The sequence below is a fragment of the Mytilus californianus genome, unplaced genomic scaffold (assembly GCF_021869535.1).
Source record: "Mytilus californianus isolate M0D057914Y unplaced genomic scaffold, xbMytCali1.0.p SCAF_25, whole genome shotgun sequence".
In the NCBI taxonomy this organism is placed as follows: domain Eukaryota; kingdom Metazoa; phylum Mollusca; class Bivalvia; order Mytilida; family Mytilidae; genus Mytilus; species Mytilus californianus.
This window is the reverse complement of record NW_026262674.1, coordinates 2,797,238-2,869,326: the sequence shown is the minus strand read 5'-3', so window position 1 is coordinate 2,869,326 and position 72,089 is coordinate 2,797,238. Positions and strand designations below refer to the sequence as shown.

Here is a 72,089-nt window from a genome sequence, read left to right as displayed (position 1 = left end):
TTTCTGTCACGTAGTGTTGTCATTTTAGCGATATTGTTTAACATTACCATATAAGCGGGAGGTTTGGCTAGCCATAAAACCAGGTTCAACCCACCATTTTTCTTAAAATGTCCTGTACCAAGTCAGGAATATGGCAGTTGTTATCAAATAGTTCGTTTCTATGTATGCTGGCCGTTTGTTTTTGTTGCACTTCAGTGTTTCTGTTGTTCCATTGTTTACCTCTTATAGTTGATGCGTTTAATGTTTCCCTCGGTTCTAGTTTGTAACCCGGATTTGTTTTCTCTCAATAGATTTATGACTTTTGAACAGCGATATACTACTGTTGCCTTTATTTAAAGTGCTACTGGAAAATGGAGCCCACATAAACCACCAGATCTTCTCAGGATACACTGCTCTATACACTGCTGCAGTGAACGGTCATGCTACTGTCCATGCCTATTTAGTAAGACATGGTGCTCGACTTGACATTTGTGCTGGTCAGGAACTAACACCTGTTTTTTTGGCTTCACTGTTTGGTCAAAAAGATTGTCTTAGGATTCTCCTAGGAATGGTTAAAGTTCAATGGTTCAACTCGCTGTGTTGAAGACCCATTGGTGGCCTTCGGCTGTTTTCCGCTCTTTGGTCGGGTTGTTGTCTCTTTGACACATTCCCCAATTCCATTCTCAATTTTAAAGATAAAGGTATTTGAATAGCAGAATTGAAATGAAAAACATTTTCAAGCTTACAATGCAGTTATGGTCTTATCAGTAAACCTATCACACATAGTTGTAATTTTTTGTGTTTCATTTTATGCATGAGGGACTTTTTGAATTATTTGAATGTATACCCATACTTGAGAGCCCATTGTAGTATACCCATGATATTTAACTGCTCTTTAATTAAGTACGACAATATTCCTTGATATTAGGTTTACTTAATAGTTATGTTTTCTGCTCGAGAAACTTTATCAGAATCTGTGTTATGGACATCCATAGTGTTATAAACATATTTCTTTTCCATAAAATGATCAACCCAAGGGACCAAGTGAGCTTTTCAAATCACTTAGCGTCTGTCTTCCGTTAAATTTTACAAAAATCTTCTCTTCTAACTACTTAGCCAAATTTAACCAAACATGGCCACAATCATCATTAGGCTATCTAGTTTTAGAAATGTGTCCGATGATCTTGCCTGAAAACCATGTCGGCGGACATTGCTAAAAATAAAACATAGGAGTAAGATGAAATTTTTGTCTGTTATCTTGAAAAGGGCTATTAAACAGAAGATCTGGCAGGGGCAGAAATTGTTCAGAAAGCTGAGATATACCTACTGTCCATTTAAGTCAAATCTGTCAGACGACTTCTCATAGGAGTTTGGGACATAGGAACTCTGTTCTTTTATACCAATCGTGTTGGGTTTCTCATACAGAAACTGTAAAATACCAAAAGTCAGCCGACTCGTTTCAAGAGTTATTTCCCTAGAATAATGTTTTTTTGTCAATATTAGTGTTTTACCAAACATTTTGAAAACTAAAATTATAGATAGACTATTTTTGAATTGCATAAAAAACCTACAAATAAATCTAATAGACATGAAATCTATGAGCCCTAAAACACATTTTTTACCTTTGCTTATTATCTTGAAAACCATAACGAATATACAGAAACTTGGTCCAGCCAATATGATCAGAAGGCCCAAAAGTTTCCATTTCACACACATTTTCTTGTTGCATTTTCGCCTTATATTTAACTAAAAATGCCAGATGACTAATAGGAGCCTCTTGTTCAATAATCATGTTGCTTTAAAATTAAGATACTTTCCAAATATTTGTAGTAAAAAGATGCTAGTGAAATGGAGTATTATTAACTAATAAAGTAGAGAAGACATTTGAAGCATTTCAATGTGATGAAAAAGTGCATGTGTGTGAACGGAGGAAAAACGTCTCAACTATATCTTTATTTGGATCACCTCTATTGTGCTCTTTCCAATAAAATATTGAATGGCATTTGATTGAATATTTAAGAAAGAAATACTGGTTATCATGGGACTAAACAGAATCATCCAGTTGTATATAAGATTACATATATATATATATATATATTTCAGGTATCCCGATGGCCAAAATATCAACATAAATCTGGCAATCAGAGTCATGTGAAGAAGCCATTTTTGCAACCCGAAAAAATGAACTAGCACTAATTTCCAAATTAGAATCTCTCTTGTCGTTTGAAGTCACTAAGACATCCAAAGACTTTCAAGATCTAGAAACAAGACCGTTAGACTCAGAGTCATGTGAAAAGGCCATTTGTGCAACCCGAAATAATGAACTAGCACCAATTTCCAAATCTGAATCTCGCTTGTCGTTTGAAGTCACTAAGACATCCAAAGACTTTCAAGATCTAGACGCTAGACTGTTAGACTCAGAGTCATGTGAAAAAGCCATTTGTGCGACACGAAATACTGAACTAGCACCAATTCCCAAATCTGCATCTCGCTTGTCGTTTGAAGTAACTAAGACATCCAAGAACATTCAAGATTTGGAAACTAGACTGCTAGACTCAGAGTCATGTGACGAAGCCATTTGTGCAACCCGAAATAATGAACTAGCACCAATTTCCAAATCCGAATCTCTCTTGCCGTTTGAAGTCACTAAGACATCCAAAGACTTTCAAGATCTAGAAACTAGACTGTTAGACTCAGAGTCATGTGAAAAAGCCATTTGTGCAACCCGAAATAATGAACTAGCACCAATTTCCAAATCCGAATCTCTCTTGTCGTTTAAAGTCACTAAGACATCTAAAGACTTTCAAGATCTAGAAACTAGACTGTTAGACTTAGAGTCATGTGAAAAGGCCATTTGTGCAACACGAAATAATGAACTAGCACCAATTCCCAAATCTGCATCTCGCTTGTCGTTTGAAGTAACAAAGACATCCAAGAACATTCAAGATTTGGAAACTAGACTGCTAGACTCAGAGTCATGTGAAGAAGCCATTTGTGCAACCCGAAATAATGAACTAGCACCAATTTCCAAATCCGAATCTCTCTTGTCGTTTGAAGTCATTAAAAAGACATCAACGGACTTTCAAGATTTAGAAACTAGAACGTTAGACTCAGAGTCATGTGAAAAAGCCATTTGTGCAACACGAAATAATGAACTAGCACCAATTTCCAAATCCGAATCTCTCTTGTCGCTTGAAGTCACTAAAAAGACATCAACGGACTTTCAAGTTTTAGAAACTAGAACGTAAGACTCGGAGTCATGTGAAAAGGCCATTTGTGTAACCCAAAATAATGAACTAGCACCAATTTCCAAAGCAGAATATCTCTTGTCGTTTGAAGTCACTAAAAAGACATCAACGGACTTTCAAGATTTAGAAACTAGAACGTAAGACTCAGAGTCATGTGAAAAGGCCATTTGTGTAACCCAAAATAATGAACTAGCACCAATTTCCAAATCTGAATCTCTCTTGTCGTCTGAAGTCACTAAGGCATCCAAAGACTATCAAGATTTAGAAACTAGACTGTTAGACTCAGAAAAAAAAAGAAGAAACAAAATCTTGCACATATTCAACAAATAAGAACTCAAATAAATAAACAATTTGACAAACTTGAAAAAGAAATGATTAAAGATCCAGCGAGAACCATTATTAATGTGAAATTAGTTAAAGAAAATTAAAACAGGTGGGGACAATACTAGTATTAGAGGTTGTTGCATATAAGTTTGTGGCGATGTATTCTTCATTGACCATAAAATGCTGAAGGTTGTGCAGTCTAATGGTACATTCAGTTATAACATGATGTTTGATCATAGTAGCTAATTTGACTCAATATTTATCAATGATAAAACTGTGGCTATCATATTCGGAGGGTCCTTAAAGAAGACTGGAATTCACATTATTGACGTTGAAAGCCAAAAGAAAATTAAATTCATCAACCTTCGTAATCGTCAAGGGTTATCGCACGTGATTATGACTCAATGTTTGTCTGTGTTGAAGGACGTGGTATTACTAAACTTAACATTGTTGATAATATTCCCTCTCGGTGATCAATTATGACTTGCACATGAATTCTAACATATCTGTATTCGAAAACAAGATTTACTTCACTAATAGAGACATTCACAGTGTAGTATGTTGTGATTATAATGGATCACATATTTGGACATGTGGTTCATAAGTGTTTCTCGTTTCTCGTTTTTTACACTAGTAATTTTTGGGGCCCTTTATAGCTTGCTGTTCGGTGTGAGCCAAGGCTCCGTGTTGAAGACCGTCCTTTGACCTATATTGGTTTACTTTTATAAATTTTGACTTGGATGGAGAGTTGTCTCATTGGCACTCATACCACATCTTCTTATATCTATTTAAGGATGATTCAGTTTTACTGCAGTGTCTTGCCGGCATTTGTTTAGATAATGACGGAAACATCTTCGTTGTCGGAGAGGCTTCTTCAAATGCAGTCATTACAACAAACAATGGAAAACATTACAAGGAAATTCTCACTAAAGAGGATGGTCTCTGTCAACCGTCTGCCATTTAATTTGATAAACAGACCAACAAACTTCTAGTTTCTAACAAAGAAGCAATCACATTATTTTACAATGTTTCGTCACATGTTTGAATGGCATTACTTTACAATGTTTCGACACATGTTTGAATAGCATTGTTTTACAATATTTCGACACATATTTGAATGGCATTACTTTAAAATGTTACGTCACATGTTTGAATGGCATTACTTTACAATATTTCGACAAATGTTTGAATGGCATTACTTTACAATGTTACGTCACATGTTTGAATGGCATTATTTTGCAATGTTTCGTCACAAGATTGAATGGCATTACTATACAATGTTACTTCACATGTTTGAATGGCATTACTTTACAATGTTACGTCACGTGTTTGAATGGCATTACTTTACAATGTTTCGTCACATGATTGAATTGCTTTACTTCACAATGTTATGTCACATGTCACATGTTTGAATGGCATTACTTTACAATGTTACGTCACATGTTTGAATAGCATTACTTTACAATATTTCGACAAATGTTTGAATGGCATTACTTTACAATGTTACGTCACATGTTTGAATGGCATTATTTTGCAATGTTTCGTCACATGATTGAATGGCATTACTATACAATGTTACTTCACATGTTTGGATGGCTTTACTTTACAATGTTACGTCACATGTTTGGATGGCTTTACTTTACAATGTTACGTCACATGTTTGGATGGCTTTACTTTACAATGTTACGTCACATGTTTGTATGGCTTTACTTTACAATGTTACGTCACATGTTTGGATGGCTTTACTTTACAATGTTACGTCACATGTTTGAATGGCTTTACTTTACAATGTGACGTCCCATGTTTGAATGGCATTACTTTACAATGTTACGTCACATGTTTGAATGGCATTACTTTACAATGTTACGTCACATGTTTGAATGGCATTACTTTACAATGTTACGTCAAATGTTTGAATGACATTACTTTACAATGTTACGTTACATGTTTGGATGGCATTACTAAACAATGTTACGTCACATGTTTGAATGGCATTACTTTACAATGTTACGTCACATGTTTGAATAGCATTACTTTACAATATTACGTCACATGTTTGAATAGCATTACTTTACAATGTTACGTCACATGTTTGAATGGCATTACTTTACAATATTACGTCACATGTTTGAATTGCATTACTTTACAATGTTACGTCACATGTTTGAATGGCATTATTTTGCAATGTTTCGTCACATGATTGAATGGCATTACTATCGATGTTACTTCACATGTTTGAATGGCATTACTTTACAATGTTACGTCACGTGTTTGAATGGCATTACTTTACAATGTTTCGTCACATGATTGAATTGCTTTACTTCACAATGTTATGTCACATGTCACATGTTTGAATGGCATTACTTTAAAATGTTACGTCACATGTTTGAATAGCATTACTTTACAATATTTCGACAAATGTTTGAATGGCATTACTTTACAATGTTACGTCACATGTTTGAATGGCATTATTTTGCAATGTTTCGTCACAAGATTGAATGGCATTACTATACAATGTTACTTCACATGTTTGAATGGCATTACTTTACAATGTTACGTCACGTGTTTGAATGGCATTACTTTACAATGTTTCGTCACATGATTGAATTGCTTTACTTCACAATGTTATGTCACATGTCACATGTTTGAATGGCATTACTTTACAATGTTACGTCACATGTTTGAATAGCATTACTTTACAATATTTCGACAAATGTTTGCATGGCATTACTTTACAATGTTACGTCACATGTTTGAATGGCATTATTTTGCAATGTTTCGTCACATGATTGAATGGCATTACTATACAATGTTACTTCACATGTTTGGATGGCTTTACTTTACAATGTTACGTCACATGTTTGGATGGCTTTACTTTACAATGTTACGTCCCATGTTTGAATGGCTTTACTTTACAATGTGACGTCCCATGTTTGAATGGCATTACTTTACAATGTTACGTCACATGTTTGAATGGCATTACTTTACAATGTTACGTCACATGTTTGAATGGCATTACTTTACAATGTTACGTCAAATGTTTGAATGACATTACTTTACAATGTTACGTCAAATGTTTGAATGACATTACTTTACAATGTTACGTTACATGTTTGGATGGCATTACTAAACAATGTTACGTCACATGTTTGAATGGCATTACTTCACAATGTTATGTCACATGTCACATGTTTGAATGGCATTACTTTACAATGTTACGTCACATGTTTGAATAGCATTACTTTACAATATTTCGACAAATGTTTGAATGGCATTACTTTACAATGTTACGTCACATGTTTGAATGGCATTATTTTGCAATGTTTCGTCACATGATTGAATGGCATTACTATACAATGTTACTTCACATGTTTGGATGGCTTTACTTTACAATGTTACGTCACATGTTTGGATGGCTTTACTTTACAATGTTACGTCCCATGTTTGAATGGCTTTACTTTACAATGTGACGTCCCATGTTTGAATGGCATTACTTTACAATGTTACGTCACATGTTTGAATGGCATTACTTTACAATGTTACGTCACATGTTTGAATGGCATTACTTTACAATGTTACGTCAAATGTTTGAATGACATTACTTTACAATGTTACGTTACATGTTTGGATGGCATTACTAAACAATGTTACGTCACATGTTTGAATGGCATTACTTTACAATGTTACGTCACATGTTTGAATAGCATTACTTTACAATATTACGTCACATGTTTGAATAGCATTACTTTACAATGTTACGTCACATGTTTGAATGGCATTACTTTACAATATTACGTCACATGTTTGAATTGCATTACTTTACAATGTTACGTCACATGTTTGAATGGCATTATTTTGCAATGTTTCGTCACATGATTGAATGGCATTACTATCGATGTTACTTCACATGTTTGAATGGCATTACTTTACAATGTTACGTCACGTGTTTGAATGGCATTTCTTTACAATGTTTCGTCACATGATTGAATTGCTTTACTTCACAATGTTATGTCACATGTCACATGTTTGAATGGCATTACTTTACAATGTTACGTCACATGTTTGAATGGCATTACTTTACAATGTTACGTCACATGTTTGGATGGCTTTACTTTACAATGTTACGTCACATGTTTGGATGGCTTTACTTTACAATGTTACGTCACATGTTTGGATGGCTTTACTTTACAATGTTACGTCACATGTTTGTATGGCTTTACTTTACAATGTTACGTCACATGTTTGGATGGCTTTACTTTACAATGTTACGTCTTATGTTTGAATGGCTTTACTTTACAATGTGACGTCCCATGTTTGAATGGCATTACTTTACAATGTTACGTCACATGTTTGAATGGCATTACTTTACAATGTTACGTCACATGTTTGAATGGCATTACTTTACAATGTTACGTCACATGTTTGAATGACATTACTTTACAATGTTACGTTACATGTTTGGATGGCATTACTAAACAATGTTACGTCACATGTTTGAATAGCATTACTTTACAATATTTCGACAAATGTTTGAATGGCATTACTTTACAATGTTACGTCACATGTTTGAATGGCATTATTTTGCAATGTTTCGTCACATGATTGAATGGCATTACTATACAATGTTACTTCACATGTTTGGATGGCTTTACTTTACAATGTTACGTCACATGTTTGGATGGCTTTACTTTACAATGTTACGTCACATGTTTGGATGGCTTTACTTTACAATGTTACGTCACATGTTTGAATGGCATTACTTTACAATGTTACGTCAAATGTTTGAATGACATTACTTTACAATGTTACGTTACATGTTTGGATGGCATTACTAAACAATGTTACGTCACATGTTTGAATGGCATTACTTTACAATGTTACGTCACATGTTTGAATAGCATTACTTTACAATATTACGTCACATGTTTGAATAGCATTACTTTACAATGTTACGTCACATGTTTGAATGGCATTACTTTACAATATTACGTCACATGTTTGAATTGCATTACTTTACAATGTTACGTCACATGTTTGAATGGCATTATTTTGCAATGTTTCGTCACATGATTGAATGGCATTACTATCGATGTTACTTCACATGTTTGAATGGCATTACTTTACAATGTTACGTCACGTGTTTGAATGGCATTACTTTACAATGTTTCGTCACATGATTGAATTGCTTTACTTCACAATGTTATGTCACATGTCACATGTTTGAATGGCATTACTTTACAATGTTATGTCACATGTTTGAATAGCATTACTTTACAATATTTCGACAAATGTTTGAATGGCATTACTTTACAATGTTACGTCACATGTTTGAATGGCATTATTTTGCAATGTTTCGTCACATGATTGAATGGCATTACTATACAATGTTACTTCACATGTTTGAATGGCATTACTTTACAATGTTACGTCACGTGTTTGAATGGCATTCCTTTACAATGTTTCGTCACATGATTGAATGGCTTTACTTCACAATGTTATGTCACATGTCACATGTTTGAATGGCATTACTTTACAATGTTACGTCACATGTTTGAATGGCATTACTTTACAATGTTACGTCACATGTTTGGATGGCTTTACTTTACAATGTGACGTCACATGTTTGGATGGCTTTACTTTACAATGTTACGTCACATGTTTGGATGGCTTTACTTTACAATGTTACGTCACATGTTTGTATGGCTTTACTTTACAATGTTACGTCACATGTTTGGATGGCTTTACTTTACAATGTTACGTCCCATGTTTGAATGGCTTTACTTTACAATGTGACGTCCCATGTTTGAATGGCATTACTTTACAATGTTACGTCACATGTTTGAATGGCATTACTTTACAATGTTACGTCACATGTTTGAATGGCATTACTTTACAATGTTACGTCACATGTTTGAATGACATTACTTTACAATGTTACGTTACATGTTTGGATGGCATTACTAAACAATGTTACGTCACATGTTTGAATGGCATTACTTTACAATGTTACATCACATGTTTGAATAGCATTACTTTACAATATTACGTCACATGTTTGAATGGCATTACTTTACAATGTTACGTCACATGTTTGAATGGCATTACTTTACAATATTACGTCACATGTTTGAATTGCATTACTTTACAATGTTACGTCACATGTTTGAATGACATTGCTTTACAATGTTTCGTCACATGATTGAATGGCTTTACTTCACAAGTTACGTAATAATTATGTTTGAATGGCATCACTTTCCAATGTTACGTCACATGTTTGAATGGCATTACTTTAATATATGTTACGTCACATGTTTGTATGGCATTACTATATAATGTCACGTCACATTTTTGAATGGCATTACTTTACAATGTTACGTCAAGAGTTTGAATGGCATTACTTTACAATGTTACGTCACATGTTTGAATGGCATTATTTTCCAATGTTACGTCACATGTTTAAATGGCATTACTTTACAGTGTTACGTCACATGTTTGAATGGCATTACCATACAATGTAACGTCACATGTTTGAATGGCATTACTTTACAATGTTACGTCACATATGTTTGAATGGCATTACTATACAATGTTACGTCACATGTTTGCATGGCATTATTTTCCAATGTTACGTCACATGTTTGAATGGCATTACTATACAATGTTACGTCACATGATTGAATGGCTTTACTTCACAAGTTACGTAATATGTTTGACTGGCTTTACTTTACAATAGTTCGACACATGTTTGAATGGCATTACTTTACAATGTTACGTCACATGTTTGAATGGCATTACTTTCCAATGTTACGTCACATGTTTGAATGGCATTATTTTACAATGTTTCGTCACATGTTTGAATGGCGTTACTTTACAATGTTTCGTCACATGTTTGAATGGCATTATTTTCCAATGTTACGTCACATGTTTGAATGGCATTATTTTCCAATGTTACGTCACATGTTTGAATGGCATTATTTTACAATGTTTCGTCACATGTTTGAATGGCATTATTTTACAATGTTACGATACATGTTTGAATGGCATTACTTTACAATGTTTCGACACATGTTTGAATGGCATTATTTTACAATGTTTCGACACATGTTTGAATGGCATTATTTTACATATTTCGACACATTTTTGAATGGCATTACTTTACAATGTTTCGACACATGTTCGAATGACATTACTTTATAATGTTTCGACACATGTTTGAATGACATTACTTTAAAATGTTTCGACACATGTTTGGATGGCTTTACCTTTCAATGTTACGACACATGTTTGAATGACATTACTTTACAATGTTTCGACACATGTTTGAATAGCATTACTTTACAATATTACGTCACATGTTTGAATGGCATTACTTTACAATATTACGTCACATGTTTGAATGGCATTAATTTATAATATTACGTCACATGTTTGAATGGCATTACTTTCCAATATTACGTCACATGTTTGAATGGCATTACTTTCCAATATTACGTCACATGTTTGAATGGCATTACTTTACAATATTACGTCACATGTTTGAATGGCATTACTTTACAATATTACGTCACATGTTTGAATGGCATTACTTTACAATGTTTTTTTTAGAAACAACAAGTTTTCAACATAACTTAATTAAATGTGTACCAAACAATTGAAGACCAATTTTGATTCCAAACATGTCAAGCGTTTGTTCAAGAAAGTTAATTTAGAAAGTTGAATGTTCAGACTTGAGCAAAGCTCACAAAATGATTCACCGTCCATAGTTCATGCTTTGGTAAAGGAAGTCCCAAAATGATTACGATAAAAAAAAAATAGGAGGTGCACAATAGCATATACGGTTAAGATTGCTACTTTAAGAATATTTCAATAAATTGTAATAAAGTGTTTAGGAACTAAGTATGCAGATATGACTGAGTGCACAGACCATGGCAACCCAGACTAAACCACAACAATCTTTCAGATGAAGAATCGAAATTAAAGATTCAAAAGTCCATTATGTGATAAAATATCTGTCAAAGTTTCAAATATTTCTGTTGAGCAGTTGCAGATACGAAAGTGGAAAGAATGACAAAAGAAAGGAAAGAGGACTGGAGGAACGAACATACTGACAGACTCTTCCATCGCTATATACATGATTTTTTTATGAATATCAATATGATACAATATTACAGGTAGTTTAGGTGACTGAAAATCATTACCGTCATTTTTTTTTATCTCAAATGATTGTTGCATGTATACATTTAATTTTGTTTTATTACATCTGAAAACTTTAACATAGAAATGCAATTTATTTGTATGAATTTTCATTCAAAGGAGAAACATATTATCAATTCTTATGGTAGAAACATAATTTACAGAGAGATTTAATCATTTTTGTTTGTTTAAAATCAACTATCTATATAATGATCTTGGAGGGGAAAAGTAAAATAACAAAAAAACCGAGCTCCAAGGAAAATTCTAATTTGAAAGTCCCTTATCAAATGGCAAAATTAAAAGCTCAAACACATCAAACGAATGGAAAATAACTGTCATATTTCTGACTTGGTACAGACATTTCCTTATGAAGAAAATGCTGGATTAAACCTGCTTTTTTAGCTAGCTAAATATCTTACTTGTATGACAGTCGTTTAAAATTCCATTATATTGCATATATTGACAACAATGTGGGAACACAGACATAATAGGTAAAAATGTCAAAAATAGGGGTACAGCAGTCAACATTGTGTTATAATCTTAATCACTATAAAAACAAACAAATATATGAACAAAGAAACACAAAAAAGGCATATAGACAAAGCACAAAAGCAAAAAAGAAAGACAAGAATACAAAAATGACCACAGCACAACAACATATTGGCGGGATGCTTAAGTATTGAACCATTCCAAATGGATATAATAAAAAAAGGTCTAAGCAGTAAAGGTTAAATATTTACAAAGACAAATAAAAGAAAACTATAACACGTAATTAAGATGATAAACAACGTGTCAGTCCCTAGAATCTATAGTTCAAGACCATCATGTATTATTTGTGAAGTTGATATGGAATATTTATCAACAAGTTCTTGGTATCTTCCGATGAACTTTTTTTAGAAAAAGGACGAGTAACTCATGATTTTTGAATTCATTTATTTATTTTATAGCTCACATGGTCATATGAAAATCTGACAAGGACAAACATGCTCAGAATGTCAAGATATACCTCTTTCACATTTCCACCCAAAATTATCATATATCCCCATAATTACGGTAATAAATATTTGCACTTTATTGATAATTTGTTTACTAATTTTCATGTCGTACTATTATCTGGTGAATTATGACAGACATGTAGAATACAACTTTCGTCACCTGTCAAATTTTAGAATTGTACCAACTCATATTGCACATTAATATTCTTTTTAGGTGCATATCGATGCAGTCTCTATTGTAAATATCAGATACTAGTAAAAAACAGTGGCGGATCCAGAAATGTTTATAAAAGGGGGGGGCACTGACTGCATAAGAGGGGGTCCGCTCCAGTCATGCATTAGTGATTCCCTATATAATCAACCAAATTTTTCCACCAAAAGGGGGCTGGGCACCCTGGCCCCCCTCTAAATCCGCCTCTGCAATGGACTTCTGTAAATACTTAACCTGGGTCAACTTTGAAATTTTAGAATAATACCAAGCGTGGTTCGGTTTTTTAATTTGTATAACCTTAAAATTGTTTAAGTTAAATCAGAATAGATTTATAATCCATTTTACATCACCATGATTATACTGATGAAGTATATCTGTTATCCGAAATATTTATATTTGAAATTATACAGAAACTACGGTTTCAACTCCCTCAGGCAAAGTTGACCGTAGATGGATTTGGCATTTTTTTTTAGGTTATATTTGATTGATAGCTCTTGAACGTTTTCTGCCCTTCTACATCCTTGACCTTGGCTTTCAAATATTCGGCTTTGAATATTCCTGATGAAGGTAAATCCAGAAAAGCGCTTCGGACGCATTCAATTTATAACGTGTTGTTTTCATTTTTTTTATAGATACTATTATTTATTGGTTCCTTTTTGGTACACTTTTTAGGTGTATATCATTGTATCTATCTGATGAGTTAAGCCTTTTTCAACTGATTTTTATTGTTTGTTCTTATGTTGTACTGTTACACTGTTTAACTCCGTCTGTTTTTGTTGGTTCATGTCTGTCATATTTGTTGTTGGTAAATTGTTTCGTTATAAATTATACCGTTAGTTTTCTCAATCACAAGAGAGAGTATACGGAGTTATCCGCGTGACTTCATCATATGTGACCAATATTAAACCCGGCCGAGTATGTCGAAATAACAAACCAGTCACTTTCAATCAAATTTCTCTTTGTTTGTAATACCAATTAAGTTATGAACACTAAAGATTAAACACAATACAAGCATACACGCACGCTAATCATTAAAACACCATTCACTAATAAAAAAACAAAATTCAAACTTTTATTTCAATTATACTGCACATATTTTATCTTATGGGTCTAAGTTTATTTTAATACTTGTCTTATTTTCTAAAAAAAATAATTTATCATTTTCTCACACATTTCATAATCAAGGATGTTTGCTACTCAGTTTGAAAATAACAAGCTTTTTAAAAGACTGTTCAATATTTATAGTACTAGTATATTGATCTTAAAAGCAGAAACAAAATGCAAGGTTCGTGTGCTTGTTTTTACTGACACATCTGGTGTTAAGGATGTACACCTCTGAGGAGCCACAAATTTCTAGAATTAAACTTTTTTTCTTAACCTAATTTTTGGGTTTATATGACTATAAAAAAATAATTGGTGAAGAAAAAACCATATGGTGGTGCACTCCTTTTTTTGCTACGTCCCTTTGAAAGTACCCAATTTTGATGATTTTCCCATTTTTCATCATTTTTTACCTATTTTTGGGCTATTATCATGAAAAAAATCACAGTCACAATTAAACTTTTTTCATACTTTCAATAAAGATGAAGTGGACCAATCTGAATAAATTTAACTTAAAAAACTATAGGTAGGTGTTAATATAAGAAAGTTTTTTTTTCATATTTTGATGCTTTTTTGTGTCAAATTTACCATGCTGTCAATTTTGTAAATTTGTGATTTTTCTCAGTTTTAAGAACAAAATGCATATTATTTCAATTTTCTTGTTATAAATGATTGAAAAAATATATATCTAAGAAATTTGAATGGAAAAAAATGATATGGGATGTACATGATTCTGATAAAATCATTTCTTGTACCCCTCACCCATTTTCTCAAAATTCTGGCTAAAAGTACTGACTTGCTTGGTTGTAAAACTTGAAAAATTTATTACTAAAAAAATACTCATTGTAAATACACAAATTTTTCACAGAGTTAAGTTTGATTATAACATTTTTGAAATTCATTGATATTTTCCACTTGTATCACATGTTTTGGAAATAATTCCAGAACGAGATTTCAACGAGACTGAAACGTCAGAAGAATAATCCTTAATGTCTATTTCTCAGCTTCAGAAATATATGTATATGTACTTTTTATCTCTGAAAACTATCTTTATATATATATCATGTATTTATACATTTATAGTTAAATACCATGCAGTATATATTTTAATTCTTTAGAGAAAGCGCATAAACTAAACTTTCAGAATCGTCACTCTTTTGTCGTCAAATTGTGTGCCTTTTTTTAACTATGATATAAAAAAAAAATGATAACGATTCATGGTTTGTTTTAAACTCTATGCTAACATGTGAATGCGTCAGATATCTTTTTTTAAAAGATAGTACTTGTTGAGATATATAAGTCATTGAAAATTTGACCGGAAATGATCCTCTCTATATTTTTCTTACATTTAACATTGCTACCTTTGCTACTTTTTTCATTCTAAAGCTATGAAAAAATAACAAGGATTTTATCAGATGTCAATAGTGGATATCAGAGATATATAACACAATGTATTATATGAGTCATTTAAAAAAAATATCGAATTTTGAAATTGCAAAATTGATTTAAAGTTACTAGTTCAAACAAGCCTTGTCATAAGCAAATCAAAACAAACAGTACTTATAGAACAACATATAAACAGATGCAATCTTGATAATGTCATACAAGAATATATTGAAACATTTGTTGATAGGTGGTGCATTATTTTGTCTCTTCTGTTACCATGTTCAAAAGAAATTTCGGGTTATTTATAAGAGGTTTAGATAAAAATTTTAAGCTTTTTTTTCGTAGCCAATAAGATGGTTTTCAAGAGTAAAAACTTCTATATATATTCATTCTGTGAAATGATAGATTATTTCCATGCTGTACTGAAAAATGCCTCTAAAAATTGGTTTTCAAAGGTTATAAAAATAACCATCAGTAATGCAAGTCTAAGATAGCAATTCATAATGTTCAGCATTTTTTCTCTCTTTCTAATAAACCCAACATCAAGTAATTCCCTCGCATGTTGGTTTACTTTTGACTTTATTTTATTGGTAACAGGAACGTACGTTAATGATATATCACCATATTAAGTGCTATCCTGTTACCTTTTTGTCTATCCTGCACTGAAAATTTAAATTAGTCACTATGACTATTCAGTTAGTCAAATATTAGCCGAAAGGTAGTCAACAGCATATATGACTACTAATCTAGTCATTGTGACTACCTGCGCGGTCAATTTGACTATGTTAGTGGTCACAGCACCACGTGGTGTAGAGTATCGCTTTTCACGCGCACTCTTTCGCGTTCCCTTTGTTCCCTAGATCGTGTAGATGTAAACAAACCAGGAGGCACGAAACTGTTATTTTGTCAATTAAACCAATTGTTTACAGTAAGTATCATGTATATATGTTTTAATTCTAACTTACAAAAATTAAATTTAAGAAAGAGAAGTGTAATGAATGTAATATCGGCACATGTTGACGTAATGACAATATAAAGGGGGAGATATGTATACGGGATATCAATTTTGATACACATTCAACGTATTGTCGATTGAATAGAGTATTTAGCGATATCTTTTTTTCATCTGACCAAAAACTGTTAAAAATAAACACTGCAATCGATATTCACAACAATAAATTAAAAAAAACCCTCAGGGTGGCTGTCAAGATCCTGGTGCTTACATTACAATGCTGTGATATAGGATGGGTGACTGTCAAGATCCTGGTGCTTACATTACAATGTTGTGTTATAAGATATGGGTGGCTGTCAAGATCCTGGTGCTTACATTACAATGCTGTTATATAGGATGGGTGGCTGTCAAGATCCTGGTGCTTACATTACAATGTTGTGTTATAAGATGGGTGGCTGTCAAGATCCTAATGCTTACATCACACTGTTGTGGTATAAGATGGGTGGTTGTCAAGATCCCGGTGCTTACATTACAATGTTGTGGTATAAGATGGGTGGCTGTCAAGATCCTGGTGCTTACATTACAATGTTGTGGTATAAGATGTGTGGCTGTCAAGATCCCGGTGCTTACATTACAATGTTGTGATATAGGATGGGTGGCTGTCAAGATCCCGGTGCTTACATTACAAAATAATGGTAAAAGATGAGTGACTACATCACTAGATCAAAGATTTTAAAATTTGTTTTTTTTATTTTAACTTTTAACATGACTGATATACTTGTTTATTGTTATATTTTAGCTTCTAAAATGATATAATTATATTTTTCAGCAAATGAAGACATTGCTATTTGTATGAGCACAGCTGAGAGATTTTTGACCAGAGAGATTATTACACTGACACATGCAGAGTTGATACCGACAAAATATCTTAAATAAACACTTCAAATTCTGACATACTGAAAATGTATAAAATATATATTTAAGTTTGGGATATCATAATGTATGTAACAATGAGTTTATAATAAGTACATTTTCTTTATTTGATTTTTAGACTTTTAATATATGTCACTGAGTAATGGTAACACATGGAAACTTAAGATATAGGAAGGTTTTGAACATTGAGCACTTTGTGGTCCTATACTGTTGTCATTGTTAGTATTGCTGCTGTGGTATTTTTATGATATTATATTCCAGATGCATTTTTCAATCCTATGGAAGAGAAACAACATAAAGTAGAATAACAGAAGAAATGAAACACAAAAGTACAGAACGGATAGAAACACACAAAGTAAAATGGTAGAACAAAAAACACAACACAAATTAAAATAACAGTCTAACAGTCGTGACTATTCACAGTAATCATGTTGACTAACCAACATGGTCACTTTCGACCATTTCAATAAGTCATATGGACTGCATTCAATTGTCAAACTGACAAATGTGCATAGTCAATTTAACAATCCAATTCGTCATAACGAGTATAACATATAGTCATTTTGACTTCCTAACATAGTCATAATTACCACCCTACTCAGTCAAATGTGACTAACCATCTAGTCAAACGACTAAGAGCATAGTCAAAATGATTAAAGTGCATTGTCATCTAGAGGACAGTCAAAATGACCAATTAAATTGGTCAAATTGACTAATTTAGGTTTTCAGTGTGTTACCGATAGCAGTATTGCGTCTGCAAATGCTAAATTGCGAAGATTAAGACTTTATAACCTTTAGATGAGTTCAAACAACGAAACATTTCATTATGTGTACAACTATATGTAATTATAAACCTTTTAAAGACGTTTATATCTACTATTGTCTATCCTGTTACTGTAACTACTCCCTTTGGTGAAGTGATAATGTTTTTCTGTTGTGATTTTGATTTCCAACACGTTATTGCACTTTTTACAAGTATAATATTAGTGTAATTAATAAATATGTTGGTAACAGCATATATATAGACATGACAAAAGAGTACCCACTATTTGTTTTCACTTAATGTCTTGAAATTTTTTTTCTCTACACTGTTATACAAAACGTGCTGTGTTATATGTTTAGGTTACTTTGCGCTTTTGAAATCAACACTGACTAGTTCAATATTCGTAGGGAGAACAATATTTAACGGTTGATTTAAGTAGCGTTAACAGGATGGACATGAAATTCATGTACGCTGATTGAATTTAATTTGTAGAAAAATGTTACATGATATAATAATAAAGAAGCTGCGATTTTTCGTTAAAGTTATTATTAACATTCTTAAAATGTCCCTTTTGCCTGGGACTATTATACTAATAGTATAATAGTCCCCAGCTTTTGCATATATCAAGGCAATCAGAAAATTCGAAAACAAATCATTTGAAATTTGTTACCCTGACACTGTACGCACATACATTACGCCAAAATCGGACTTAAATATATTTTAAACTTATCAAAATAGATCTAAATCGTGTTTATTATTAATGTTCTGTCTCATAAGTTCTACAAACTTCCATTTAAACACTTACAACTGCATTTTCCATTAGAAATTAAAAATTTAGCATAGGTGTACATTTTTTTTAAATTGACCCATATATGTCTCTAACTATATTTAATAAAATTATGAAAAGAAAAGTAGGGTGTAGCGGGCAAAATGTTTTTGAATGGCACAACAGCTTCTTTCCACGTACAATCAAAGACTGGAATAGTTATTAGCTTACCAATAAGACTGTTAAATATAGAAGAAGCAGAGGCATTCAAGAACAGCCTCATATCTTATTTAGCAGAGTAGTCACGCAACAAACACTTAATTTTAATTTCACATGTAAATATGTTTTAATGAGCACTGTATTAAACATGTTGAATGACTTAATTAGTACTTGCGTGATGGGTCTTGTAGACCCTTTGCGTTTCAACAATGTAGATGTAGAACATGGATAAAACCAGAGGATTCCGAATATCTGACAAAAAAAGTCAAAAGCAATATGAGCGAACGAACATCTTTAAATTCGTATATAAAGTTGTTACGCATTCTAAAAATTTTAAAAAAAGAGAGAAAAAAACAGTAAACAGGACAATCTACAAATCATAGGCCAAGTTCTTTTTTAAACGATGGTTGAGGCCCAGTTTGTTAAAGTCTGAGTTTGTGATAGGCCGAGATTGTTTTAGGCCGATTTATCCAGTAGCGCGAAATAAGGGGTTACACTAATGTCCTGACAATGTCCTGACAAAGTCCTGACGGATATGAAAATGCTAATTACGTTTTCATTATATAAAGGATTTACTTTAAATTTGGAACCAAGCAAGATGACAACATTAATTTAATAAATAAAAGAAAAAAAATTAAAAAAAATATTTTTAAGAGTTAGAAAACTTGACCTGACCAACTTCGACTTTGAAATCACTAATGTCCTGACCTATCTATCTATCTTCATATTTCCGCACTCAGTCACAACTTTGACTATTACGTGACCGATATGAAACGGCTTAATACTTTTTTATTATTCACAGGATAGACTTCAAATTCGATATCAAGGAAGATTAAAACATTTAATACAAAAATATAAGAAAAAAATGAAAAAAAAATAATTTTTAGAGTTAGAAAACTTGACCTGACCAATACGATTTTGCCGCGACTAATGTCCGGACCGATATAAAACTGCTAATTTCTTTTTTATCTTTGGAAGGATTAACTTCAAATTTAGTAGCAAGGAAGATTTCGACATTTAACAAAGAAATAAAAAGAAATGAAAAGAAAACAAATATTCAAAAGACCAAAAAACTTGACCTGACCAACATAGGCTATTCACCAAAAAAAGACATGTTCGTTTAAAAAATAGAAAGACTATGTATATTTCTTAAATAAATGTCTTTAAGTTTGATAAATATCAATATTTTATTAAATATTTAAATGACAAAAAGAAAAAAATGTGAACAAGTATTGCAAGGGTAAAAATATATTGACCTGACATTGTCGAACTTGTCCTGATCAATTTTCTAACTGAAAGAAAATGTTAACCTCTTACCTTAAATTATTGAAATTGAAAATATCCGATCACAATGATATTACAACATTGAACGCAGAAAGATACTGTTGAAATACTACTACTACTAAATAGAGTTTAATGGCGACTACCCTTGCGGGTATTGCGCCAGATTACCTTATATAAAAACATTTCAAATACATGTTTTAAAATTTATTATTATTTAGGAATTAACCTGTATTATATACTCATATTATAGTAAATTGTGAGTTTTTTTGTTTTTTTTTTTTTTCCTTAAATTTAATCTTTATATTTAAATCTGAACTATGGTGTGTATTTTAATTATCTTAATTATCTTGTGGTTAATTTATAGTGAGAAGAAAAATTTTTTTGGACTTATTTTCCTGTTATTTGTAACTTAGCCTGCTTTGTTTATAAATATTAAATGATTTGGTAAGTAGGTGTGTTTGTTGAAATGAAACGAAAGAGAAATATTAGAACCAGTTGCTGAATGTGAGTATTGTTTATGCAGGTTAACTTTCTGTTATTGCTCTAATTGTTAATCTGATTAGGGGGCTTGTTATGAGTAGATTAATCACCTACTTGTTAATCCAATTAATTAATTATGAACGTGAACTGTGACCAGCTATTATTAAGACTGATAATTTATGATATATTGCTTTAGTGCTATTTTTCTTTGTATATAAATCTCCTTGCTTTTGTTTAGTGTAATTAATTGTAGAAAATTGTAAATATATTTTTTGTGCGTTTGTTTCATATTATTTGATTCTAATCATGTCTTCATTTCCAGTGCTGATTGCTGGCCATTCCTAGGCCAAGTATTTTAATCAATATTTATCTTTATCTGAAACTAATGTGATTTCTTATTCAGGTTTTCGTATTGACCAGATGTTCAACGAACTGCAACAACCATCGACAACTACAACACCGTGGTACTTCACGTTGGCGCCAACGACCTCTCCCGTGGTTCATCAGTAAAGACTCTACTCAGGAAATACCAACAACTGACATCAGACATTTGGCACAGCAACCCAACAGCAGACATCATCATATCTGGAGTCCTACCTAGAGCCGACAACCAATTCCCAGGGGCACTTCTGCGCACCAACTTCCTAACGGAACTCAACCAGAGAGCTCGGCTACTCAATACCAAACTACAGTTACTAGCTACCCGAGTTCCAAGACTACGTTGGTCACCCGTCATTCGCCCAGAAAGGTACTATCCAGAGACACCTACTCAGTCGAGATGGTCTTCATCTAAGCTACCGTGGTACATCAACTGTGGTGAAAGACATCGAGAGCGCCATTCAAGTTTAAATACAGAACACAAACTTATGTTGGAGAATAATTCATGGCTATGTTCCGAAATTATAAATGTGTGCATGAATATGCTAGCGAAACAATTTCCAATTATATCTGGATTTCAATCAACAGGTTTAGCGCCTCTTTTTGATGAAGATAAACAGTGTTGGACAGAAAATTTCGGGACATTCACCAGTCAAGATACACCATGTGTGCAAATTCACCATACCGGAAAATCTCATTGGATTACATCTCTTCAGACTAAAAAGGATAGTGCCGTTTATGTGTTAGATAGTTACAGTAAAGATTTCAGATTAACACCATCGACAGAAATTCAGTTATCAGTTATTTATTCTCATGGAAAAAAGAACTTGCTTGTTAAATTACCTGATGTTCAACAACAAACAAATGGATATGACTGTGGTGTTTATGCTATTGCCAACATGGTGGAATATTGTCATAAAGAAAAACTCAACACTCAAAGACGTACGAAGTTTATTGAGATATACATGCGACCACATGCATTTAATATCGTGTTTGGAAAAAGGACATTTTACACCATTTCCTCAAAATACAACATCAAGTACAGACTTGGTTAGGATTTTTGCGAGAAGAATTGAGTGTAGTTGTCAGTGTGGTAAACAAGATGTTTTTGAGAACATGATTGGATGTGAAGCGAAAAGAGGACGGATCAGCTGTACTAAGTGGGTTCATCAGACATGTTCAGGAGTTTCAGAAGATTGGTACTGTGATGAACATCGCGATGCTTGAACATTGTATTGTATTGTATTGTATTGTATTATTGTATTGTATTGTATTGTATTGTATTGTATTGTATTGTATTGTATTGTATTGTATTGTATTGTATTGTATTGTATTGTATTGTATTGTATTGTATTGTATTGTATTGTATTGTATTGTATTGTATTGTATTGTATTGTATTGTATTGTATTGTATTGTATTGTATTGTATTGTATTGTATTGTATTGTATTGTATTGTATTGTATTGTATTGTATTGTATTGTAGTTTGTAGCATATTGTATTGTATTGTGTTAACTCCTATATATTAGGTATGAACGTTTTTCACTGTGGTAGGTAATCGTGACTAAATTGTTCTTTTCCATTTATCTTTATTGAACTCAATTTAATTGAATGTCTTCTTTTTTTCTGTTAGTGAAAATTGTGTGTATTAATTTATTTTATTTCTTTGTGATTCTAACATAATTGTAATTTATATGCTTGTATATACATCATTTTTAAACAATACGAATCTCATTTCCTGCCTTTATATGACATGAATAATCACTCAATAACTAGATAAACAAAAAATAAATAATCAGATAGGAAAGAAAACATTCCAATTTGTGATTATAGTAATTAATATAGGTGTGATTTAATTTTAATGGTTCATATCACCTTCCTTTGCGTTTACTTTTATCTGAGACTACTATAACACAGAGATTGGTCACTATAGATTTATCGGATTATCTGAGTCTCCGGTAGTTAGCTACGTTATTTTAACGTAGTTTCGTATTCGACCGTAGCAGACGACATATATCACCTATCACTGAGAATACTATAACAGTATCGGATATTATTATTTTTCTTTTAAAAATAATTTAAAAACAAAATTGAATTAATAAAAAAAAAAAAAGATATATATAGTTTTTATCTTTCAAATGCAGTTATATCTATTCATATTTAAATTTTTGTTTTTAATCATTAATAATTTGTTAATAGTTTGTTATTATGCGGCCACTCTTGAAAATGTGAATGTGATTAATCTTATCAATCTTACAGTTACATTGTTTTGCTACACGTCCGTTAATTGTATCTAATATACAATTATTTTACCTGTAAAGACAGGTAGTCTCATAAGCATGGGAGATGAATTTTGTTTCACAGCTGGGTGCCCAAGGTACACGAGGCTCCGTTTATTGCAGTAAACTTTTATTCTATACTTGTAAGGTATTTCACTGCTGAGTGCCCAATATACATGTTTATTGTAGTAAACCTTGTCAAATATCGTCGGTGCACTTGTGGTAGGATTCAGGAGGGTGTGGATGGGGTTTTATAGAATGGAGAAATAGGGACAAAAAAAGTATAGAATGGAGAAAAATGGACCGACAAATAAAGAATAGAGAAGAGAAAATAATAAGTTATTAAGATTTAAAGAATAGAGAAAAATGGCATAGAAATTATAGGAAATAAAGAACCCCCATCCAGACCCTCATTCAGATTTTCCAACGTAAATTTTTTTTTCAAACAAGTTTCAACCCCCCCCCCCCCCCCCCCCCACTTTTTTTAAATTTCCGTCTGATAATTAGGTCAAGTTTTTGCAAACAATGTAATAAGCGGCGATCACAGAAGAGAGAAAAAATTTCATTAAAGGTAAATGAGTAATTTCCTTACGTAACAGATCAGCAAAGAGGTTATAACTGCAATGGATACATAAAGCAGCAAACATAAGCCCTACAAATTATATATATGTTCCCAAAATATCGACGGCATTTTCATTTTTCAATTCACAATGTCCAGTAACATTGATTTTTTATCTTGGGATGATAGTGATCTCAATCTTGATCTTTTACGTGGTGAATATACTGCATCAGATATTGAATCTGAGGATGACTATACGTCCCTGCTGCAAAAACTACAAAAACTTCAAAAACTTCAAAAGAAGCATCAACCGCAAGTACATGTAAATCAGAACGAAGAAGCTTCAAAATTACGTGACTGAATAATCAAATTATCTCTATGTTAACATAAATAGAACCACATTAGTGTAAATTACGATGACATTTTTTCAACACCAGAAATATGTGCCCTCTTTCAAAATCCCGGACAAGAAATTTTGTGCTTCAATAGAGAGCCGTAAAGTTTTTGAAAATTTGAATATTGTCTATTGTTAAAGTGTCGTATGTTTTAGTTATATCGCTATGCTTTTTGTAACCCTAATAATTGAGCAACTCAGATGAAAAGAGTTGTGATTTGCTTTAGTTTTTTTAGCCACAGCAAATATAAACGTGTTTGTTCAATGTTTGGTGACAAACCATGTTAATTGTTGTCGGCATGATGCTTTGTAAATAGGTTCCCTATAACATTTTTTTGTTGGGTAACTGCTGACAGTTTACCATGTGAAAATTCTGAGAAGCCAAAAATAATGTGGAATGTATAAATACGTAGCAATGTCAGATCTAAACAAGAATGTTAAATATGATAGCATATATTGATGTCACCTTTCTGTAAATTCAACTTCGATTCACAACTGATTAAACAGAAATGAACTATTTTCAAATTATGTTTAAAGTTTGTTTTTATGTTATGTCGTTACACCAATGTCCCAGGCTAGTGGTGGTGATGAGCGCCTAAAAATATTTAACATTGTCACATTCTTTATGTGCCCGTCTCAAGTCAGGAGCCTGTAATTCAGTGGTTGCTGTTGGTTCATGTCCGTCATATTTGAATTTTCGTAAATTGCTTTGTTATTGTAGACACTTCGTTTTCTCTAGTGAATTGTTATATATTTTCCATGTCGGGGACTTTTGAAGCTGACTGCACGGTATAGGTTTTCTCATTCTTGAAGGTAATTACGGTGCATTCCAATAACTTACATCCACTTCACTGAACTTCATTTGGACTAAAGGAGTTGTCTGATGATCATTAGCAAAAATATATAAAAATCTCCTTAAAGTTTGCTTCAAGTGGCTATTCCTTTAATATATAAAAATGTGTGGTTACTTGTTTTTTTTTCTTTCATTGAACTGTTATCCAAACTGAGCGTGTTAGTGAATTTCTGCATTCCTGTCTTAGTTTTAATGTATATAATAATAAAAATGTATATTCAAAGACTTAAATATTTATTTCTCCATGTAAGACAAGCATGACAAATTCAATGAAATTTAAAAAAATACTAAAAAAAGTCATTTTCTCCTGTAGTACTTCTCCCTTCTTCTAATGCGTGATTTCTTTCTGGGGGTATTCCTACAATAAAGAATATATTATAAATAAAAAGAAATAATCTTTGTCAAGTTTATAGCATAGGCAATTCATTAATTTTTAAGACAGTAATCTGAGACTTGAGACTCAGCAGTAATTGACCAATCATGTCAATATGGATCAAAATAGTTAAACTGATAAAGGATGCAGACCAAAGGTGCATGTACTTTTTACATCATGTTTGGGTCAATTATTTAAAAAAAAAAATACGTCCATTTAGGAACTCATGATGTACTGGTATTTCACATGGTGACACATTTTCATTGCATAATATTATTATACTAGCATGTATAGACTGCATATATATTATCAAGGGAACCAATATAAATCTAAATTTCTTTCACTAACAATACAAATTCACCTATCAGACCTGTCTCGTGTGTTTCTCAGTTCTGCAGCGGGAACTTACTGATTCACAAAAATTGGAATTTCATATAATTACAAATTTTACATCATTACATCGGTTAATTACTAAGGCTTGCACATACATTATCCGGAAAATAGATTGTTCATCTGAATGTAAGTTATGGGTGAGTTGCTCATGGACCCTGTCCCACGGACTGGTAATAACTCGAGGTTACTTTCCGGTTTGGTCGGTAAATTCAAGTCTATAACTGCACTTATTTTATTTAAAGTGCTTATAAACCAACATTTATGAACATGTCAAATCTTATATTCACACTTACCGGAACATAACACTCTTTATAAACCACATTTGTTAATTATTATTTTCTCTTTCGCTGTCAAAAATGGCGGTCGAATCCTTCTTGTCAATCATTGCGAGTCACGTGCCGAGTCACGTGATCGAAGACTTACAATTAATTACCATTTGACTGGTCAGTACGGGAAGTGACCAATCTCTGTGTTATAGTAGTCTCAGATCATACCAACAATGTTACAAGTATTAGCACTTTTATATCGGTCAGGACATTAGTCACGACAAAGTCGATGTTGGTCAGGTCAAGTTTTTTTACCCTTAAAGTATTTTTTTCCCAATTCTTTTCAAATAAGTATTAAATCAATATTACTTTCTTGTCTGGTGTCAAATTTGAAGTCAATCCTTCCAAAAAAAAAAAAGAAATTAGCAGTTTTATATCGGTCCGTACATTAGTCGCGGCAAAGTCGTAGTTGGTCAGGTCAAGTTTTCTAACTCTAAAATTTATTTTTTTTTCATTTTTTTCTTATATTTTTGTATTAAATGTTTTTATCTTCCTTGATATCGAATTTGAAGTCTATCCTGTGAATAATAAAAAGTATTAAGCCGTTTCATATCGGTCAGGACATAAGTGATTTCAAAGTCGAAGTTGGTCAGGTCAAGTTTTCTAACTCTTAAAAATATTTATTTATTTTTTTTTCTTTTATTTATTAAATTAATGTTGTCATCTTGCTTGGTTCCAAATTTAAAGTAAATCCTTTATATAATGAAAACGTAATTAGCATTTTCATATCCGTCAGGACTTTGTCAGGACATTGTCAGGACATTAGTGTAACCCCGAAATAAGAGCGGGAAATAATTGGCGGACACAGCTGTAAGAGGGAAGACCGTGGGGAAGACCAAGAAGCTGATGGGGGTAGAAACTGAACCTGTTTGCAAAAAACCAAAAATGCCCCTTGACAATGTGGTTTTAAGATTTGCTAAATTGACAGCCAATGCTCTCAGTCCGACTAGAGGTTCAAAGTTAGCGGCTGGTTATGATTTGTACAGGTATTGAAGAAATAAATTGCGCCTTTTTTTTAGCTACTTTATTTTTCCGCTTACCTATGATTATTTCCGTATTTTACGCCATCTTTTGTTTCCATATTCTAATCCGTCGTGAAACCCGTTTGTTTTTTAACCAGTGAAGGCCAGGACACAATGTACAGACCTCTGGCATAATTTGGGATGTAATGTAGATTTTAAAAATATATACCTTTTCAGAGGGACGTAAAGGGGGGGTATCTGCACGGAAGAACGTGAAATAGAATTGCCATTTCATGATGAACGAACAATTAAAAATTTCTTGCAAGTTGATCTTTTTACCAATTTCACGAAACACTGAGAATAACGAACCTTTTTCACGGCTGAACGTTAAAATAAAAATGGCAAAACATGTTGCACGAAAATAACCCTTTACCACCCTCTTTTAATATATTGCATAGGTAAAAATGTAACCTTTTCCCATGCCTGAAATCTAGAAAAAATAATGTGTATTAGAACTTATCAACCTTGTATATTTCTGATAGCTTTAATTCCCCATCTATTTACATATTTTTAAGCTGGAATAATAAAAAAAAAAATTTATTAAGGCCACACTTAAAAAAATATTTTGGTTTGCCCAATCCCTACCCAAGGGTAGAGACAGTGGGTAGGTAGGTAGGTATTTTCTTTTTTCTGCAATGAGAAATTAAAGATGTTTTTTGTCGAGTCTGCGACTTTTGTTGCAAAAGCGAGACATAGCGAACATTCCAGCGGCGGCGTCCACAAATATTCACTATGTGGTTAAAGTTTTTAAAATTTTAATACTTTCTTAAACTATCCTGGATTTGTACCAAACTTGGACGGAAGCTTGTTTATGAACGAAAGCTAGTATCTAGAAAGAAATTTTGTAAAAATTTATTTCCTGTTTTTCGGTTTATTACTTATAAATAGACTTACTTTTTCTTCCAGTTAAAATTACATACAGTCTGCAGTTAAAGTTTTTAAAACATTTATTAAACCATTTCATTAACTGTATCTATTATGTCCATTCCCCTATCACACTGAAAACATAGACAACAGCAAAAGTAGGCGAGACACCGGGGGCGAGTTTATTTATCTACTCTACACTTACTCTGGTTATTCTAGTGCCTGTGCGCGCGCAATGTTTTACGTGAACAGAAAACTCAATACTAGAGTAACATGGAGGAAGAAGTTTACAACAACATGCAATGTTTTATGTTAATATGGAATATGAAGGGCATAGACAGTCTAGCAATGCCTAGACACACGCAACTGAATAATTAAGCTATTACCATAGCATCATTGCCCCGTAGACCCCATGTTTCACGGATCACATGCTACGCAGAAACAGTTATTACAACATTTGCTTCTGTTGACTTTCAATCTCATTTTAGATCAGCGCAGAAACATTCGAACAAATAAATATATGGCATATATATATTCACATCGCGAAATTGGTCACTATTTTGGTGTATGCAAGGCTTCAGTTTTTATACAACCGCAAAAAAATTTTGCAGTCGTATATTGGTATGACGTTGTCGTCGTTGTCGTCCGAAGACACATTGGTTTTCGCACTCTAACTTTAGTTTAAGTGAATGGATCTCTATGAAAGTTTACCATAAGGTTCAATACCACAAAAGGAAGGTTGGGATTGATTTTGGGGGTTATGGTTCCAACAGTTAAGGAATTAGGGGCCAAAAATAAGCATTTTTGTAACTTCCAGACATAACTTGTGTGTTAGTGTATGGATCTCTCTGACATTGTACCACAAGGTTCCATATCACAAAGGGAAGGCTGGGATTGATTTTGGGGGTAATTGCCTCAAAATTTTAGGAATTAGGGGGCAAAAAACAAGCATTGTTCTAGTTTCATGATAATAACTTGTATGTAAGTTTATGGATCTTTCTGAAATTGTACTACAAGGTTCCATATCAACAAAGGGAAAGCTGGAATTGAGTTTGGGGGTAATTGCCCAAAACATTTAGGAAAAAGGGGCAAAAAATAAGCACTTTTCTAGTTTCCAGACAATAACTTGTGTTCCAAGTGTATGGATCTCTCTGAAATTGTACTGCAAGGTACCATACCACAAAGGGAAGGCTGGGATTGATTTTGGGGGTAATTGTCCCTTAATTTTAGGAATTAGGGGCCAAAAAGGGGCAAAAAACAAAACATTTTTCTAGTTTCTGAGGACAATAACTTGTGTGTAAGTGTATGGATCTTTATGAAATTATACTACAAGGTTCCATATCACCAAGGGAAAGCTGGGTTTGAGTGGGGGTAATTGCCCTAAACGTTTAGGAATTTGGGGCCTAAAAACAAGCATTTTTCTAGTTTCCAGACAATAACTTGTGTTCAAGTGTTTGGATCTCTCAGAAATTGTACTGCAAGGTACCATACCACAAAGGGAAGGCTGGGATTGAGTTTGGGGGTGATGAATCATAAAGGGTTCAAAAAATTTGGGGGAGGGATCTTTTTTTTCTTTAAAATTTTCCATTTTGAATTGGTTATTTCTGATTTATATATAAAGCAAATAATAAAAATTCGTAAGGGTTCCACGGAACCCAGTGTCTCGCCTACCTTTTGTTAATCGCAGGCTCAACAAAAAAGAGTAAGTAAATCAATAAAAATATTCCTCTCGATACTATCTTTTGATTGTAAGAAGCTTCTGTCCAAGTTTGGTAAAAATCCAGGATAGTTTATGAATCTAATAAATGTTTAAAAACTTTAACTGCAGACTGAATGTAATGTTAACTGGAAGAAAACAAAATTTCCTTCTAGATACTAGCATTTGATCATAAACAAGCTTCTGTCCAAGTTTGGACAAATCCAAAATAGTATAAGAAAGTTATTAAAATTTTAAAAACTTTAACCACAGAGTGAATATGTTGTTTCCTGGCAGAAAATCTTAAGTCCGTTTAAAAGTAAAATACGGAAAAAATTGATTTATTTTTTTACAAAATTTCCTTCTAGATACTAGCTTTTGATCATAAACAAGCTTCTGTCCAAGTTTGGTACAAATCCAAAATAGTATAAGAAAGTTGTTAAAATTTTAAAAACATTAACCACAGAGTGAATGTGTTGTTTCCTGGCAGAAAATCTAAGTCCATTTAAAAGTAAAATAAGGAAAAAATGGATTTATTTTTTTACAAAATTTCCTTCTAGATACTAGCTTTTTATCATAAACAAGCTTCTGTCCAAGTTTGGTACAAATCCAAAATAGTATAAGAAAGTTATTAAAATTTTAAAAACATTAACCACAGAGTGAATGTGTTGTTTCCTGGCAGAAAATCTAAGTCCATTTATAAGTAAAATACGGAAAAAATGGAATTTTATTTTTACAAAATTTACTTCTGGATACTATCTTATGATCATAAACAAGCTTCTGTCCAAGTTTGGTAGAAATCCAGGATAGTTTAAGAAAGTTATAAAATTTCAAAAACTTTAACCACAGAGTGAATATTTGTGGATGCCGCCGACAGAATGTGGGATCGCTATGTCGCGCTTTTTCGACTAAAGTCGAAGGCTCGACAATAATGATATGGTTTGAATAGGTAAAGTAAAATTTTTTAAGTTCTTAGACCACATTCATTCTGTGTCAGAAACCTATGCTGTGTCAAATATTTAATCACAATCCAAATTCAGTGCTGTATCAAGCTTGAATGTTGTGTCCATACTTGCCCCAACTGTTCAGGGTTCGACCTCTGGGGCCGTATCAAGCTGCGCCCAGCGGAGCATTTTATTAACATAATCAAGACAGTTGAAAATGCTACATTAAATAATCTGTTACGTAAGTTATCAGTCTAACTACAGACTAATTATAGCTATGCATAATAAGTAGATCTATATATATATTGTCTAACCAAATTAAATCTACAGTGCATATATTAATTTCTTTATCAAATAAACTGTGGAGAGAGGCCGAAACAAAGTTCTTCGGACTGCTTGCCTCATGTATTTCAATATCAGTATTTGGAAAATCTTCAATCGGTTCAGTTGTTGGCAACTCGTCAGAAACTTTTGCCTCATTAATTTTAAATAATTTAAGTACATGATGAGATACGTACATTTCTCTTGCATGATGAACATGATGAAGTTAAAAATAATATATATGTCACATCACACGTATTTATTTTTTTATGAGTAAAATCGATAATCTGCAAAGATATTCACATACTGTGCAGATTTTTACAACTGCATCTTGCATGTTTTATTCTTCAGAGGCCATCTTGGAACTCGAGGAATCTTGGTCCAGTGTTGGGTTGAAGAGAGTAAGTCAATGACGTCACTCGAGTGCGTACTCTATGCATTTAATTTTCACTCGAGTTACTCTACTACTTACCCTAGTAGATAAATAAACTCGCCCTGGGTTCCGCGGAACCCTTACAAATTTTTTAGTCTTCATGTCTATCTGACAGTCTTCACGCTGAGTGGCAGCCCAGGCTTGTAATATTGCTCTCGGGCCTGTAAAAATCATATCTACAAGCCAACAGAATCTAACTAAAAAATTTCAAAAATTGAGCTCCGGGCCTGTAGATTTAGCAGTTCATCGTGAAGACTGATCTGATTAAATAAAAAACTTTTTCACATCCGAACAATAAAAGATTTTGAGTAGGCAGCTATTTTCTGGGTAGGTAGGGTTAGGGCAAGCAAACATATTCTTTTTATGGCCTAAATGAATGTCGATAATTTTATCAAATTAAATGAAAATCAGCATATTCAGTGATCTGGAAGGATTTTTTCTCTATGGGCCCAGGGCCCCCATAAAATAAATTCAATGGGCCATTTTTAGAATTAATGGGCCATGTTGTCAAATGAGTGGGCCATTCGTTTACAATAAATAATTTAAAAATAAAATGTATATTTCAGCAACGAGGCAGTGGTACTAATGTAACAGCCACTTTGTTCCGGCAGTTACTTTGCTGGCGGAACTTTTCAACTAGTTATTTCATTCCGATGGAACTTTCCAACTAGTTGTTTTATTCCGAGTGCAGTCGAAAAGTTCCGGAAAAAAGTAGCTAGTTGAAAAGTCCCGGAACAATGTAGCTAGTTGAATAGTTCTGGCGGAACAGAACAACTAGTTACATCGTTCCGAATATACCATATTTCGTCCTTTTTGCAGAAAGAGGGGGAAGAATGAGTATCAGTATATATAAGAGCAAATCATTAATTTACAAGAATACCAAACGCACTGAAAGGGGTTTCTTTGGGGACAAATATGCAAAATTTAAGTTGTATTTCATAGCTCACATAAAACGGAATAAGTTGCATTATCATGCAAATTTAGTATTCATAGTACCCTCAAGAGAGGGAAGAATACCCCCCTCCTCATGTGGTTCTTTGCATCAATTCTCCAAATGGAACTTTGTGACTGGTTAATAAGTTCCGTTGGAACTTTTGGGCTAGTTTGTTAGTTCCGGTTTTGACTAATTTGGCAAAAAGGAACTTTCTAACTAGTTGATATGTTCCGTTGGAACTTTTCAACTAGTCACTTTGTTCCGGTGGAACTTTTAAACCAGAGGAAGAACAAAGTAACTAGTTAATAAGTTCCTCTGGAACTTTTCGACTAGTTAGTTCTTTCCGCCGGAACTTTCCAACGTCGGAACAAAAGAGCATTTACACTTACAGTACCTGTATGATTCTAATTGATATCATGGATATTGTTCCTGTGCTTTGTAATATCAATTTCAATGAATATACAATAATTTCTTCCAAACCGGGCAATATTTACGATAACCTTTATTTACAACTGGTACTGTTGCCTTGTTCATGTTCATGTTTTTCTTTACATTAAATTTGGGTCTTCGTCAATTGCCATACTTTATTCCAGACGTTCCGTATTAGAGGTTGTTTCTGGCATTTCCTCTGCACTTCTTGTATTATTATTACTTCATCGCGATGACAAGAATAACAGTAGAGAGTAACGTTAATTGATAAGACACAACAACAATTCGCTGAAGGCATGTTTACAAAATGTTCAAACGAGCCAAAGACCAAAAAATTGACAAGGACAGTTAAGCGCCTTTTATGGAAACAAATACTACATTCATAAAAAGGCTTTTGGGTTTTTCAATCGAAATAATAGCAAGCTTACTTAAAAGATTATAATTAGAGAAAATTTTTCGACTGTACTAGCCAAATTTCACAAATTTAAAGTTGTTTATAAAAATTTATGAATGATGGTTTATTACGTATTTTGGGTAATCAGTTATACCACATGTTGCTATTATTACCATAGAAAAACGCCCGAGACGTCCCAAAAATCAATAGGTGGTGCTCCTATCATTGGAGGGAACACTACACAGTTTTGTACACACACATGGCGACACGATTCACGATCGGAAATCCATCTTACGATATCTAAAGTTTAAAAACGAAGTGAAAAATATCGTGCGCCATGTGGGCGCTTACATTTGTCACCCTATACGACATTTATGGTAGAAAAGCGCAAATGGCGCACGTCCTTCCCGATCACTGCATATTCAGATATTTGTTTTTGCCATCTGTTAGTGTGCAGAAAATAGATTAGGGAGATGTGATCCATTGTTAAAAAGTTTAATAATCTTTATGTAAATTTGGACTTTTCAGTGCCTATGATTATAAGATTCCATCAAAAGGGAAAGTTTGTGCAATGACAGACATACAGATAGCACTCCCAGAAGGCTGCTATGGTCGTGTGGGTAAGTACGTCATTTTAATTGTCAAGTCGGTACAACTAATCATGGTGATGGCAATTCATTAATGTCCAAATATTAATCGCTCGATGTTAAAATAAGATGTGGTATGATTGCTAATGAGATAACTCTCAAGCAGAGACAAAATGACGGGTCACTGTACGTCCTTCAACAATGAGCAAAATCCATATGGCATAGTCAACTTAGTTTGATCCTCTAAAATACTGTGGGACACACTTAAAAATATTTTTGTATGCCCAAACCCTACCCAAAGGTAGAGACAGTGGGTAGGAAGGTAGGCATTTCCTTTTTTCTGCAAAGAGAAATTAAAGTGTCAGATGTTTTTTTAGTCCATGTCTATTTGAAGCAAAAAAATCCAGACAATAAAAGAAAGTGTTCTATGTTTTTTTTTTTTTTTTTTTTTTTTTGTCTTTGTGCCTATCATTAAAAAAAAGAACTTTTTCACATCAGGACAATAAAAGATTTTGATTAGGTAGCTATTTTTTCTTGGTAGGTAGGGTTAGGGCAAACAAACATATCCTTTATAATGGTCCTGGTAAGAAAACTTTCATCTAGGAAATGATTTTGTATTTTGAGTTGAGTTGTAGTGGGTGAACAATTTTGAAATCTGCCTGCAGCCTCTTCCTATTCCATGAAATTTTACACTTGCACAAAAAAAGTTTCCGTCAAACTTTTCATGGCTTCTATGACAAGAATGATTATATATTTGGTCTCCATCTCGATTATGATGAGTTGCATACTCTGTAACTATTTAATATCTGTTCCTGTTTGCTAATAGTTTGAATTTTGACTACACTCAAACAAGGAAAATTTTCGTTAAAGTTTTAGTTGCTTCAATGAAAAGGAATGATGATTTATGCTTCAGTATAAATTTTACCTCAACCTATTGCATACAGCTCCGCAGGTGGAACCTAGTAATAGCTTTGTTTCCACATGAAAGATAAATGAATCAAACTTCTGTCTTAACATATGAATGAATTTCTGCATTTTTGCATATTGTAAATAAGGAGATCCATGTATGGAATGATAAGCTCACTATTCCCTCCCTCCCCTCCCCCCCCCCCCCCCCCCCAAAAAAATAAAAAAACCAAACCCAAATGAAACCAGCAACAGCATTACTGGTAGTGAGATATAGCACAATGTAAATGAATTTTACAGCAAAAAAACAAACTGCCTGATACCGGCAAATGAAATTCAACAAAAAAAAAAATGACAAGACTGCAACAACTGGACCACTGCACATATGGAATTATTCGTCAATGAGACATTTAAATCTAATGTCAATGTAAAATTTTAATTATTTTTTTTTCAAATTAGTGTTTTGTTTTTGTGTTTAATAATAAATGTCATCCTGTCCATCAAGGGCTCTTACATGTAATTGGATCAATGAAATTTCTTATTTTAAAAAATTATATCTAGTTAAAGATTTGACTGATCAACCCTATACATGGTGCTCTCTAATTGAACATTTCAATTTTGTTTTTCAGCACCAAGATCTGGTCTTGCAGCCAAGCATTTTATTGATGTCGGAGGTAGGTTCCTGTTTGATTGCAATTTTTTAAATGAAATCATTCTTACAATTGGTATAATGTTTTCAACTGGAGGGTTTTTGCAGGGTAGTGAGCCCTGACAAATTCTTGATATCCTCCACTTTTAAGTTGATTATTTCTATACTGATGAAGTGGTGAAAAAGAAATGAATGTAAACATTAAATATTTTTTCATGTAAGCCCAGGCAACTGTTTTTGCAATACTGAAAAAGAAAATGGTCCTATCCTGTTAACCAAAAAGGGTCTTGTTCTCATTTCTGGCAAAAGTTGCTAAAGCCTCAAATTCATAGATTAAACCCTGATTCAATGTTAATTGTTATGTTGTTTACTTTCAGCTGGAGTGATTGATCAAGACTATCGTTAATCCTTATGTTGTTTACTTTCAGCTGGAGTGATTGATCAGGACTATCGTTACTCGTTATGTTGTTTACGTTCAGCTGGAGTGATTGATCAGGACTATCGTTACTCGTTATGTTGTTTACGTTCAGCTGGAGTGATTGATCAGGACTATAGCTAATCGTTATGTTGTTTAGGGATCATAGATTTATTCTTATGAGGAAGCTCCGAGCATGCTCGGAGGATGCTCAGAGCTTTTTCAGTAGGCTCTTCTCTGCAGTTTATGTGAAAATAATTATCATGATCCATTAAGATGTCAATCAAATCTACACCACTTCTATAATAAGGAAAGTAGAGCATTAAAGAGGAAGCTCAATTAACACCTGTGTAAACATCTAATCTATTCAAATACATTTTGCCTGAAATTTTACAAAACTATAGAATAGATTAGAAATTCTTCAACAGTACTGTGTAATGCTTGGAAAGAAATCTCATGTCTCCACAAAAAGTGAAAGTCTTTAACAAAAAATATACAATTATTATATTTTTAAAATAATCATTTCTTTTTTTATAATAAAAAAAATTCTCAAATTTTATAATTAGATGATATGATTTAAATATAGTTTATATTATATAACATGCTACATAAAAGTTATCAAGACACAAACAACAGTCAGGGGGTGATACTAACCAAGTTATTTTTTTTAGTTACTTATATTAATAGGTATTTTTTGTTTTTTTAAATTATTTGATATAATCTCAATTGTTATTTTAAATGTCAAAAGTGGACTAAATGTAGTTTTTAAGAATTTTTATATCATTTCATTAAGTAAAATTAAGTATTTATCCAACTTGAGATGAGTATAGAGAGATTACTTTAAAAATAATGACAAAAATATTACTTTTATAAATTATTTTATACATCTTCGAATTACTAAGCGAAAAACTAAGCACAATTATTTAAGGAACATATGTAATTGTTTTTGATAAATATTTCAAATTATAAATAACTTTAAGTCTTAATTAAATCACAAGGTTCCATCCATTTATATTTGTTCATCTCTAAGATTTTGAAGGAAAATGTTATTTTAACAGCCCCAAGAGACCAATCTATGACCAAGAAGTGTGGCATCAGAAAGGCAATTAGTGTTTCAGGAGGATTTAAATAGTTTTATACTGCATGGGGAAAATAACCAGATGTGAAAATTTGTTAAAGCTTGTAAAACCTGTATGAATGGACACCTATAGAAATAATATTAACAGAAGTTACTTATTCATGATATATAAGTAATATTTGAAACAACCTTGTTTTCAATATAACTTGTATAGGTAATTTTGAAAATTACTAGTTTAAGTAATGCCCTTAACTAAACAATGGTATTTTTTTTTATAAAATAGCAAAGTTAGTTTTTTATAGGAAATATTTTTGCAATTTTAGGGGACATGGCTACTAAAGCTTGTAAACAGAGAAAAAAAAAGGGGGATAGAATTTGGTTGGTTAATTCTGGTGATGTCTTCTTTCTTATATGCACTGAAAAATTATGTTGTTTTATTACTATAGTACAGGACAAGAAAAAACTTTACTCATGTCAAGTATTTCTTTATTTAAAACATAGATAAATTCTGCACATATTTTTGGAAAAATACCAATTAAACAAAGACTGATAGGGGGAAACAATTTTATATTAGATTTTCATTCAAGTACAGGTCAGGATAAAACTTCACTTCTTTATTTAAAATAAAACCAAATCTGCACAATTATAAAAAAAATGACAATTAAAGTGAGACGTACTAGAGGGAAAACAATGGTGGTATTACCTCCTCAACCTTTCTTAGAGTAGCCATGATTTTTTTTATAAAAAACTAACTTTGCTATTTTATAACAAAAAAAATTATCATTGTTTTAATAGTTAGAGGCATTACTTAAACAAGTAATTTTCAAAATTACTTATACAAGTTATATTGAAAACAAGGTTGTTTCAAATATTACTTATATATCATGAATAAGTAACTTCTGTTAATATTATTTCTATAGGTGTCCATTCATACAGGTTTTACAAGCTTTAACAAATTTTCACATCTGGTTATTTTCCCCATGCAGTATAAAACTATTTAAATCCTCCTGAAACACTAATTGCCTTTCTGATGCCACACTTCTTGGTCATAGATTGGTCTCTTGGGGCTATTAAAATAACATTTTCCTTTAAAATCTTATAGTTGAACAAATATAAATGGATGGAACTTTGTGATTTAATTAAGACTTGAAGTTATTTATAATTTGAAATCTTTATCAAAAACAATTACATATGTTCCTTAAATACATGTAATTGTAAGTATGCTTAGTTTTTCAAAGATGTATAAAATAATTTATAAAAGTAATATTTTTGTCATTATTTTTAAAGTAATCTCTCTATACTCATCTCAAGTTGGATAAATACTTAATTTTACTTAATGAAATGATGAAAAAATTCTTAAAAACTACATTTAGTCCACTTTTGACATTTAAAAAAACAAAAAATACCTATTAATATATATTAAGTAACTAAAAAAAATAAGTTGTTTAGTATCGCCCCCTGACTGTTGTTTGTGTCTTGATAACTTTTATGTAGCATATTATATAATATAAACTATATTTAAATCATATCATCTAATTATAAGATTTGAGAATTTTTTTTATTATAAAAAAAGAAATGATTAATAAATATAATAATTGTATATTTTTTGTTAAATGACTTTCACTTTTTTGTGGAGACTTGAGATTTCTTTCCAAGCATTACACAGTACTGTTGAAGAATTTCTTATCTTTTCTATAATTTGTAAAATGTCATGCAAAATGTATTTGAATAGATCAGTTGTTTACACAGGTGTTAATTGAGCTTCCTCTATAATGCTCAACTTTCCTTATTATAGAAGTGGTGTAGATTTGATTGACATCTTAATGGATCATGATAATTATTTTCACATAAACTGCAGAGAAGAGCCTACTGAAAAAGCTCCGAGCATCCTCCGAGCATGCTCGGAGCTTCCTCGTAAGAATAAATCTATGATCCCTTACTTTCAGCTGGAGTGATCGATCAGGACTATCGTTAATTGTTATGTTGTTTACTTTCAGCTGGAGTGATTGATCAGGACTATCGTTAATTGTTATGTTGTTTACTTTCATAAGGAGTGATTGATCAGGACTATCGTTAATTGCTATGTTGTTTACTTTCAGCTGGAGTGATTGATCAGACTATCGTTAATTGTTATGTTGTTTACTTTCAGCTGGAGTGATCGATCAGGACTATCGTTAATTGTTATGTTGTTTACTTTCAGCTGGAGTGATTGATCAGGACTATCGTTAATCCTTATGTTGTTTACTTTCAGCTGGAGTGATTGATCAGGACTATCATTAATAGTTATGTTGTTTACTTTCAGCTGGAGTGATTGATCAGGACTATAGTTAATCGTTATGTTGTTTACTTTCAGCTGGAGTGATTGATCAGGACTATCGTGGTAATGTGGGAGTTGTCATGTTTAATTTTGGAGAACAAGAATTCGTTGGTGAGGGTGATAACAAACAAAAACTGACAAAAAAAAAAATACACATAATTAAAACAATTTATCAAAACACAAAAAGGGGCCTCGGTGGTGACAGACTAGTAACAAAAAATTCATGGCGTTTCCAAAAAAGATTTTCTATCTTAGCCAATCAGATTCAACTACGTCATCTGGGATTCCCGGAATTTGAACTGCTTTTGTACATGTATTAATTTAAAAATAGAACAAATAACTCGTGGTGGATCCCGTACTTTCTGTTCAATTCAATATCGATTTCTCAGTACATGGGGTATTATACAACCAGAGAAATATAACGTAATCTGATTGTACCTCCTTCTGAATAATTTATTGCAATATAAATGTGAATACTTTTGACAGGAGAAACCTGACTTTTGTCAGATATAAATTTGACCACATGTTATGGACGCCTTTTTGTTTTGTTAACATACTGTTAAGAAGCCTCCAGAACCATGACCTAAACATAAACAGTCTTCAGTAAACTTAAACTTGATGCAATAATATTTCATCAATCATGATAATCTTCATTGCTATTCAAATAAATTTGATTTTTAAAGAAATAAAATATATAACAAATACAATTTCAGTTTAGAGACTGTACTCAGTTTGAAATCTATTTATAGTCCACAATTAGCTTACCTGTGATAGATGTAAATATATATGGATATTACCTCGTTTATAAAACAATTACAAAAGACACAAACAGTGGATGGTTGATATTTATTCACATAAATATTTGAGGTCATTTGATTTATTTTAATAAATATAGGATTTAAAAACTGAAAACAAATATGAGCATTACATATAACCAGGCAGCTGATAATTATTTTACACAAACGTGATGATGTATCTGATAAAAATCACTCCAATCCTTTTATATATACATATACGTATAGCAGTGGTCAAGACTTGCACCATCTCCGGATTTGGTCAACTCATTATTGCAGAATATTCAACATGTTCAATGCTTATACAATTATCGACTAATTGAATATATCGGCTAATGGGATATTTTTTTGCTGACATAAGTTTTGGGTATCCGATTTGCCGAAATCTACTGTACAAGGGATAAAAATTGTTAAGCTTATAGAATTCATTTTTTTATGCAGCAAACTCTGAATTTGTAAGGCATACTCAAGCTAGCAGGTCAGTTTTGATGGGCTAGCAGTTCTTCCAACAGGGCTAGTAAAATCCTGCTACCAATTAGCCCTGGGCTAGTGACCTGTTACAAAATTTCTTAACCCCTGTAGCCAGTCAACACTGAGGTTGTGAGTTCAAACCCCGCTCGTGCAGGTGCACTCGACTCCAATCTTAATTGACTAGGATTGTCAGTTTTCCTATCGAAGGTCAGTAGTTTTCTCCGGGCACTCCGGCTTCCTCCACCAATAAAAACTGGCCGCCATGAAATAGCCCAAAAGCGGTGCTTAAAAGTGGCGTTAAAACACCAAAAATCATAACACAAAAGACTACTGTTTTATGTTATTTGACATTTGTCGTTTTCAGTCTTGTTTTCTTGACCCAAGTTTAATACTATTACAAGAAATCTGTAGATTTATTAAGACATCGCTGTCGTGGCTGACAAATGTGAAATGAGTAGTAAAATTTTTTATACTGGATAAAAGATAAATTGTTGGCCCATTACAAATTATACACAATTATATATTTTTATTCTGTATGAAGCATGTTGTCCAAGCTAGCCATGGATTTAAAAAGATTTTTTTTTTTAGTAAAACTGATCTCTTTTAATGAATCTTCCTGCTCTTTTAATTCATTATGATACTTCAAATTTTAGAAAAAGTTGAATGTGTTTTATAAACTTGGAAGGCTAAGTTTTACTATTCAACACGTGTACATGAACTTTCTTTTAAAAGAAAATCCTTTATCTTAGGGTTGTTCCATAAAAACATACATGGGACCCAGGGAAGGCACTTCCAAATCTCAACTATTGGTGGGTGTCATCTATGTTTTTGCATACTGTAAATTCAGAAATTATTGCGTGCATTTATTATTGCGATTTTGTCATTTTAGACTAAACTGCGATTTTAATTTTTGCGATATTGAGAAAAATCCTGTTTAATTCATATAAAAAGTTTCTAAATGCGAGTTTAAATTATTGCGATTATAACCCTGTCGCATTTTTCGCAATAATTTCTGAATTTACAGTATTGGAAATGCAAGTGAAATTTTTAATTTGCCTCTATAGGTGGTTACCCCATTTTTAAAGTGCCTTCCCTGAGTACCTTGTATGTTTTAATAGAACAGCCCTTATAAAAATCTTCAGAAATGTACTGCTATTAAATTATTGTCTTCCCCTACACAGCCAAATTTTGCTCACGTGAAGTTCACGTGAATCTCATCTCACGTGAATTTCACGTGAATTTCACATGAATTTCACATGAATTTCACGTTAATTTCACGTGAAGTGATTTCACGTGAAATTCACGTTAAATTTTCACGTGAAATTATTTCACGTGAATTTCACGTAAAACATTTCATGTGAATTTCACGTGAAAAAATATAAATGGTGTCTAAGTTAAAAAAAAATAACCGAAAATCAAACATTTTGTCAACCTCTAATATCTTGTATTATATGTATCATATATTCCATGGAAATCTTAATTTAATTTGAAAAATTCTATTTTCACGTGAAATTCACGTGAAATTCATGTGAGTATTTCACGTGAGTATTTCACGTGAAATTCACGTGAATATTTCACGTTAAATTCATGTGAATATTTCATGATATATTCACATGAAAAATTTCACGTTAAATTCACGTGAACAATTTCACATGAAATTAACATGAATCAAAACTCATGTGAAAATGTTATGTTTCATTTTATCTGAATTAAACCATGAATTCATAAGAGAAATTTAACTTTATTGAGTTAAATTTTTGTAACATGAGAAACAAATTCACCTGAATTTTGCTATTATTCATTCCAATTTTCTTTTTGCAAAATTGAATCATTTTAAAAACTGTTATTCTTTGTCTCTCAAGATTTACACATTTGGACATACAATCATTGTAAATGATAAATATTTATCTTTTTGTTAAGCATGAATTATCTCCCTTGATAGTGGGTTAGATGCAACTACAAAAACATGTTGGTTTTGAATTATATTTTCTATCACTGTTTATATTTATCTCTAGTAGAGTCATTAGGATGGAATTTTGTATACATGTGTATCTCTTATTTCAAATTCCTAGATGCCTATATTATATTGATGGACTTATTTGATTTACTAGTAATATTTCTATAATTATTAAGTAGTAAATTTAATTACTTTCACACATCTTATGTCTTCTTTACTTTTATACTTTTAAAAAATGTGGGAGGTAACTCCAACTTATGAAATAGATTACTGTTACTGTAATAGATTCTTTACTTCCCATTATTGCAAAGAAAAAAAGGATAATATATATCATATATATATCATTAACTTCCAAACATGAGTTATCTCCCTATTTTACTGTGCATAAAACTTTTCCTCAAACTTATAAGTCAAGAAAATTTGTGAGCATTGAATCGCACATAAGTTTAACATTAGGACATATATGAATAAAAACTAGTAAGAATACAGAAAAGAATTTTATATGTACTAAATTTTGTCAATAAATGTAAATTTGAATGTTTATCAATTTTTTAAGTATATTGAAAGTGCAGTATAAAATTTTTTGTATTGCTTTTTATAACATGACATCTATACAAGAAGCAAATTTTGTTTATAATCTTTGAAATTGAAAGATTGCATGATCAATTGTTGCACTGGGACACATTTTAAAATTACAAAACAATTTTACGTCCCTGTATTCTTAGATTAATGTTTTTATTCAGAAAAAATGAATGGTTACATCAAGGAATTGTATATTTAAATATACAATTCCTTGGTTACATTTACACTTTATTATTAAAAAAAACTTACATTCTTTAAGCTTTAATAAATGTGTGGTAAATGATTGCCAATTAGACAAGGCTTGCTCATTGAATTAAGGTTAAACATTTTACTTTTGTATAGATATATATATATATTCTTTTACACAATGAAATCACAGTCATAATTGAAATTATATTTATTATATTTTATCTGGGACTATTATACTAAGTTAGTATAATAGTCCCAGATTTTATAAATATATATATTAAATAGTTGTAAGGGTTTAATTAACTAACAGCTCCATGTGGAGGTGCTCCTATGTAAAGGATGCTTATTAACAAAATAATTTGTTATATGTTCCACGGATTTGTATAGTAGGAATGGGGGAACTAGCAGGTACCTATTTTTCACTTTTCACATGGAGAAGTACTTTGAACATCAGATCAGGACAATATCCGTGAATCTCTCGTCCGGAGTCGGGTTTTTTTAAAACGCTTGAAAGATACAGATTATGACGCGTCTTAAAGAGAAGAACGCCGTCAGCCGATTGTCAACAACAGTACTTGTTTCAGTTAATTTAACAAGACAAACAATACCAAGGAGCTATGAATCAATGAATACTCGAGGATGTACTACAGGTAACTCAAACAAATGATTTAATAGTGCAGGAATAAACAGAAATCTGCAATGACTGAATGAGAATGGTTTTCATCTTCGATTTTGGTATCGTTTTCGTTCGCTCCCAAATAATTTTTATACACGTTCGCCCCATAGGACCTAACGCATCTAATTTCAAATTCCTGTTGAATTGTAAGTTATTTTATTATTTGTATACAGTAACGTAGCTTGCATTCTGTTATTCACGAAGTCAAGGGGTCTTAAGCTATCGATTTTTTTTAACAATTTGAACAAACTAAAGTTAAACTACCAACTTATTAGTTCATTACCTGCTTATAATTTTTCAATGTTCATATGGATACTTAAATCTTTAAAGACGCATTCATGATTTAGTTTCTCATATCGAATTCTTTAAGTGTCGCAACTTCCCAGATAATGGCAGATCAAAAAATATTTATGAATAATGGAGATGGATATGTCTAATTCTGACTGAGTCTTATACAGTATAAATTTGTCACTTCTTTTTTTATTTGTGTATGATTCAAATCATACGTATTACTATCTTATCTATGATTAACTCAAAAGTTATATAGATAACAAACACTTGGCTGACTTGCAGTTATCACATACATGACACAAGACAATCACTGACAAGTTTCCGGACTTGCTAGCAGTAACTGAAAGCCAGATCAAATACAATGTACCTAATCTGTTGTAAAAAATGTACACTCTAATACTGGTCACGTGGCTGTACCTCACTTTGACATTAGATTTAACGTCATATCAGAAGCAACACAATTGACTTGAATTGTGTCAATTTTTTTTATTCCAGCATATTTAGATTACAGAAAACTACAAATGGTATAAATCAATAATGACAACAAAACGATACAGTATAAAAAAGAAGATGTGGAATGATTGCCAATGAGAATGCTACAGGTCACTGTACAGCATGGCCAACTATTATCCTCAGTGTAAGCCAGTACAAGTTATCGCGCATGATTTTAATTTCTTATCCGTCTGATCAGTCTTTTCTGTGTGTGATATCTTATCAAGACAACATGCTGAGTTTGTAAAGACAATGTTGACACTCGTTAATAATTTGACAACACTAAGTAAACAATATTATAACCATATGACATTGTAGCATGCTAGGTTCCACATGAATACGAGTTGTATAAACTGACTTTATTTCCAAAAGATAAAATTCTATTTTACCGAATATCAAACATACAAAATAAAAAGTCGAAAAAGGACAAATACGAGATTATGATAACCAAACATATATACATGTATATATATCTATCATTAAATCGTTGGCTTGTTACAGTTTATAAAAGCACTTACATAAAATTAAAATTGTTCTTTAACAATTTCAAAAGCAAGAGGGTTGTAATTGTGAGGTTATATTATATTAGATATAATATTCTTGATTTCAGTAACATCATTTTTAGAGAAGTATGCAATGAGTTGACAATCAAAATATGGATAGATGTAATTCATGTAATAACAAAATACATAATCGAAAAATGATTCACTATAGTCATCAATAGAAATGTTCACACGATGTTGTTCGATTTTGATATATCTTAAACCTTTCTTTCGACGTAAATCCGAATATGAGACAACGTAGATTTTTATCTTGTTTTACATAAAGAAAGTCCCACAGAAAAAGTGTATACAATAATGTTCAGAGTATAATATAAAAAAAGGGGGGGGGGGGGGGGGGAGTACCCTGCCCAGATAATAATATAACTGATATGTAAAGGAAAGTTTTAACCACAGATTTGAACTTGACAATTTTATCTGAAATTCACACCAGGTGACCAAATACATGTTGAAATTTGTGAACTTCACACGGATATCTTTAGAAAACATGCTAATCGAAACAACAGGGGTCGCAGGCATCTGTTTTCAAGTATAATTCTGAATTTTAACGATTCCAATTATCTTATTCATTTGATAAATTAAAAATTTCAAATTCTGCAAATACATGTACAAAAAATGTACAATATACATTTTTTTTTTTTATAAATTTTGTAAATGTAAGAAGATGTGGTATGAGTGCCAATGAGACAGCTCTCCGTAAACTTTACATTAACAGAAAAATAATTAAAATAAGTTTCCTTTTTAATAAATATTTTACATAAATGTTCAATTGCAAAATTAAAATTTTTTTCATGATAGAATCTTTTGAAAGGACGGAGACAAATTAAAAATAATATTTATTTTGTTCAATGCGATTTATTTTTCTAAAAGTTAAGTGTATAAAAGGAGAATGTGCATCAAACAAGCAATAGACTAGTAAATTCACATGTACATGTATGTATCTAAAATTTTGTTTCTTAAGGTAGATAGGGTGTCTTCCTCCATCTTGAATTTTGAAATACCAGAAAACAATCAGTCTAGATCTTTAATAAAAAGTGCAAATTTTGAGAGTAGTAGGTAATTCATGTGTAAGAATTTTCATTTCAATATAGAAAATGACCTATTTTATCATATTTATGGTTGTATTTTACAAAAAAACAGAATACTTTTGTTTGATTCTATTTTTTCCAACTTTGCCATATAAGGGGAGGCAACTCAAATGTAAGGGCAGATAATTCAGATAAAGTTACTTTTACAATAGAATGTGTTAGGAATTTACCTATTTTATTATGTAGCAAGAAAACGGGTCCCATGACCCCATTTTTTATTTTTCTTATCTGAAAGCATACTATTAGAGCTATCTTCACATATTTTATCTCAAAATTCTATGGTGTAGTTTTCGTTTTATGGCAGAAAATTGGGTTTTCCATGCATAATCATTACAAAATCTGTCAATTTTGCACAACCTGTAGCGTGAAAATAAGCCCCATGTCCCATTCTTTTTATTATTTTTTTTTAAAAAGCATGATATAAACTACATTTTGGCAAATTATTAAAAAAATTCTATGGATTATAATTTAGACACCCCATCTTCCTTAAACTGTTAAAATATTTTAGTTCAATTTATTTCAATTTTAAGCGATTGTCGTTTTGTAATCTTTAAATTAGCATTACTACATACAAATATTTTCGTATATAGTCCACACTGGCACATATGCTGCCCTTGTCTTATTCTTTTAAGACTTTGGCAATTGGTTTATCTTGGAGAATATTTTTTTTTTCTCATTTGAAACTTTTGTGCATTGAAATTTACAATTTATAAAGTAAACTTGAAAAGAAAGAGGCTATTAAACATTGTTAAACCGTCAAAGAAAAAAAAACACAAACAACTCATGTCTACTGAGAATAACAGAAGTTATCACATTGTCATGTGTTAATTATTTATCCATGAATATTATATTTACCTGGTTTGACTTAGATTATTTCTGGTCAACTTCAAAAAATGATCGCATCTCGATTTTTGAATAAAAAAGGCCCTGATTCAAAAAAAATTGTAAAATATGAAATTTATATCGTTGGATAGATTTAAAACCAGAGAATAAATATACATGCGAATGAAGCTGTTTCTAATAAAGATTTTATGTCAATTCATTAAAGAAAACCCATGTGCACAAATTTTTGGTTTCGTATTGTATGAAGTACAATGTAATAGGTCGTGCACCCGGTGTTCTTTAATTGAAAAAGGCCCTAACTTCTGCAATCCTTATCAAAATACAAATTAGATCTGTAGAAAGCTTATAAATTGAACTTTCAAAATTGATGCCAATGAAAAAGAAATTTAATGATATTTACAGACAGCTAATCAAAATTTAAGATTTCCTTTAACAATCTATAGTAAATTTATCGATATCGATTGTGGTCAAATTTGACGCATGCGCAAAGCGGGTGCTGATAATAGTTGCGTATGGCCTTCAACAATGAGCAAAGCCCATACCACAAACCCAGCTATAAAAGGCCCCAAAATCACAAATGTAAAACATTCAAACAAGAAAACTAATGGCATAATTAATGTATAAAAAATGAACGCTAAAAACAAATATATATGTAACAAAGCAACAAAGGACAACCACTGAATTAATATTACAGGCTCCTGACTTGGGACCGGCACATATATACAGAATGTGGCGGGGTTAAACATGTTAGGGGAATCCAAACCCTCGCCCTTATATATAGAATAGAATAGAATATTTTTATTCACCAAATTAGGGCCCCAGAAGGGCATATAGCAAACAAACAATATTATTATAAACAATAATATTTAGATATGTATACATTATGACAAGTTCACAGATCAAGTTCAATATATATTCTGTTCAGAAAAAATAACTTAAGTTGTTTTAATTTTGCAGAGCTACATTCACGCAAACAATCAGTTTTTCACTTTCATTTTTATACTACCGCAAAAAATTAAAAAATTTTGCGGTCGTATATTGGTATGAAGTTGGCGTCGTCGTCTTCGTCCGAAGACACATTGGTTTTCGCACAATAACTTTAGTTCAAGTGAATGGATCTCTATGAAATTTTACCATAAGGTTTGATACCACAAAAGGAAGGTTGGGATTTATTTTGGGGGTTATGGTACCAACAGTTAAGGAATTAGGGGCCAAAAATAAGCATTTTTGTAACTTCCAGACAATAACTTGTGTGTTAGTGTATGGATCTCTCTGACATTGTACCACAAGGTTCCATATCACAAAGGGAATGCTGGGATTGATTTTGGGGGTAATTGCCTCAAAATTTTAGGCGAGTCCCCTGGGGTCACCCCCACCCCCTTCTTTTTGAAAACTTGTAAAGGGTCAAGATCTCCGAAACCATATATATTCTTGTATGGGACAATAAAACAAATCAAATGAAATCCATGGGGTATAAGGCGAGTCCCTTTGGGTCACCCCCACCCCCCTCCTGTTTAAGAACTTGTAAACGGTCGAGCTTTTCATTATTAATAAGATAATACCACATTGAGGTCCAAAGGGTCCTAAATTAAACTTTTGTTTAATTTCATCAAAAATTGAATTCTTTGGTTCTTTGATATGCTGATTCTAACAATGTTTGAGTGTTAAATCATATCTAATTTTAGAGAACTTATATTAATTAGTCATCACTGGTTGTTGTTATTATATTATTGATTATAATTTGAAAAAATGCATCATATCTTATTTTAGAGAACTATTTATCCAGTTTGAGTTATTTCCATTTGCACAGAAAATATTATGGATAAAATTAACCAGTGTTTCATTTCAACATAAATTAAATATATATATAGGGTTCTTTCAAATGCTGAATTTAAACTCTATTTAGATATTAGATTTTTAGGCCCAGTTTTCAAGTTGGTCCAAATCAGGGTCCAAAGGGTCCTAGATTAAACTTTTGTCTGATTTCATCAAAAATTGAATTCTTGGGGTTCTTTGATATGCTGATTCTAATATGTACTTAGATTTTGGATATTGGACCATAATAGGTATTTAAATGTCCAATTTCAAATATATCAGTTCTTTGACTACATTCATTTTGTGTCACAAACCTATGATCATCATTGATGTGTCAAATATTCAATCACAATCCAAATTCAGAGCTGTTTTAAGTTTAAATGTAGTGTCCATACTTGCTCAACTGTTCAGTGTTCGACCTCTGCAGGAAAATCCGGTTTGCTGTCTCTCTGACAGCCTCTTGTTCAAATTAGTCTACATTAGGGTCCAAAGGGTCCAAAATGAAACTTAGTTTGATTTTAACAAAAATTGAATTCTTGGGGTTCTTTGATATGCTGAATCTTTAAGTTCTTTGACCACATTCATTCTGTGTCAGAACCTATGCTGTGTCAAATATTTAATCACAATCCAAAGCTGTATCAAGCTTGAATGTTGTGTCCATACTTGCTCCAACTGTTCAGGGTTCGACCTCTGCGGTCGTATCAAGCTGCGCCCATCAGAGCATTTTATTGTTATATATGCTTGAAGATATTGATCTGATAATTTTCATGATTATTGTATACATGTAGTTTTACCATGACAAGTTGCATATCAAGTTCAAATTTTGTTTCAGTTCAGATGATTTTTTTTTATAGCAGAAACTGTTTAGGACAAATGTAGGAATTATGGTCCAAAACAAGCATTTTTCATGTTTCATGGCAATAAATTGTGTATAAGTGTAGGATAACTATAAAATTGTACTACTTAATAGGTCATTTGTAGGTTCCATACCTCAAAAGAAGGTTTGGATTAATTTTTGGGGTAACAGACTAAACCATGTAAACCATTTAATAATTTGGGGCCAAAAAAAAAGAAGGATTTTCTGGTTTCAAAACATTTAAGTCTTGAATAATATACATTGTACATCATTTGTATATGTTCATACACCTGAACTAATATATAGGTAAAAGAAGATATGGTATAATTTCCCTTCACCCAAGATTAAATGACATACATGTAGAAGTTAACATAAACTACAGGTCACAGTTCATCCTTCAACAATGAGCAAATCCCATACAGTCTAAGGGGAAATTGTAAACAATCAATTTCAAATGGTTACAACTTGAAAACTAATTTAATAATGACAAGGGGTCTTCAGTTACTGTTGTAAGACTACAATGGGATGACCTGCTTTTAGTTTAAACTACTGGACCAAATTTAATAAAATCATTAAAAGGGTATCTTATACTATTAATTATGATTTTCAAAACAACAGTGGATACAGGTGAGTGACACAGGCTCTTGAGAGCCTCTAGTTGATATTTGATAGTACAATTCTAAGTTTAATATAAATACATATAGCAAGAAATACATGTATATTATAAGCTAATTGTTTGCAAAACTCTTTGAATAGTATTGCCTCCACAAATGTACTGTTTTCTCCCTTTCAGCAGTATTACAAGGTATGGGCAGAGGAGTTGACTATTGATAATGACTGATACTGGAATTAATGAAGTAACCTACATGTAGTGTCCAATCTCTATGTGGAGTTTGCCTATCAGACAGTCCATTTTTACATGTACCAAAAAATGTATGTTGACAGCCAATGCTAAGTATTAATCTTAAACATATATTCAATGATTGTATGTGCATCTCTGATACATATATTTCGCTGTTGTGTGGCTTTATTTCTGATCAGAGACTGATAAAAATCAGATTATCCTTTATTTTAAGTTCAAATATTATGTACTAGTAACTACATGTACTCAATGTCTTGCATTCATTTAACTAATAATGATGATGTAGCATCCAACAAAAAGTATATCTTTTTGACCTTCATTTTATGCCTCACTGATTATGTATATGTATGAATTCTGTCAGATTGTGGTACTTAAAAAAAGTTTTGAGTGTTTTGCACATATACTTTGTCATTGGACTTTAAATAAATTTGATTTCTGATAATGGCAGAGTGTTTTGAACATTGCTTCATAGTGATGATCAGATTACCTTTAATCAATATATATACAATGTACATGTACACTGCTACTGTAAAATAAAGTTTCCTAAATATTGCACTAATTTTAAAGTAACAAAATAGTACTGAATATTAAAAGTAGATTTCCAGTACTACATATGTTTGGTACAGAAATAGTACCTATGCAAAAGTAGATGTGTATATAAATAGAATTTAATTGTTGCAGATTGATAATTTTTAGTAATTTGAAAATAAGGAGATGTGGTAGGATTGCCAATAAGAAAACTATCATGATCAGCCACGGTCAAAATGAAGGGGATGTAAGCAGTTTTAGGCCACTTTAAGACCTTCAACAATGAACAGAACAATACTGTTTACTCAGCTGTTAAAGATCCTGACAAAATGCATGCGCAACAGTTCAATCTAGAAATTTAGTACTAGTCATTTTGCTAGTGATGTTCACTTATTGGTTAAAAGAAAAATTAATTGTTTTCTCTCTTGGTGAATATTTTTATGCCCCTGCCGTAACGGTGGGGGCATTAAGTTTTACCCTTGTCCGTCTGTACGTACGTCCCAAAATTGGTTTCCGTTCTCTAACTTAAGTTTGCCTCAACCAAATGTTATGAAAATTATACACAATTCTTATTACCACAAAACACAGATCAAGTTTGAATTTTGGTGGCGTCACTTTAACCGTTCTAGAGTTATGCCCTTTAGAAATGGAAAAATTGCAAAAGTTTTAGTTTCCGTTCTCTAACTTAAGTTTGCCTCAACCAAATGTTATGAAACTTATACACAACTGTTCTAGAGTTATGCGTGTTTACAAATAGAAAAATTGCTGAATTTTTAGTTTCTGTTTTCTACTTAGGTTAGCCTCAACCGAATGTTATGAGACTTACATACAATGCTTATTACCACAAAACTCAGATCAAGTTCAAATTTGGGTAGCATCACTTTTACCGTTCTTCAGTTATGTCCCTTTATAACTATATGATATGCAAGCAGGGGCATCATCTGTGTCCTCATGTGGACACTATCAACATTTATTTAAAACAATTGCCTGTGTGAATTTGACATATATCTAAATGAATTTTCAGTTGTATTGCCATGTTTTTATTTGGAAAACAGTTCATCAGCATGATCAGGTTCAGGTCTTATATTTATAATAATCACTGGAATTTAAATTTTCAGAATTAGCTCCCCAGATGTAAGTGGAAGTGAAGTTATACATGTTATATGTTTCGATGAAATGAATGACTTGATTAGATATACATGTAGTGGAGACCCTATAGATACAGTACATGTAACTGGTATGTATTTGTTACAGTATTTGCTGTCAAAATTGTATAACAAAAATGCCGAATCCTGTGCAAATTTAAAAAGGAGTCCACGCAAACTGACAAAATAAAAAAACACTATCAATCAACAGATCAAGGGAAAAGTTAATCTGCTATATATACATGTATGGAATAGGCATGTAGTTAGATTTGTTTACCCCTTTTCAGTCCATGTAAATTTATGAGAATAGAATATTATATTCTGGATTTCCTTAGATTTCAATTCTTATTTCATATTAATATTCCCATGTGTATATATGTTATGCTTGTAGTTTGAGGAAAATTATCAAAATAGCTTGACCAAGATTAAACAATAACTGCTATCATGAATTAGGCCATTTTTGTCTTGTCTGCAACTGATTGTATGGTGTACATGTCTGTCTGGGCAGGGTTCATCTTACCATGACCTGATATTCATAGTTCATTAGTCAATAATAAGTTTCATATTTTGGTCTGTTTGCAGAGGCGGATTTAGGGGGGCAGGGGGCCTCCCCCCTTCCCTGTTCTGGGAAAAATTTGGTTGATTATATAGGGAATCACTGAAGCTTGACCAGAGCGGGCCCCTTCTTAGGCAGTCAGTGGGCCCCCACTTATGAAAATTTCTGGATTTGTCACTGTGTTTGTTGTTTACTATACAAGCTATAATCAATTAACAGATCAGCTATATTTGGGGTAGGCAATGATTGTAAGGTGCACATGTCTGTCTGGCTTGGTTTTTCTGACCTTGGCATTATTTGCTTGACAGTATTTTTTTCATGGATCATTGGTTATGTTAAGTTTATATATCATACTTATAGTAAAATTATATCTTTAGCATGTTTAGAACAATCAACATAAAATATATCATGAATAGTAAAACATGCAAGACATTTCAGCGTGTTTACTCGTCTCTTGTGATATCTATTTTATATAAATTTATACTGAGTGCCAATAAAAACACAATTCTGGTCCCCTTACACATGCTACAGCACATGTAGTTATGCCCAGCAACAGTCGAGGGGGAATAATATCAATTTACCCCTGTCCGTCCGGATGAGGATACTTTGTTTGTCTGGCTATCTCCTCCTACAGTTTTGGAGGTACAACTTGTTAACATGGCAAAGTTCAACCATAATGAACCGCCACACCTCCGTTGCAGAGGTAATTAAAAAATGTACAGTCTGCTAGATTATCAATTTTCAGAGCATTTGGAGTTTTGATTTATACCCCTATGGAAGCTAATCACAAATTTCTTAACTGGAAAAGTATCAGGTAACCAGATGTTTCCAGAATGCATAGAGCCATAAACATACTGTGTTAGTATTGTAATTTAAATGGGGCTAAGACATGTAAGAAGGGGGCTTGAAAATGATGAGTTGTGTTTCTATAGGCACTAAGTATACTTATATATACAGGTAATGTGGTTTGTTTTCATAAGTAATTTATTATAAAATTTGACATGGTATGATTGCCAATGAGACAACTATCCACCAGAGTCCAAATGACTGAATATTGACAACTGTAAATGATCATATGTACAGCTTTCAACAATGAGCAAAACTGATACAGCATAGCGAGCTACAAAATGTCCTGAAACAGGGTTGGCAAAAACCTGGGTTTTATGAGTATTGCCCAGCCCAGTGGGAATTACTGGGTTTTACTGGGTAAATCACCATCAAATCACCAATGATCATGTCTGAGCTTAAAATACAAAACAGTTATCTCCTAATTATAAGTTTGGTAATCATTGGAGATTAAATTGGTGTTATCTTTTTTGCTTGACTACAGAAACAAACATGCTGATTTTATTATATTACAGGAACTGTAGGAAGTATTCAAAGAGTCTGATTGCTAAGTATGCATTACAGGATTTTATCATTGGAGCAACATCTTAGGAGGAGAAGTGCAAATGTATGAAGGAATCCTTGGGTACAAATAGCAATTATATGCAGAAGAGGACTCTTAAACATTATTAACAGACATGTAGTCATAGTAGTGGTGTTTTCAAGAAACGTAAACCAACTGGAATTAACAATTGTGTATATTTTTTCAACCACAAGTACTTTCAGAATATAATACAATTCAAATTCAAATTATTGTGTCAACATACAAGTTACAGTAAAAAAATGAAAATGCATGTTTTAAAATGAATTTTATATAAAAAAATGAAATAACAAGAATTTTTAGCTTATTGTGCAGCCAAACTTTGAGATCTTTTAATGGTATATGCCTGTTGTTTGTCAACATTTTGCCTTAACCTTAAGATCAGTGTTAAAATGAGAAAAAAACTATTTTTGCATATATGAAATAAGAAGTAAATGGTTGTAAATTACAGAGAGCCTTTCAATATGGTACATTTGTATATCAGCTATATTTCACAGAACTTTCTATTTTAGTTTATTAGTACAATGAGACATGAGGTATACATCAATCAGCCAGCAATATAACAACAAAAACACCTGAAAGGCATTTAGGTGCTAACATGCAGTCCTCAACAAAAGACAGGTGTCTAAAAGATATGCCATGATCTATTTAATTGACCAGAGGCTATAAAAAAAATTACAATATGAATCAAGAATAGCCATCAACACCAAATTCTCTGAATATTTTTTTTTATTAAGACGAGATTTTTGACAACCACTGAAAAGATTTCTGGCTTTAAGCAGGTACATGAATATGTGGCGAGGTGAACTAGTTTTTTTTCTTCAAAACCTTCTTAAAGAGAATTGGCATCTTTTGCAAGTAAGTCTTTTCCATAATGTGATTGGTTTGTGTCAAAACTGATGACCACACAATATGACTTATACAAACATAATAAAAATCAACTCAAATGAAATATACATCAGTGCAATCAACTTCTATAAATGACCACAGTCCATAAATCATTTACAAAAAAGGATTGAGACTCAACACAACCAAAAAAGTTCTAGGAGTGAACTAAGGTGCCCTGGATATAATTTATATCCTGTGATGCATTTGCTTGCCTTCTTTGTTTAAGACCAAAAAATTTTGGAAACAAAGAAAGTAAAACAGAATGGAAGTATGAACACATGGTCCAGACCAAGAATAATATTTTTCATGTTTATATATATATCAAAACAGAATTTGTATTAGATTAGAATTGACTTACATAAATAAGCTCAAATCCTGTGAAATTAGTGTGATTGAGGCTGAATTCACTTTAATTTCATTAAAAAAAAGAAGCTCGATTCATGTTAATTTCACGTGAAAAGTTCACGTGAATTTCACGTGAAGGCTCAATTCACGTGAATTTCACATGAAAAATTTCACGTGAATTTCACGTGAAAATCACGTGAGTTTAACGTGAAATTCACGTGAAATATTTCACGTGAATTACGCGTATAAGCTCGATTAACGTGAAATTCACGTGAATTTTTTCACGTGAAATTCACGTTAATTTCACATTAAATTCACGTGAACAAAATTTGCCTGTGTACTCTAATTCACCAATAGCTTTTCTGTATGCAGTGACCTTAAACATGAGACCTCTTGTTAGTACTTAGGCCAGTAATAGCACATTACAAGTGCCACGTGCGAGGGAAAAACCGTGATGAAAGAAAAGATAAACAAACGTTGAAGTTAGATCGTGTTAATTGATTCTGAAAGAAAAAAATTAATACACAAAATTAACAACTGTTAAGACAAAGTTTAACAAATAGAAATGCATGGAAAATATAAAGAAAAATTTAAACATCGCTCTTTAATTTGCATGTCTATTATCTCCCCTATTTTTCTAGTACTCCGTGATTCTGTATTGATCGTTTATTAAGGTCACTCTCCGTACACTTGCAATTAAACACGAAAGTTTTCACTGAATGTAATATTTTATTATAAAGATAATATGTTACGAATTCTTAATAATTGTCAAAAGTTGTGCATAGAAGATTTAGTTTACAATATATACTCGCATTAGTTCAATAACTTCCTTAACGTTATTAACTTGTTTTCATATGACTTGCGTTTTTTTAACGCTTTTTTCTTTGTTTGATATTTAATTTATTTAATTTGAAAAATTGTTCACAAGTTATTTGGACCCTAAAGATGCTTCTATTGACAGTCTCCACCTGGGTATCAAATGCCTAGCTGTTGAATAAGTACTGTCATCTCACCCGATAGTATGATGTGTAATTTTAATGGAAATCTATTTCCTGCAAGGACCCTGTACATGCACATTAAAGAATTTCATTCTTATTTTATTATTTAGTCACTGCATGACCCAACAACCCAACGACATAAGAAACAAAATTCGAATAAATAAAATGTTATAACAAAAATTAAAGAAACTCAATGGGAATTGTCCGCGAGTAGAGAGGATAGAGAAAATATGTAGCTAAGCGATGCAAAATATTTCAACTCATAACTTATTTTTCGCCACACTTATCATTGTGCTATCAAAAAATCCTTGGGAACACTGGACTGGCAATTCAAAAGTGTTCATCTTGCGCAACTTGCAGGAGTATTTTGAAGTTTCATTTATTGTGGGCTCAAAATCATGATACTGGACTTGACAAACAATTAAGTCTAATTTAAAAAAAAAAAAAAATTTAAGGTCACTCTATAAATTTGATTGATATAGTTATTTATAATTTATTTATTTAATTTTAGTGAATAAAGGTGACAGAATTGCTCAGCTGATATGTGAAAGAATTTATATTCCTGAACTAGAAGAATGTGAGGTAAAAAAAAGTCTTTTTAAATTTTTGGAACTGTATTATAATTAAAGGAGGCTTATCAGACACCAATCCAACTTCACAAAAAAGTCTGATACACTTCTAGTAGCTGGCATACAGACTTCATCGTACATTATGTTTACCTTAAAATTATTCTGTCTTTAAATTTAAACAGAATACGTTGGGCAAGATTTTTTTTTAATTTGTTGGATTACAGATCTGCCAACCCATTACTATGAGGTTCAGAAAAGAAAACAATTCATGGAATTTCATTCTTTTCAGCTTACCAGGCGGACATGCCAAAATGAGATTTTCTTTATCAGTTGGCATCTGACATTGCCTTGTTTATCCGTATTTTACTTATAAATGGACAAGTTTTTCTGCCAGTTAACATTACATTCACTCTGTGGTTAAAGCTTTCAAAATTTTAATAACTTTCTTAAACTATCCTGGATTTGTACCAAACTTGGACAGAAGCTTGTTTATGATCAAAAGCTAGTATCTAGAAGGAAATTTTGTAAAAATTTATTTCCTGTTTTTCCATATATTACTTATAAATGGACTTAGTTTTATTCCAGTTAACATTACGTACAGTCTGCAGTTAAAGTTTTTAAAACATTTATTAGATCATAAACCATCCTGGATTTTTACCAAACTTGAACAGAACTTCTTACAATCAAAAGATAGTATCTAGAGGAAAATTTTTAATAATTTTTTCCCCATTTTTGTTGAGTCTGCGACTGACAGCAAAAGTAGGCGAGACACTGGGTTCCGCGGAACCCTTACGAATTTTTGATGTTAATAGAGAAAATCCCACATAAGCAGAAATGCTAAGAATGTTGAGATCCACCTATAGTCCATTAACATCAGTCTGTCGGACAAAAAATCAAAATATTGATAAAAATTGTTTTTAATTACTGTTTTTAAAAATCCTAAATTTTGAAGTTATTCTGTGATGATGATGTGGAAAGCTTTATTGTGGTTTAATAGGTACTTACGAATCTGTTCAATCTGTTTTTCTGTGTTAACTTCTGGCGATCTTATTTTACAGAATTTAAATAAAACAGAACGAGGAGAAGGAGGATTTGGTTCTACAGGAACAAATTAGAAGGGGCATGGTGTAAAACCAACTAGATTAGAAGAGGCATGATGGAAAACTAGCAAGATTAAAAGGGGCATGATGGAAATCCAGTAAGATTAGAAGGGGCATGATGATAATGGAAACCCAACAAGATTAAAAGAAACCAAAAGAAATACAAACAGATCTTGTTACTGTGTCTGTCAACATCATTTGACTGGTTTAAGGCATTTTCTAAATGGTTGAGATTTTTATAGATGTCAATAGATTTCTGGATTTTGATAATTTGTACGCATAATGTCACCATTGTCTAGAATTTTTCTACTGGTATATTTTCATCCATGTTTCTTTATATATTGTCCAATATTCATAAATTGCTTTGTAAATTTCATATAATTATTGTATGTGTGTGTGTACTGATTAATGTTTGTGTAAATGAATCGTCGTATGAATCAGATAATTGTGTGTGTGTGTGTACTGGTAAACATTTGTGTAAATCAATCGTATGAATCAGCTTTTTTTGGGTCTTGTCATTTTGACTTCATCGCAATTGAAATCATGTAGCCATACAATGCCTATGTCTTTCAAAAGAATTGTAAGTGTTCAATTGTTATTTTGGCTGTTTCATTCAAATGGAAATGGGAGTTTAGACTTGAACACATTTTCTTTTACTGACCTATTCCCAAAAACCCTCGAGTCATATTGATACTAAACAATGTGAATGAAATGAGACAGTGACTAAGTATCATAATTTAGAATTATTGGTATTAACTGTACCAATTTTTCTGTCCCAGATGCACAAAGATATTAATAATCAAAATAAAGATAATCAGAAGTGAGTTTTTTGGGTAAAAATTGCATGAAATGCAATGAAAACCTCGTGGTACGGACAGTCTTCAAGATAAACTTTTAAATCTACAGGCCCTGAGCTCAATTTTTGGAAAATTTATAGTTAGAATCTGTTGGCCTATAGAGATGATTTTTACAGGCCCGGAAGCAATTTTAGAAGCCTGGGCTGCTTGGCCTGTGGTTAAGCGTGAAGACTGTGTAACGGACTTGATATTTAAATCTTCCAAGGTTTATCACTACCTTTGATAGTTTAAACAAAATAGTGAAGTGCAGTGATCATTCTTCAGATCCTATCAAGTCAATGTCATGCAATTTATCAATGCTATGTTATACTTAGATATTCAAGTTACGATATGATGTGTAGTGGAATTACTAAACTTGATTTGTTAAGAGAACTTTCTTTATTGAAAATTGCATAAGTAATGCATGGCATATGAATCTGTTATAAGGATAGGCTCAACTACAATGAAAAATCATGAACAAAGGAAGATAACTCCAACTCAAATTGATAAATTGCCTAGCTAATTACAATTCAGTATTTTATTTTAAATTAAATGAAAGCAATCTTTACCCTTTCAGTGCTCACAAGCACTTTGATTTATATCTATGACTGACTAGTGACAATTCAGCACCTTGCCTCATAGTAAATGCTGCATTGCATCCAAAAATTGAATATATTCTTCTTTTGCTTCTTCTAAACATGGATGCTTTTATTTAAGTAAACAATATTTTATTCAATATATATTAACAATAATAAATGGTTGTATTGTTATAAAGTGCTGATACATAATCGACTTATGCTTTGAATTAGATCTGATAGGTTAGGTGTATGTGCAAGCTGTGTTTTAGCAAACTTGAACGTCTTGAAATTGATATTTATGTCTTTGAGAAGTGTTTCCATCTCAGTGCTTGATTGCTCAATACAAATAACTACTGTTTAACATGTCTACAAAACAGATTGAATCAAATAGTTGCAGCTTCAAAAATAAATATGGTTTGATTTATAATTTATTAAATTATATTTGCTAGTTGCACTAATTTTAGTTATATGAATAGCAGTTAATTGTTTTGAGCAACATTGTTGACTGTTTTACATGCTCTTAAGGATGTTTGCTACTCTAGTTTTATACTTTTTTGTCAGATATTCGGAATCCTCTAGTTTTATCCAATGTAGTGCCAATAAAAATTTTGCCTGCTAACCCTCAGTTTTCTTTGCATAATTTTATTACATACAGTTTATAAAGCAATTTTTGAAAATCTTATGAAATCCTTGTTATTTTTTCATAGTTTTAGAAAGTAAACAGGTGCTAATGTTAAATGTATGAAAAATCTAGAGAGAATCATTTCCCGCCAAATTTTCAATTGATTATATCTCATAAACAAGGACACGGACCTGTCATTTTTTTCTGCCTTTTAAGTTCTGTTATTTATAAACTATCAATTTATGATAGTCTTTTAAAAAACTTGTTATTTTGAAACAGAGGAGCGAACATCCTTAAGGTGGTACCCAACACCTTGACTAATATTAATTTGGCTCATTTAATTTTCATAAAATTTTGACAAAATGTTTACTTTGACCCTTTGACAAAAATATAAAAATTTCAAAAAATTTGAACCAACCACTTTATCAGAAAAATTTCATTGGTTATATAGCAGTTTGACAAACACCAATTTTGATCATTGAGAAGCTTAATATTTCCTTAACAATACAACGTAATTAAAACGTTTAGCTGATTTTTACAGAGTTATCTCCCTGTAGTGTTAGGTACCACCTTAAGTATGTTCAAATGTTTATAGTGCTGTTTGTTTGTATTCTACCTCCTGTAATTATTTTGTTGCTTTGTTTTATTATGTTTGAAAGGTCCTGTAAGCTACCAGGTTTTCTTTGAATTGTTCTCGTATGGCTTTATCCTGGAATCAGAAAAGTTCTAAATCTGTGATTCAAAGAACGAAAAGTATAATGCAAAATTATAAAGTATTTATAATAAAATATTGATCTATCTGCTATAAAAAACACTTTTTTGCAAATGTGTAGACCTCTGTTAAACCAACCAAGGATTTGTATAGTGAGAAGGATTGGAATCTTACAGTTTTTCGATACATCTCGCGTATCGTGAAAAGTCACATACTTGCCACTTCAAATGTATACACGTCTATAAGTAAATAACCAGTTGAACAACGTGTTGGGCAACATAAATACATGTATTCTAACCCACAAATTTTGGAAATATTATATTCTTGAATAAAAATTTCTTGCAGCATTGGCTTAAATAATAAATAAATGTCTTTAAATGTCTTTAACCCACAAATTTGGAAATATGTGCTTGAAAAAAAATCGTGCAGTATTGTCTCGAAAAAATAAATAAATGTTTCTAACAATGTTTGAATATAATTGTTTGTACAGGAAACATACTTACCCCTGTCAATATTGTCAAACATGATAATATCAACTGTTTTGTTATTCCAATCCATCTCACTATACAAATCCTTGAAACAACCAAGAGGTTTATTTGGTAATCACGAGTTGTGCTAACTTTTGCGGACCGGCTGTTTAAGGGGCATGAAAAAGGATAACTGAAGTTTACAGGACCTAAGATACCACCACCTTGTGTTCAATCTGTAAATAGTATTATTACAATTGTAGTATATTTAGTTATGGGGTACCAGTTTTGTAGTATATTTAGTTATGGGGTACCAGTTTTGTAGTTTATCCTGTAATAGATAGTACCAGTATAAATGGCATATCCAGAATCTCTGGTTAATAAGGATGTACAAATAGTGTTGTATATCCAGTTTAGGAGACCGTGGTGTAAAGTTGCTTCTCCTAAAAAAAAAAAGAATGACTGGTTTAGTGTATTTAGAAGCTCCAGCATACTTAAGTTATCTATCAAAAATATCTCTATTGTTCAAAAGATATTTCGAGTTCTAATAATATCTTTAGTGTTCAAAAATATCTTGTGTTCAAAAATATCTTGTGTTCAAAAATACCTTGATTGTTCAAAAATAACTTGTGTTCAAAAATATCTCGATGTTCAAAAATAACTTGTGTTCAAAAATATCTTGAGTGTTCAAAAATATGTGTTGAAAAATATCTTGTGTTCAAAAATATGAGTGCATTAATATCTTGTGTTCAAAAATGTCATGAATGTTCAAAGATGTATTGTTTTCTATTTTACAAAGAGATTGACATACTTCTTCTGATAGTATTTATTGATGTACCCCTACATTTATGTGTTTTAATGCACAGTTATGGGGTTTATTGACATCTAGCAAAGATATCTGTACAAAACGGTGCTAGGGGAGGAGGGGGGGGCCATCTTGAACTTGAAAGATGTTCCATTTTACATTCAAGATTTTGTTAAACTTGAGGTAAAACAATATTCCAATTGTGTAGCTATCTGCTTCTTGATTTAAGAGAAATATAACCATAGGCGGATCCTGGGGGGCCCGGCCCCCCCTTTTGTGGGAAAAATTTGGTTGATTATATAGGGAATCACTGAAGCATGACTGGAGCGGGCCCCCCCTTAGGTCAGTCAGTGGGCCCCCCCTTATGAAAAGTTCTGGATCCGCCACTGATAACTATTCAACTGAACAAATATTTAAAATTGCAATTATATTAGAATTGAGTGCCAAAAAATTATATAGAAGAAAAAAGAAAGAGGCTATGTAAAGCATTACTCTTATGATGTTGACAGGTATTACATTCCATCAATGCATTATTTTACTGCATCAACTTTTATATTGCAGAATTGAGATTTGTCAGTTGTATTATTAAATCAGTTTTCCTAATGTATGCATCATTCTCTCTTCGCCTTCAGTTTCTGTTTAAAAAGAAGTAAAAAAAAAATTGTGAATCAGAAAAAAAATCCTTTTATGAAAAGGGTTTATGAACAAAACAATTTTGATATGTTTTAAAAGCACTTTGAAAAAGTTATTATATTTTTAATAAAATTTTCAGTAGATATTTTTATTTATTCTGCCTTGATTTAGACACAGCTGTATGATGTGATTAGCTTTTTGTCTCGCCCTGACAAATCGAAAAATCTGAGATTAGGCTTGCTGTTTCCTGCTGGGGTGGTGTCAACAATGTATTAGTTTGATTAGGTCAAGTTTGCACTTTGTAAATACAGCTGTTTCACAAACCACACCTCTTTTGGGGAGATGTATAGTATTCCTAGATATATTGTTTGTTTACCTACTGGTTCCCAGATATGATCTATGTTGCATCTCATAGAGACATAACTTGGGAATGTTACCAGTATTAATACACATGGATAGTGGCCAAATTGAAATCTTTTGAGGACCCAAAGTGAAGGGAGTAGTAGTACAGAATTTTAGTACAAGTTTAACTCTTTTAAGTTTGAGACATATAAATGTTGAAAAGATGCCGCACAGCCCTATGTTTTGACTTTTGAAAAAAATAGTAGTGCATATGAATGTTCCATTCTAGGATATAAATTTTTACGAAACTAAATAGTGAAAGCGGCAGTTTAAGCTGTAAAAGGAGTTCCTATGGGATATTGTATTGTCTATACTTTCAGAAGTGCAACCTTAATGGGGCACCAGTAGTGGTAGGTCTATGATAATTGGTAAGCAGTATGTAGTATTATCATTGGCACATCTCATTTCCATGAAGTTATTTGGCTGTCATAGTCTACTGACTTGTATACTTGCTTAGTTTACTAGTGGTAGAGCCATGAAATTTGGTATGCAAATGTATTAGTATTGGCACATCTCATTTCCATGAAGTTATTTGGCTGTCATAGTCTACTGATTTGTATACTTGCTTAGTTTACTTGTGGTAGAGCCATGAAATTTGGTATGCAAATGTATTAGTACTGGCACATCTCATTTCCATGGAAATAATTTGACTGACTTTTCATTCATAGTCTATTGACTTTGCATATTTTGCATAGTTTGTTTAAAGTTTGTGTCTTAGGTTTGTTAAAAGGGATCCACTTATGACAAGTCAATGGGATTAGTAGGCAGTTTACAAATATTGACATTTCTCATTTCCATGGAGATTACTTAGTTTTGTACCTTTAGACATTGTTCATTGACTTGGAAAGTGATCAAATATTTACATTTTGATTGCAACATTAACATTATACATGGATTTTCTCGCTGCATTGACATTGGTGGCCTTCGGCTGTTGTCTGCTCTTTGGTCTTTTGTCTCTTTGACATATTCCCCATTTCCATTCTCAATTTTATATATCAATAAAACTTAAGGAGAGACATGTCTCTGTCAACAGTTTATTGTCTGATTAGTGAAAAAAATGTACTGGAGATTTGATAACAGTTCAGCATCCTCGATTGATGATTACCACCAATCTAGAGGCTGCTTGTTTGTCCAAGAAGTATTTTTGTGCAAATGTTGTGTATTCTGATTAGAAGCACTTGCATACTAGAACATTATTTTAGTATGCTGTTTCATTATACCCCACGCAACGAGTTGCGGAGGGTATAATGTTTTTGACCCGTCCGTCTGTCCGTCCGTCAGTCCTGTTTCTTGTCATCGCAACTCCTCTCAAACCACACAACAGAATTTCACGAAACCTTTTTAGATAATAAGGACATACTATGTAGTTGTGCATATCGACAGGAAATTACGATTTAATTTTTTTTCTAGGAGTTACGCCCCTTTGAACTTATTTACTTTAATGTACTACTGCAACAGTTTGTCATCTCAACTCCTCTGAAACCACACAACACAATTTCATGAAACTTTGTAGATAATAAGGACATACTACGTAGATGTGCATATCGACAGGAAATTACGATTCAATTTTTTTTCAAGGAGTTACGCCCCTTTGAACTTATTTGCTTCAATAAACCTCTGCAACAGTTTGTCATCGCAACTCCTCTGAAACCACACAACAGAATTTCATGAAACTTTGTAGATAATAAGGACATACTACGTAGATGTGCATATCGACAGGAAATTACGATTCAATCTTTTTCTAGGAGTTACGCCCCTTTGAACTTATTTGCTTCAATATACCTCTGTAACAGTTTGTCATCGCAACTCCTCTGAAACCACACAACAGAATTTCATGAAACTTTCTGGATAATAAGGACATACTATGTAGATGTGCATATCGACAGGAAATTATGATTCAATTTTTTTTTCTTACAGTTATTTTATTTCTCCAGTGACAATGTGGGGACGTGGGGTATGTGAGCGTGCTCACTAAGGTTCTTTAATTATATTTGCATTTAGTTTTTCATAAAGGTAGATTATGGTTGAACAAGGAAGAAAATAAATATAATTGCAGTAGACATTTAGAGGTTGACATAAGGCCAACAATAAACTAGTGCAGCATGCTGCATGTCAACGTTTGTCCCACTTCTATCAGAGACATATAATTGTATTATCATAAATATTTCAAACATCAAAGGTCTCTATCTCTCCCCTCGATAAAAAAGCACCAAGATGTCGCTAAAGAAACCCACTTTTGGGCAGGAACAAAAACGTAACTAGGATAAACACTTGTGTCGGGCGCGGATCCAACCATTTTAAAAGGGGGTTCCAACCATATGTCCCAATACAAAAGCATTAGTTGTCAAACAAATGGGGATAACACATCCCTGGATCCGTCACTGTGCGTACTAGTTCACTTTGATCCCCTTTAATCTCATTCAGTGGAATGCAAATGTTACATTAGAAAATATCGCTACTCCACATAAGAAACGCATTTATCGATTCGCACTTCCCATAGACTTGAAGAACATACAATAAAATTGTAACGAGGAGAAATGTTACAAAATAAGTTATTTATAAAATATACAGTATCAAAGATGGCTTCAAGTTAGCTCTACTAAAATGAAATTATGTAATAGCTTTTGCTGTACTTGTAGTATATTTCATCGTGGAAGGTCCCAATTTAATCATTTCTCTAGCTATTTTGTCATTTTCAACCGAACTCTTCAGGACAGGTATCAGTAGCATTAGTATAGGCTTAACAAGTATCAAACAAAAAATATCCTGAAACTACAGAGCAAAATAAAGTGAACCAAAAGCTCTTTCCATTCACCATGTTCACCAATTTTCATGTTTTCCCGATTATCCTATTTTCTGGAATTAAATTTACCTATTTTCGAACATACCGGTTTATTCATCGTCATAAAGTATTGTCTTTGTGGGAATATTACAATTTTCAAGTTATCTCTGGTCAGATTAAAAAGTTAAAGGAACATATTTTTTTACAGAAATGATTTAAGTAATTATTTGATTATATCTACTAGATCTTTTACAGTTAATGTTAGGAACAAGGTCAGTTTGAATTTAGCTTAACTTGAAAAATTAATTTAATTCGAAAGTCAGTAATCTTTGCCGCATACCTATAGCCCAGTACTGAGTCTGTACTTCGGTACTGGCATTCATGAACAGAGTGAGACGCATAGTGTTAGATTGAGATTTAATTGCTGTTATAAAATTTTGGAAATCATTTTAAATTAAGAAACATATCTCCTTCGTGCAATGCTCTGTTCCTTGTCAAGATTTGGCTATATAGATATAAGAAGATGAGGTATGAGTGCCAATGAGACAACTCTCCATCCAAGTCACAATTCATAAAATTAAACCATTATAGGTCAAAGTACGGCCTTCAACACGGAGCCTTGGCTCACACCGAACAGCAAGCTATAAAGGGCCCCAAAAAATTACTAGTGTAAAACCATGCTTAAATAGGTCCTTGTTGGTTTGGTATTTATTAGGTTTTGTATTTTCAAGTATTTTGACCTCCCAAACTATATAAATTGTTTCTACATTATTTTGATATCATAATGACATTATTACTACATGCATATTTCAAAATTTGTTCTTGCAAACGTTTGATACTTTCCTTGTAGAAAACGTACATAACATTGAAGAGGGTCTGGAGGGGGGGGGGGGGTCCTTCATTTCTGTATTCTTTAATTTTTTAGGCCATTTTTCTCTGTTCTTTATACTTTTTGCACATTGTTCTCTATTCTTTATATTTTAGCACCTCATTATTCTCTATTCTTAATATTTTTGGTCCATTTTTCTCTATTCTTTATATTTTTTGCAATTTATTCTCTATTCTGTAAATCCCCATCAAGGGGTCCATTAATTTTGTGTTTGCAAGGGCGATAACTTTTTTTGTCACTGCATTTCGCACTATGTACGTATTTAAATTTAAATATAGACTATTTACCTGTTTTGAAAGTCTAAATAAAACAGAAATAGCATATCCGGATGTTAATAATGTCAACGTCAACAAGAAAATTGAGATAGAAAGGTATTTTGATAAGTAATTGTTTTATTTGTGTTGTTCTGTTATTACCGAATTATTGGTAATGTCATTTCCCAATGTTAAAATGGGGAAGGGGACAGGATAAAATTTAACTTCTTTCGATTTGTTTTCCTGGGAGGTAAACGAGCTTATTTTACATGTGATCTTAATGCTTTGTTCTGGTAAGATGAAATATGCAAGATACACGATGTTAATGTTTACAATGTGAATAAAAGAAGGCGATTTACGACAATGAGACAGCAACCTATCAACGCAATTATTCAAATGACATTAAGAGATGTAAATGCATTGAATAAAAGAAGGCGATTTACGACAATGAGACAGCAACATAACAAATCAACGCAATTATTCAAATGACATTAAGAGGTGAAAATGCATTGTCTTCAACAAATATAATGAGATATGTATCTAACGATATGTCAATCTCTAAAGCACACTGAAACCGTTGCCTATACAATATATCAAGCTCCAAATCACCCTGAAACAGGTGCCTATACAATACGTCAATCTCTAAAGCACACTGATACAGTTGCCTATACAATATGTCAATCTAAAAAGCACACAGAAAAAGACTATACAAATAGTCAATCTCTAAAGCACCCTGAGACAGTTGCCTATACAGTAGGTCAATCTCTAAAGCATTCTGATAAGGTGCCTATACAATATGTCAATATCTAAAATCACACAGATACAGTTGCCTATACAATATGTCAATATCTAAAGCACACAGAAACAGTTGCCTATACAATATGCCAATCTCTAAAGCACCCTGAGACAGTTGCCTATACAATATGTCAATCTTTAAAGCACACTAATACAGTTGCCTACACAATACGTCAATCTCTAAAGCACACTGATACAGTTGCTTATACAATATGTCAATCTCTACAGCACAAAGAGACAGTTGCCTATGCAATATGTAAATCTCTAAATCACCCTCAAACAGGTGCCTATGCAATATGTCAATCTCTAAAGCACCCTGAGACAGGTGCCTATACAATATGTCAATCTCTAAAGCACACTGATACAATTGCCTATACAATATGTCAATCTCTAAAGCACACGGAAACAGTTGCCAATACAATGTGTCAATCTCTAAAGCACACAGATACAGTTACCTATACAATATTTCAATCTCTGAAGCACTCTGATACAGTTGCCAATACAATGTGTCAATCTCTAAAGCACACAGATACAGTTACCTATACAATATGTCAATATCTAAAGCACACAGAAACAGTTGCCTATACAATATGTCAATCTCTAAATCACTCTGATACAGTTGCCAAAACAATGTGTCAATCTCTAAAGCACACAGATACAGTTACCTATACAATATGCCAATTTCTAAAGCACACATATACAGTTGCCTATACAATATGTCAATATCTAAAGCACACAGATACAGTAGCCTATACAATATGTCAATCTCTAAGGCACACTGATACAGTTGCCAATACAATGTGTCAATCTCTCAAGCACACAGATACAGTTACCTATACAATATGTCAATATCTGAAGCACACAGATACAGTTGCCTATATAATATGTTAATGTCTAAGGCACACAGATACAGTTACCTATACAATATGTCAATCTCTAAAGCACAATGAGACAGTTGCCTATACACTATGTCAATATCTAAAACACACCGAGACAGTTGCCTATACAATATGTCAATCACTCAAGCGTTCTTAGACATGCGCCTTTACAAAATATCAAGCTCTTAGTCACCCTTAGATTTGTGCCTATTAAAAAAGTCAAGCTCAGAATCCTCTTAATCACCTTAAGACATGTGCCTTTACAAGTTGTCAAGCTCTTAATCAACTTACCATTGGTGCTTTTATAAAAAGTCGAGCTCTAAATTACCCAAAGACATGTGCTTTTACCATATGCCAAGCTCTTAATCTGTTTTATGAAAGAAATTTGTAAAAGGGAAAATTCACTTGTTTGTTTTCCAATCCTAATAATTGTTATCATTTTCTCAATAACGTAAACAATTTTAATCCCCAAATGCGCGCAAATGTAATGCGCCTCCAATTATACCATCATTATTTAGGGAATCTTTGTTTTCTTTTCTTTTGTAGGTTTTTGTCATTGAGTAATGAATATATCCGAGAAAGAACCTATGTCTATGGAAGATAATGAGAAATACACTATCACAAAAACTGAAGAATATAGGTCACTTACAGTTGAACACTGTAACAAAGCAGGAAATTCGGGGACCAGTATAACAGATCACAAAGAATCAATAATGGCTGGGCAAGGAAGCGAAACCGTCTTATCTAAAACAATTAAAAAAAACTTTGTTAGAATATGTGAACTTCTCGAAGCTTTTCCTCTAAGTGACTATCTTCTGCAACATGAAGTCATTACAATGGGGGAACACTCTGAACTTCGACAGAAATGGAAGTATAGTCACTCAGAAGCAAATGACGATCTGTTGAAAAAACTCTGTAAGCGAGAATTTGATCCAAAAATTCTAGAGACAGCTTTAAAAGAGACCAAACAAACCGGTGTTCTAAAAATGCTGTTCGTTATGTATTAAAGAATATTTAGCACGGTGTTATTCTTTAAGCTCGTCAGGTCTGAGGTGCTCGTCGTGAGTCATTTCCAATACTTTGAATCCGTGTTAGACATGTTCTTTAAGTTCGACAGGTCTGAGGTGCTAGTCGTGAGTCATTGCCAATACTTTGAGTCCGTGTTAGACCTGTTCTTTAAGCTCGCCAGGTCTGAGATGCTAGTCATGAGTCTTTGTCAATACTTTGAGTCCGTTATCTGTCGTATAGCTTTTCAATTTTATAAATCTTAAATCTCCTGTGCGAGTTAAACCAAACATTGCCTACATTATCCTTAGAGTGTATAATTTACAAAGTTTGTCCGATTTCTGTTATCTAACAACAAAAATTCAATAGCAAACTCTCGGAATAATTTTTTTAATACGCATTAGTCAATTTCAAACTTGAGAAAATAATTCATTTGTGACCCCCTTTAAGAATAATGGATCCCTACAAGGATACGATCCGGGTAAAGTTATCGGTCCATTAAATAAACTTATTCTAAAAGGTTACCAATTCAACACTATAATTAGATCTTTGAATATTGTTTTTATTGGTATTAATATTGATTTTGTTATCAGTAAATTAAAATGAAACTAAATATTATTTGTATATACAATGCACATGCATGGCTCTACAATATGTCGATACCTGTATCTTGGCATTGCACAAGGTCATGTTTTTCTCTGACTGTTAATGCCATCTTTACACTAAATCCATTGGATGTTGGATGTGTACTGAGTGATGTTTTAGTCTTAGATGCATGATTTTTTATTAGTTGTTATTGGCTTTGAACTAGCTGTCAGTAACTGCGAGTACTCTCAGATCTGTACTTAGTGTCTTTTTGTTGTGGCGATGTATAAGTACCCTGTCACGTCCACTCTGTGTTTTTGTTAGATGTATTTCTGCTTTGTATCGATCTGACGAGTTAAGCCCTTTTTAACTGATTTTATATATAAAAAGAAGATGTGGTATGATTGCCAAATGAGACAACACTCCACAAGAGACCTAAATGACACAGAAATTAACAACTGTAGGTCACCGTACGGCCTTCAACAATGAGCAAAGCCCATACCGCATAGTCCATTATAAAAGGCCCCGAAATTGGGGCGTCTTCAAGCTAGTTTAACCCCGCCACGTTCTGTATGAACCTGTCCCAGGAGCCTGTAATTCAGTGGTTGTCGTTTATTGCTGTATATCATAATTATTTGTTTTTCGTTCATTATTTTGTACATAAATCAGGCCGCAAGTTTTCTCGTTTGAATTGTTTTAAATTTGTCTTTTTATAGCTGACTATGCTGTATGGGTTTTACTCATTGTTGGCCTTATGTTGACCAATAGTTGTTAATTTCTGTGTCATTTGGTCTCTTGTGGAGAGTTGTCTCATTGGCAATCATACCACATCTTATTTTTATATAGCGTCGTTTTAGGATTTTATCCTTACATTGTGCAGAAAATATCGACAAACAGCATTTCTGGTTGTAATAACGTATTTCTTATGAATATAAAAGGTCTCAAATATATATTACAATGCATAGGATATAATTCAGATGGTATATTTAATTTGTTTGTCCTACGCCGATGCAAATAGTCAATGATTCGATGACGACCAAGTACTATGAATGGCGGACCATGTCAGTATGAGTGGCGGATCATGTCAGTATGAGTGGCGGGTCATGTCAGTATGAGTGGCATACCATGTCAGTATGAGCGGCATATCATGTTAGTATGTGAGTGAATAAACTCATCATATATACCAGGATTTAAAATGTGTACGTCAGACGAGCGTTTCGTTTACAAAAGACTCATCTGATTGCCAATGAGACAACTATCCACCAAAGTTCAATTGAAGTGGAAGTAAGTGTTATATGCAACTGTACTGCCTTCAACAATGAGAAAAACCCATATAGTATAGTCGGCGATAAAAGGCCCCGACATTAAAAATATGAAACAATTCAAATGAGAAAACTAACGGCCTAATTTATAACAAAACAATTTACAAAAAACAAAT

The 72,089-nt window shown here is 32.3% G+C and overlaps 2 protein-coding genes and 2 long non-coding RNA genes across 5 annotated transcripts; all 4 read left to right on the top strand.

The window, feature by feature from the left end:
* The first annotated feature begins 6,704 nt into the window (after window positions 1-6,704).
* LOC127732477 (uncharacterized) lies at window positions 6,705-8,153 on the top strand. The gene is made up of 3 exons (XM_052241515.1): window positions 6,705-6,868; window positions 7,256-7,408; window positions 7,829-8,153. Exons 1-3 carry the CDS (start codon window positions 6,705-6,707, stop codon window positions 8,151-8,153), a joined length of 642 nt encoding a protein of 213 aa, XP_052097475.1.
* Window positions 8,154-27,035: 18,882 nt separating this feature from the next.
* Window positions 27,036-63,204, top strand: LOC127732543 (deoxyuridine 5'-triphosphate nucleotidohydrolase-like). The gene is made up of 6 exons (XM_052241595.1): window positions 27,036-27,374; window positions 33,954-34,045; window positions 35,548-35,592; window positions 39,414-39,488; window positions 57,251-57,321; window positions 58,367-63,204. The coding sequence occupies exons 1-6, from the start codon at window positions 27,235-27,237 to the stop codon at window positions 58,421-58,423; spliced, it is 480 nt and encodes a 159-aa protein (XP_052097555.1). The 5' UTR covers window positions 27,036-27,234; the 3' UTR covers window positions 58,424-63,204.
* On the top strand, window positions 43,860-54,759 carry LOC127732545 (uncharacterized). Of its 2 annotated transcripts, none has more exons than XR_007996304.1 (4): window positions 43,860-44,020; window positions 50,788-50,924; window positions 52,500-52,618; window positions 54,444-54,759. It is a non-coding gene; the product is annotated as an uncharacterized LOC127732545 (long non-coding RNA). The 2 variants fall into 2 exon arrangements; XR_007996303.1 differs by having other exon boundaries at window positions 43,862-44,020; window positions 50,785-50,924.
* A 4,158-nt stretch (window positions 63,205-67,362) lies between the features above and the next one.
* Window positions 67,363-70,084, top strand: LOC127732495 (uncharacterized). The gene is made up of 2 exons (XR_007996280.1): window positions 67,363-67,505; window positions 69,608-70,084. It is a non-coding gene; the product is annotated as an uncharacterized LOC127732495 (long non-coding RNA).
* Window positions 70,085-72,089: the final 2,005 nt, after the last annotated feature.

Coding starts and splice junctions, on each gene's coding strand:
- LOC127732477 (XM_052241515.1), top strand. CDS start 6,705: ATGGCATTACTTCACAATGTTATGTCACATGTCACATGTTTGAATGGC. Junction 6,869..7,255: donor TGTTTGAATGGCATTATTTT/GCAATGTTTCGT, acceptor ATGTTTGAATAG/CATTACTTTACAATATTACG. Junction 7,409..7,828: donor TGTTTGAATGGCATTATTTT/GCAATGTTTCGT, acceptor TTACGTCTTATG/TTTGAATGGCTTTACTTTAC.
- LOC127732543 (XM_052241595.1), top strand. CDS start 27,235: ATGGGGGTAGAAACTGAACCTGTTTGCAAAAAACCAAAAATGCCCCTT. Junction 27,375..33,953: donor GCTGGTTATGATTTGTACAG/GTATTGAAGAAA, acceptor TGGACTTTTCAG/TGCCTATGATTATAAGATTC. Junction 57,322..58,366: donor CTGAACTAGAAGAATGTGAG/GTAAAAAAAAGT, acceptor CTTATTTTACAG/AATTTAAATAAAACAGAACG.